The 72,089-nt window shown below is 40.4% G+C and overlaps 2 protein-coding genes across 2 annotated transcripts; both read left to right on the plus strand.

The window, feature by feature from the left end:
* The first annotated feature begins 7,367 nt into the window (after positions 1-7,367).
* Positions 7,368-17,506, plus strand: LOC134601810 (olfactory receptor 5G9-like). Its single transcript, XM_063446310.1, has 2 exons — positions 7,368-7,407; positions 16,532-17,506. The coding sequence occupies exon 2, from the start codon at positions 16,550-16,552 to the stop codon at positions 17,504-17,506; it is 957 nt and encodes a 318-aa protein (XP_063302380.1). The 5' UTR covers positions 7,368-7,407; positions 16,532-16,549.
* A 34,745-nt stretch (positions 17,507-52,251) lies between these two features.
* Positions 52,252-53,193, plus strand: LOC134601811 (olfactory receptor 5AP2-like). Its single transcript, XM_063446312.1, has one exon. It carries the CDS (start codon positions 52,252-52,254, stop codon positions 53,191-53,193), a length of 942 nt encoding a protein of 313 aa, XP_063302382.1.
* The last annotated feature ends 18,896 nt before the right edge of the window (positions 53,194-72,089 follow it).

The raw sequence follows: 72,089 nt of genomic DNA on the forward strand, positions 1-72,089 counted from the left end.
AGCAACAGCTTCCCAACGGCAACTTTCCACATAGGTGCCAAAATAGAACAAATGGATATCCCTGATATTTATATCCACATATTCAATATGTGGTCTTACCAGTGATTTATAGAGAGGCAAAATGATATTCTCGTCCCGAGAATGAATGCCCTTTTTCATGCATGACAATACCTTAAAGGCCTTGGCCACTGCTGATTGACATTGCACATTGTTGCATAGTTTGTTGTCTATAACAATTCCCAAGTCCTTGTCGTGTGTTGTTATCCCTAATTCACTTCCATTAAGGGTATACGTTGCTTGTGTATTCTTTACGCCGAAGTGCATAACTTTGCATTTTTCAGCATTACATTTCATCTGCCATTTGAGTGCCCAGTCCTCCAGTCTATCTAAATCCTTCTGCAGCAAAGTAATATCTTGCTCACATTGTATTATTTTACAAAGTTTTGTGTCATCTGCAAACACTGAAACATGACTTTCAATGCTGTCTTCAAGATCATTTATAAAAATGTTAAATAGAAGGGGTCCCAGAACAGACCCCTGAGGGACACCACTTGCCACCTCTGTCCAGCTTGAAAATTTACCATTAACGACAACTCTTTGTATTATGTTTTTAAGCCAATGTTCTACCCAAGAACAAGCATTTTCATCGAGACCGATTTCCTTGAGTTTGAACACTAATCTTTTGTGTGGAACTGTATCAAATGCCTTGGCAAAATCCAAATAGATCACATCCACTGCAACACCCTGATCTATACTTCTACTTACTTCTTCGTAGAACGCAATCAAGTTAGTTTGACATGACCTGTGCTTCATAAAACCGTGCTGATTTTTGCTGATAACCATATTCTTCTCAAGGAATTCTTGAATATTATCCCTTAATAACCTTTCAAATATTTTACCAGCCACAGAAGTTAAGCTCACAGGTCTATAATTTCCAGGCAAGGATTTTGAACCCTTTTTGAATATAGGAACCACATCTGCCTTCCTCCAATCCTCCGGAACACTTCCTGAAAGAAAAGAATCTTGAAAGATTAAAAACAGAGGTTCACTTATTTCTACACTTAGTTCCTTAAGTACACGTGGATGGATACCATCAGGCCCTGGAGCTTTGTTTATATTAACTTTCTTTAGTTGCTGCAGCACATTGTCTTGAGTTAACCAATTACAATTATTCTGCAAGTTTTTAGTAGCAATCATTTGCACATCTATTGCCATGGGTTCTTCTTTAATATATACGGAGGAGAAATAGTTATTTAGAATTCCTGCCTTTTCTTGGTCTTCATTAACTAACACCCCCGTTTCAGTTTTAAGTGTACCTATACTTTCATTTTTGGGTTTTTTGGAATTTATGTACTTAAAAAATGCTTTGGGGTTTGTTTTGCTCTCTTTAGCTATCATTTTTTCATTTTGAAGTTTAGCAAGTTTAATTGCCTTTTTGCACGCATTATTTGCTTTCTTATATCTTTTATAAGATGCATCTGATTTGTCTGATTTAAATGCTTTAAATGCCCTTTTCTTATTTTTAATCTCTTGTTTTACTTCTCTACTAAGCCACATTGGTTTTAATTTGTTTCTTTTATACTTATTTCCCAATGGTACATACTGAGAAATGTACCTTTCTAATATTTGTTAGAAGATGATCCATTTATCCTCAGTGTTCTTTTCACTAAAGAGTTTATGCCAGTCAATATATTGTAAAGCTTCCCTTATCTTATTGAAATTGGCCTTTTTAAAATTATATGTTTTAGTATACCCCATGCGCTTTTGTTTTTTTGAGTTTATTTCAAAGGACACTATATTGTGATCACTATTTCCCAAGTGCTCACCTACTTGAATGTTGGTCAAAAGATCAACGTTGTTTGTTAAAACCAGGTCCAGACAAGCGTCCATTCTAGTTGGTGCTTGTACAAGTTGTGACATGAAGTTGTCATTTAACAAGTTTAAAAACCTAATTCCCTTTGCTGAGCTACTAGTCCCTATGTCCCAATTTATGTCTGGGTAATTAAAATCTCCAATAATTAAAGTGTTACCAAGATTTGCAGCTTTCTCAATTTGCTCAAACAGCTATTGTTCCTCGTCAATATTAACATTAGGTGGTTTATAACATATCCCAACCAATAGTTGGTTTCCCTTCTTTTCCCCCAAGCAGATATTTACCCATAAAGCTTCCACATTTTCCTCATCGCATTCAATTTGCTTAAGATTTGGCTTTAAATCATGGTTGACATACAAACATACCCCACCACCCTTCTTGTTTTTCCTATCCTTCCTAAATAATGTGTACCCATTTAAGTTAACTGCCCAGTCATGTGTCTAATCCCACCATGTTTCAGTTATGCCTATTATATCATATTGTTTAGTGTATGCTAATGCCTCTAGTTCCCCCATTTTGTTATTTAGGCTCCTTGCATTAGTAAGCATACATTTAATATCATGCGTCTCTTGTTTATTTTGTGAATTACCAACATTACATAGCGTCTCTGTTCTGAGCTTGCCCCTCCCCCCGTCTCCTCCCTCCTTATACTGTTCTAAAGCCCATCTCCTTTCTGTCCTATCTCCATTTTGTAGATTGCTATGACCCTCCCCCCCTACTACTAGTTCAAAATCTCCTCCAACCTTCTAGCCATCCTATCCCCCAGCACTGCAGACCCCCTTCCGTTTAGGTGCAATCCATCACTACTATATAGGTTGTACCCAATCGCAAAGTCGGCCCAGTGCTCTAAAAACCCAAAACCCTCCTTCCTGCACCAAGACTTCAGCCACGCATTAACCTCTCTAATCTCCCGCTGCCTTTCCACTGTAGCACGTGGCACAGGTAATATCTCAGAGAATACCACCTTGGAGGTCCTTTTCTTGAGTTTGCTACCTAATTCACTGAAATCATTCTTTAGGACCTTCCATCTTCCTCTTACTTTGTCATTGGTACCAACATGGACCATGACCGCTGGGTCATTCCCAGCCCCTCCCAATAATCCATCCACTCTGTCAGCAACATGCCGGACCCGAGGACCCGCCCTATCTGCTCTCCTAATGATAGAGTCCCCTACCACCACAACCTGTCTTGCCTTCCTTACATTTTGATCCCCACCCGTACTAGAGGGGCTGTCACCTCGGCTGTTAGAAGTAACAGCTTCCTCTAATACAGCTACTCCTGAACTGATGCTCCCAACATCTTCCCTCAAACGGGCAAATCTGCTAGGTTGCACCAAATCAGACTAGCTAGCCCTTTCCTCTTCCCTCCCCCCCTGCTTCCTCGCCCCACTGTCACCCAGCTACATGCCTGTTCCCCATCTGTCATATCTCCTCCCTCTCCACTACCTGTCCCCACTAAACTCTGCTCAGTCAGCAGCAGACTCCTCTCAAGATTGTCGATCTCCCTCAAAGTTGCGATTTGCTTCTCAAGATCTCCAATCTGAGCTTCCAGAGAAGCCACTCGCACACAACCATCACAGAGGTATGGACCATGGACGGGTACATCCAGGCATCCATACATGCAACAAGATGTGCATTGAGTTAAACTAACAATCTTGCTAACACTCATTTCCCCAGATACAGATAAAAAAATAAATAAATAAAAAAAATATATATATAAATAAAATAAAAAATGTAAAATTACCTTGATAGTTTAAACCCCTTGTTAGTTTCAACTCCTGGTTTTCTAACTCCTACTTGAAAGAGTCTACTTAATAGAGTCTGCTTCCAAATAATGTGAGCAAGCTCAGTGAGTTAGGGGTGTGCCTTGATAGGGATACAAATCCCACACAGGTGCAATTAATGAACACTCCCCCCAATCAATCAAGCAGCAGCAGCACAAAAGAGGGGGAAAAACCAGAACACCAGGGGAAAAAAAAAAAAAAAACTTTTTTTTTCTTTTTTTTTTAAACTTTACAGACTGAACCAATTAAACAAAAATAAAATACAAACCACTCTCCACAGTATACAAACAGGTTGAACCTCTTGTGAATTCTCTCCCTGGCTTATAGGACTTCTCGAAAGGATCTTCTGTCCTGACAGTTTTGGGAAAACCTTCTACCTCTGCGAAATTGGGAAAGAAAGACCTTCTTGCCTTCGGCAGCTCTTTTGATGGCCTCCTCCAACTGCTTGCCAAACAATAATTGCCCAAGATATGGAATGGCACAAAAATAATTTTTCTCAAATAGGTTCGCATTCCATGATTTTAACCATAGGGCTCTACGAGCAGAAACTGATAATGCCATATTTCTGGCTAGGTTCTTAATTATATCCAGAGATGCGTATGAGATAAACTCAGTTGCCCATTTAATTTCTGATAGAGATTGTAATAGAGATGGCCTACTTACACCCTTCTCAATATCCTCTTCTAGAAGTCAAAGCCATTTCATAAGTGCATTAGAGACGGAAGTCATAGCTACTGCAGGTCTACAGGCCACTCCTGCAGAAACATAATTCTTACAAAGATTGATGTCAATATTTCTATCCATAGCATCCTTGAAGGAGACTACTTCATCCAGTGGTAGGGCTGTGTTTCTCCCCAGTCTAATAATGGCCGCATCTACCTTGGGTGCATTATCCCAATCAGCAGTGTCTTCTTCCGAAAAGGGAAATATAGAGGATATCTTCCATTGAGCTGAGACCCTTTTCTGGGGTTTTCTCCATTCCTTGAGCATTAGCTCCTTAATGGCTTCATGACTCGGAAAAGAAGGTTTCTTCTTCATCAATTCTGGAAATATAGATGAGGAAGACTTAGAGTTACTAGGTTCTTCAAGCTTCAGTGTATATCTGACAGCCTTAATTCATTTCTCGATGGTCTTAACATCCATGTGTTCTTACACTAAGTCCGGATCTTCTGAGGAATACATCTCTTCACCTTCCTCCAGCTGAGCTTCCACAAATGAGGCATCAGAGCCTGAATCTTCCATATCTCTATGAGAAGTTGTTCTTGGTCTCTTATTAGCTCTCTACTGTTCCATGGACTTATCTACTGCCATCTGGATCCACTTCATAATCTCTGGAGATGGATCCTTAGGAAAACCAGCCGCTTCGGACAAGCAAGTACTCCATAGCTTCTTTCCTTCCAAAGCCTTAGCATAACATGCAATACAATGGGCAGACTCGTGAGACTTCTTTCCTCCAACAGATCTTTCCGATGTGTCAAACTCATGGACACTAAAACCAAATGGAAAGAAGAGGATTGAAAATACCATTTCTTTGCGCTCTTTTAATCCAATAAATAAAAAGGAAAAAGTTTACCTTGAGGGCCTAGAAGGAAACCCTCTTGAAGACCTAGACGCTGACATTAGGGCAGCTATATGAAGGAATACACAAGAATTAAAGAATGATAAATGAAGAATACCTATTAAAAGAATAAACCTAAATGTTAAAGGTAAAAGAATGCTTCTTACCTGCACTAACCAGAATAAACGCCAAAGAAAGTATTCTTAAGAAATGTCATCTTAAACCCAAGGAGAGAGAGAAAAAGAACACCTTGTCTCTTTAAATAGCAACAACCAAATGAGCATTACCCTGAACTACCTTCAATGCGCATGCCCAATCAGCCGAAATAATAAGGGAATAAAAAACATTCAATTCACAAAAAAAACAACATACCTTTCGTTTGCCGAACTGATACTAAGCATATGAAGACAGGAAAATTCAACCGAATGAAATTTTCACACGAACACAGAAACAAACGAATGCTACCAGAGTCTATAAGGAAAGCGCCAACCAAGGTGGTGAAATGGCGGGAAACTGACGAACGCAGCTTCCAAACGAATGAACACTAAGAACACAGGCAAAAAAGCCCATAAGAAGGTCTCTCATTATAAATCCATTACAAGCAAAAAATGATAAAGAATGCAGGTAACTTATATCCTAAAATGATATAAATATTTTGCAGAAATATTTATCCATTATACCGCTACCATTAGGATCACTGCGGATTACATATATATATATATATATATATTCAATGTGTGTTTACTACATGCACCGCTACCATAAGGATCACTGCGGCTATAAATCCCTGAAAGGAAAAGCATGAGTCACACATAATGACCGCTACCATTAGGATCACTGCGGACTTATCATAGGTATAAATTGTATACTCCATGCACCGCTACCATTAGGATCACTGCGGTTAAATCTCTTATGCGTGAGATCACTTAACAAAAAACGCTACCCGTAGGATCACTGCGGTACAATTTTCATCACATAATACCCATTATATTACCGCTATTAGACAATTATTGCGGAATTCTTCTAATATTAAGGATATCTGCCTTGTATATTTTCTTGCAAAACAAGAAATTGGATATTTTCTTGTTTCATTAAAAATTTCCATTTCTTCCAGGAGAGAGAGGCTGAACTCTCCTGGGAATTAAAGAGGTAAACTTAAAATAAAATAAAGGTAAGGTAAATTACCTGAATCATGTCCACAGCCAAGAGGACAGGAAAAAAGACTGATGATTCCAGGTAAGGAGGGCCTATTTGTAAGTATTTCCTGTCCTAAACAGCCAAGGGGGAGGAGCTAACCCTATCGTGATGCTGCCATGGATTAGTATCCAGGAATGATGTTTTTTTACCATTTAAAAGTATTCAGCACTAACAGAGTAAAAAAATAAATAAAGAAACCTCCTGTTAGACAGCCAATACATAAAAAAAGGCTTGGGTTGGATGGTTTGATAACACTGGGGGTGGGGGGGGGGAGGAAGGTTGGAGGAAATACCAATGTCCATGACCGCAACAGTGTTGACAAGTACTTCCCCTTCCCTTTCTTATATTAATATTGAGGACATAATAAAACGCAGAGGATTTTAGTTATTTAATTATTTTACTAACACCAACAGGGTTGTCTATTAAAGGCCAATAAATGTTCTTTGACGCCCATTTTTTAGTGACTTTATTATAGTCAGCTGAATGTTTGAGAGTTTGAATACCTGTGGCCATTAAATTCAGCCAAAATTCTGTGAAAATGTCAGTCAACAGAATTAAATTGAGACCATTTATAGTGAGGACAGAATTTACACCAGAAAATGATTATGCTGGAGATGTACGCTGGAGATGTACGCTGGAGCCAGACTAGTGAATCTCATTGATCTTTTATTAATCTCGTTTTATTGAGGTAAGTATGCAGGCAGAACACCCAGTGTGATAAACAATTGATCTTTTTTTTTTTAAAAAACAAGCATAAATCTTCTTTTTGTTTAGACTGTGACTGTGTGTTTTTGTTCACTAATAAATCAAGTTGGATATAGTGAAATTGTTTATTTATTTCTTTATTTTCTTTATTCCACTGAGAGAAATGTATGTAATTGCAAATAATTCCCTGAGCATATGTGAAACTATACATATATATATGTATTTAAGCTTCTTTAGAGGAAGAACAATTACATTATTTCACTTGTCAGATCGTACAGATGACTGTTAGTGGTAAGTTTACATTGTTTGCCTTATAAAATATTACCAAATATACTGTGTACATTTATATATATTGGATTTGTAACTGTCGTGCAACCACTAAGCATATACATTAATATCTAGTTTGAAACATACTAAAGATTTCCTTTAATCCAACTCCCTGCTTGAGCAGCTTCATTCTGGATTTTGTACTTGACACTCTGTGGACCCACCCTTGACCAAATATCCAATCACTTAATTGCTGCAAAACCCAGCAGTCACTATTCCCTTCTAATTCTGACTGACCTCTCTGCTGCTTTTCTCACTGTGGATCGTGAACTCCTTCTTATCCATCACTAACTCGGTCAATTAAATTTAGCTCTTTCCTGATTCTCTTCCTAATTCTCCCATTGTCCCATTGTGTTTCCTTTTCTGGTTCTTCATCTCCTTGAATCACTTTCTGTTGGTGTTCACCAAGGTTATGTCCTCTTTTCCTTACTGCCTCTGTTTGTAAACAAATTAATTAATTTGCCTACCAGTATCACATCTATGCTGACAACACGCAAATCTAGCTGTCTTTATCTGCTCTTTCTCTGTTTCTCTTGAATTGTGTCTCCAACTGCCTCTCTGCTGTTTCTTACTAGATGGCAGATCACTTCCTTAAACTCAGTCTTTCCCAAACAGTACCTCTCATCTTTCCTGTTTCAAATGCTGCTACTCCATGTTTGTCTCTATCCAAGTCAATGGCCCTATCATCAGCCCTACCTCACAGGATTGCTGCCTTGGTGCTTTCCTATTCATAACTTAATGTTCTTCATTTTGGGTCTCTCTTTATGTCCATAATCAAAAGATTATGGACCGTAAAATAAGAAATAAAAAATAGTAAACAATAAAAATTAACAAACCAAATTTCCTGTCAACATTACCTTTTATTATCCTTTTGAGTATTCATTGTAACGAATTATATCACACTCTGAAATAATAACACACACATTGATAAAATAAAATGTATAATAAATGCTTCTTGTACGAAAAGTGCTCCTGTTAGGACCATCTTCTTTATGGTTAATTACTTTTAGTGTCTGATTTGCGTTGAAGGTCACTTCAAATCCTGTATTACCCCCTGGTGTAGTTACGACAGTTAATTGCGTAACAGGATTATTTCTGTAATTGCCCCTAAAGATGGCTCAGCACACAACATAATGTTAGCTGTCCTATATATTAATCAATGGACAGTCATGCCTTAACATGGCTACACATCAGTACTAGAAGTGGTGACATCATCAGATACTTCAGTTAAAACCTACTCTTTGAGATGCATTAAAGTATATTAATACTAACTTATGTAAGTAAACAAGCTGCTAACATAAACCTTGATCAACAGAACTAAAAGACTAATGATACAGTGTGCAACGTTGGGAATTAAGAACATAGAGTGTTGCGCATAAATACAGTATGTATATGGCATATATATACTACTTAGGAATCGCTACCTTAGCGATCCACCTTCTGTCACGTTATATGAAATACAAACGATTGACTAGTCACATAATATTTTAGCAAAAAAAAACATTAAGACAACAGCAATATTGTATTTTAAAGTTTCCAATATTTAGGGGATGACACACTAATTATTGCCAAGCAGAGTAGATAGTGGGAACCGCACTCATTCCCAGCGGCCACGGGTGCTCCGGATCAGGACCAGCAATCCCAGAATACTTTTACTAATTATTGCCAAAACATTTTAAAAAAATATTTAACTTTAGACATTAGTTACTTTAATCTCTTTCCATAACCCATGATAATGTTAAATTAATCATTCCAATTTTTTGGGATAGCATCCTTTTTAATTACCCTATCAGGTGAGTAAAATTGGGATTCAAAGGTTAAATCTCAGCACAACCATACCACTTACCAATTGGTTATTCTTTTTCAAACCCCCAAACAGGATTGAATCGATTTCCTTTACATACCGGACATATCATAGACTCCGTTTCCCCTGTGATGAGCTGAAAGGCGTAACGCACATCAGGGGGTTAACAACATTTTAGTGAATTGGAGGCATTATCTGAATAGGTTTAGAGACTCCTTCAACTATTTCATACTAAAGTAAATACCACCTTTTGAAGAATATATTGAATTTTGAGATAGTATCTCTAAACAATCACTAATAATTGAACTGCACAAGCAATCAAGTAGTCTAGCTAGATGCCTTCTTGGGAGGCCATATACAGGTTCTCCCTAAAACTGTATGCACCTTTCACTATAATTGTTTGCTACTTGTTTCTATCTCTGAGGTAGAGATGTCTAATGAGTAGTGGGATCAAAAAAAAAGAGAAAATGACTAACTCACACAGAAAGTGGCCAAAATAAATTTAGTAAAATACAGTTAGTTAAAATTTCCACAACGTGTTTCTCCCCTTAGGGCTTTCTCAAAAATGTCCACAATGCGTTTCTCCCCTTAGAGCTTTTTAAACTTTTATAAACTTTGGTATTTTTATACCCTCCTGGTTTTTTCACAGTGAGCACTATTGTTGTTTTTTATGTTACATATGGTCCCCATCTGGTACAATAAAGTAGCCAAAAAACTTTTATTGATCTAAAATACACAATAAAATACAGAATTAATAACCATAAACGCGTTTCACCATAAGTTCCCATTCTGAAGAAGCCACTTATGGTGAAACGCGTTTATGGTTATTAATTCTGTATTTTATTGTGTATTTTAGATCAATAAAAGTTTTTTGGCTACTTGTCAGGATCGGGACAGGGATCCAACACGCAGAGTACAAACAGTAGCCAGATACGTATACCGGACCTTAGAATGGCCGGACTAACGTAAGTAGTACAGTATAGAATGGTCAAAGACAAGCCGAGGTCGAGGGTAACAGAAGACAGGTAAGCGAGAGACAAGCCAAATCAAGGGTAACAGAGATAAGCAGAGTAAGGTAAACAAGCCAGGTCAAAACCAAAAGGGATAATAGAATACACAAGCACTGAGTGACTAGAACAAGCTAGAACCACGACAGGGCAATGAGCTAATGAAAGAAGCTCTGTTAAATACCCTGTTCAGAGCAGTAACCACGCCTCCAAGGCGTCCTGATTGGTCCTGCAGCCATTGACTGACAGGTTGTTCCGGGGGAGTGTCCTGATGACTACTTCCTGCCTAGATGCTGTAAAAGGCAGTCACTCCTTCGCGGCCGGCCTAGCATGACCGGATAGACCGCGGGGAAGGGAGCCATCAGACCGTCTGGATGGAGGAACAGCTAAGTCTCTACCTCTTTCGGAGGTAGAGACCACAGGTACCCTGACAGTACCCCCCCTCTCAGATACGCCCACCGGGCGGAATGAACCGGGACGAGATGGGAAGCGAGAGTGATACGCCCTGCGGAGACGGGGAGCATGAACATCCTCCTGAGGTACCCAACTCCTCTCCTCAGGACCATATCCCTTCCAATCAACCAGATATTGTACTCTCCCCCGGGAGATTCGAGAATCAATAATAGAGTTAACCTCATACTCCTCCTGACCCTCCACCTGAACGGGGCGAGGAGGGGCTATTGTGGAGGAAAATCTGTTACATATGAGTGGTTTCAGCAATGAAACGTGAAACGAGTTCGGGATGCGTAAGGTATTAGGAAGAGCTAAACGATACGCAACTGGATTGATACGGGTCAGCACCCTGTAGGGTCCAATATAACGAGGAGCGAACTTCATGGAGGGCACTTTTAAACGGATGTTCCTCGTGCTCAGCCATACCCTATCACCTGGAACAAAGACCGGAGCCGCCCTTCTACGTTTATCAGCGTGTTTCTTGACCAACATAGAGTTGTGCACAAGGATTTGTCGAGTTTGATCCCACAACTTCCTCAAATTGGCAACATGAACATCAACCGACGGCACCCCCTGGGAAGGGGAATCCGAAGGAAGAATAGATGGATGAAAACCATAATTCATGAAGAAGGGGCTTGAATGAGTAGAATCGCAAACGAGATTGTTGTGTGCAAACTCCGCCCAAGGAATCAAACCGACCCAATCATCCTGGTGTTCAGAAACAAAGCATCGTAAATATTGTTCAATTTTCTGGTTGGTACGTTCAGCAGCTCCGTTAGACTGAGGATGATAGGCAGAAGAAAAGTTTAATTTAATACCAAGTTGAGAGCAGAAGGACCTCCAAAAGCGGGAAACAAATTGGGAGCCTCTGTCCGATACAATTTGAGAGGGTATCCCATGTAGGCGAAAAATCTCCTTAGCGAATATCTCTGCCAATTCGGGAGAAGACGGGAGTTTAGGCAGGGGAATGAAGTGTGCCATCTTAGTAAACCTGTCAACCACGGTGAGGATAACAGTCTGTCTTTTAGAGATGGGTAGATCGACAATAAAGTCCATGGCCAAACAGGACCATGGTTTTTCTGGAACCTCCAAGGGTTGCAGGAATCCACATGGAAGCGTATGGGGTTGTTTGGTTTTAGTACAAACTTCACATGCAGCGATGAACTCCTCAGTATCCCTCCGTAAAGCAGGCCACCAGAAGTCCTTAGAGATCAACGCGTAAGTTTTGCGAATACCAGGATGTCCCGCCATCTTGCTATTATGTAAACACTGTAAAAGTTCCAGTTGAAGAGCAGGAGGAACGAAATGACGGCCCGCAGGAGTCCGTTTAGGTGCTAGATGTTGCAACTTAATGATCTCGGCCAGTAATGGAGAATGAATCCTGAGATTCGTATTAGCAATGATATTGCATTTCGGAACTATAGAAGAAAGAACTGGTTCAGGTACAGTAGAAGGTTCATATTGGCGAGATAATGCATCGGCTTTAGAGTTTTTAGAACCAGGTCTGTAAGTCAGTACATAATTGAAGTGAGTCAGGAATAAGGACCAACGAGCTTGTCTAGAGGATAAGCGCTTAGCCTCCCCAATATAGGACAAGTTTTTGTGGTCCGTCAAAATCGTAATAGGGTGTAGGGTCCCCTCCAACAAATGTCTCCACTCCTTTAAGGCTTTAATGACTGCTAACAGTTCCCTTTCCCCGATGTCATATCTGCTCTCAGGCCCAGAAAATTTCTTAGAGAAGAAACCACAAGGGTGTAACGGTTTATCCACCCCTAACCTTTGAGACAGAACAGCCCCAACTGCTGTCTCAGAGGCATCGACCTCGAGCAAGAAAGGCAGAGTCGTATCAGGATGAACTAGAATGGGAGCCGAGGCAAAAAGTTCCTTGAGAGTCTTGAAAGCACCCAGAGCTTCCTTAGACCAGAACTTAGTATCAGCCCCTTGTTTGGTCATATTGGTAATAGGCGCAATGATAGAGGAGTATCCTTTAATGAAGCGCCTATAGTAGTTGGAAAAACCAATAAACCTTTGGATAGCCTTGAGTCCTTTGGGCAAGGGCCAGTCTAAAATAGATTGAAGTTTTACAGGATCCATTTTAAAACCCTCCCCAGAAATCACGTATCCAAGAAAGTCTACCTGAGACTGATCAAAACTGCACTTCTCCAATTTGCAATATAGACCATGTTGCAGCAGCTTGTGTAATACCTTTCTGACCTGTCTATGGTGAGTCTCAATCTCCTTAGAGTGTATTAGTATGTCGTCCAGGTAAACAATAACACAATCATGCTGAAACTCCCTAAGTACCTCATTAATCAAATCTTGAAATACTGCAGGAGCATTGCATAGTCCAAATGGCATAACAGTGTATTCGTAATGGCCATACCGGGTATTGAATGCCGTCATCCACTCGTGACCTTGCTGGATTCTCACCAAATTGTAAGCCCCTCTGAGATCTAACTTGGTGAAGATTTTGGAGCCCTTAAGACGATCAAATAACTCGGTAATCAGTGGGATAGGATAGGCATTTCTGACAGTTATTTTATTCAAGCCTCGGTAATCGATACAAGGTCTCAGCGTGCCATCCTTCTTCTTAATGAAAAAGAACCCAGCCCCGGCCGGAGAAGAAGACCTCCTGATGAATCCCTTTTCTAAATTCTCCCGAATATACTCCTCTAGAACCGAGTTTTCCTGAACAGACAAAGGATATACATGGCCCCTCGGAGGCATAGTGCCGGGTAGAAGCTTAATCTTACAGTCAAATGACCTGTGTGGAGGCAAAGAATCGGCATTCTTCTTGTCAAACACTGCCCTTAAGTCTAGGTAAAGGTCTGGTATTTGTCTTTCTGTGGACTGAGTAGGATTCTCCGGTATGTTAATATTAGCTAATGGAGAAACCTTGCACAAACACCGATCCTGGCAGCCCTGGCCCCACGAGAGTATCTCTCCTAACTCCCAATCGATAATAGGGTTATGTTTTTTCAACCATGGGTACCCCAGAACTATGGGAACGGAAGGAGACGAAATGAGCAGAAGAGATAAATTCTCCACGTGTAGGATACCCACATTTAGATTAATGGGTATGGTCTCACGAAAGATAACAGGGTCTAGTAGTGGTCTACCATCTATGGCCTCAACGGCCAAAGGTGTCTCCCTTAGCTGGGATGGGAAATTGTTCTTACTAGCAAAGGCTTGGTCGATAAAATTCTCAGCAGCACCGGAATCTATCAATGCCATAGCCCTTACTACTTCCTTCCCCCAAGTTAAGGAAACTGGTAGCAGAAGCCTGTGATCTTTATAATCAGGAGTAGAGGACAAAATAGAAACACCCAAGGCCTGTCCTCTAGAGAGACTTAGGTGCGAACGTTTCCCGGGCGGTTAGAACAGTTCGAGAGTAAATGACCCTTGGCTCCACAATACATACACAAACCCTCTCTTCTCCTGTGCTGTCTTTCCTCCTCAGAGAGGCGGGTATACCCTATCTGCATAGGTTCAGTAAGCAAAGATATCGTGGAGTCAGGACTTGGAACAGCGGGAGCAAACCTAAAAGAAGGTCTCTGGTTCCTCTCTCGAGTGTTCTGTCTCTCTCTTAGACGTTCATCTATACGAGAGATGAACGAAATTAAATCCTCTAAATTCTCAGGGAGTTCTCTGGTAGCAACCTCATCAAGGATTACATCAGATAGGCCATTCAAAAATACATCCATATACGCCTGCTCATTCCACTTGATTTCTGCCGCCAGAGACCTGAACTCTAGTGCATAATCCACCAGTGTTTGGTTCTCCTGTCTCAGGCGCAACAGTAATCTGGCTGCATTAACCTTTCTACCTGGAGGGTCAAATGTTCTTCTAAAAGCAGCTACAAATGCGTTATAGTTATAAACTAATGGATTATCGTTCTCCCATAGTGGGTTGGCCCATCTCAGTGCTTTCTCAATGAGTAGGGTGATAATAAATCCTACTTTTGCCCTATCTGTAGGATAAGAGCGAGGTTGCAATTCAAAGTGGATACTAATTTGGTTTAAAAAACCACGACACTTCTCAGGAGCCCCACCATAGCGTACTGGGGGGGTAATGTGAGAAGAAGCACCCACTGTGGCTACCTCTAGACCTGAACCGACAGGAGAAACAGGGGTATTCCGTATCTCCTCTGGTGGGTTATTGGCACAAGCTAATAGAGCCTGTAGCGCAAGCGCCATCTGATCCATTCTGTGATCCATGGCTTCAAACCTAGGATCAGGAGCAGCCAGCTGACTGTTTGTACTTGCAGGATCCATTGGCCCTGTCGTAATGTCAGGATCGGGACAGGGATCCAACACGCAGAGTACAAACAGTAGCCAGATACGTATACCGGACCTTAGAATGGCCGGACTAACGTAAGTAGTACAGTATAGAATGGTCAAAGACAAGCCGAGGTCGAGGGTAACAGAAGACAGGTAAGCGAGAGACAAGCCAAATCAAGGGTAACAGAGATAAGCAGAGTAAGGTAAACAAGCCAGGTCAAAACCAAAAGGGATAATAGAATACACAAGCACTGAGTGACTAGAACAAGCTAGAACCACGACAGGGCAATGAGCTAATGAAAGAAGCTCTGTTAAATACCCTGTTCAGAGCAGTAACCACGCCTCCAAGGCGTCCTGATTGGTCCTGCAGCCATTGACTGACAGGTTGTTCCGGGGGAGTGTCCTGATGACTACTTCCTGCCTAGATGCTGTAAAAGGCAGTCACTCCTTCGCGGCCGGCCTAGCATGACCGGATAGACCGCGGGGAAGGGAGCCATCAGACCGTCTGGATGGAGGAACAGCTAAGTCTCTACCTCTTTCGGAGGTAGAGACCACAGGTACCCTGACACTACTTTATTTACCAATCCTCTTTTTATTGCACTCTCTATGCACTTTAAACTTTTTTTACTGATTCCTGGCATTTTAACCTTTCCTGGTTACTTTTACTTCCACTGGCAATTTTAAAGTTCCAGTACTCCAAGAAATCCTAGGTGGGGATCATACCACCAGCGCCTATCCATAGAGCAGTACCTCTGCTCTATCTTTGTGAGTATTATTTTATTTCCTCTACTACTCTCTTAACCTATCACAATTGAGAGCACTATTGCTGCTTTTTATTTTTCTATATTGGAGCCTTGGATCACCAGACGGTGCTGACGGACGTATCGCCGCTACAAATCTTATAAGCGGGGATTATACCGCTGTACGCTATCCACACCAGAGCTGGCCATAGCTCCCTCAAATGTGAGTTTTTTTACCTCTTCTTATCTGCACACTGAACCACATCAAAATTGAGAACACTATTGTCGCTTTCTGTCTTTCCTTTCCGAGTTCTGGACTACCAGACGGTGTTGACGGAGACCCCCTCCCTACATATCCTATAAGTGGGGATTATACCGCTGTACGCAATCCACACCAGAGCTGTCCATAGCTCTCTTGAATGTGAGTTCTCTACATTTTGTTACCTATCACACCCTGAACTTTCATACTATACCATTAGTCGCCTCTACCTCTCTTGTATTTTCATATACGGAACGGTCTACACTAGACGCATCCACAGAGGAACTCTATCAAGTATCCTAGACCATCTATTGGCACCCTATCAATACTTTACTGGACTATCTACCCTTATTTGGCACAGCCCTTCCATATCTTTTTATATATAAGAAGCATGTCTATTAAAGGAGTGGAATGAGATGTGGAAAGGGAAAATAATTTAGTTATATCTATATAGGGAACTGAAAAGTCCTAAAGTGTCTGTGACCATAACCTTGTATGTGATTGTTTGTTTAAATATTAATCAATTGTTACCGTTTTCCTTACAGCAGTGTTTTATATACTAAATGGGAATGTACCATCGCATCAACGACTCTACAGTTACTGAATTTATTCTAATGGGTTTATCTGCAAGGCGTGATCTACAGATAGGTTTATTCCCAATATTTTTAATAATTTATCTATTTACTATTTTAGGAAATACAGGAATAATTTTCCTTGTGTGTAATAATAGCAGGTTACGCACGCCCATGTACTTCTTTATCTGTAGTCTATCGTTTTTGGATCTCTGCTATTCTTCAGATATCACTCCAAAAATGATTGTCGATCTCCTTTATGAGAAGAAGACAATCTCCTATATTGGCTGTGCAATTCAACTCTTCTTCTTCTGTGCTTTTGGCACAACTGAATGTTGGCTTTTTGCTGTAATGGCCTATGATCGCCATGTTGCAATATGCAACCCATTAAACTACAACATTGTCATGCGATCAACTACTTGTATATTACTAGTGTATGGAGCTTACACTATTGGCTTTGTGCATGCTTTGATTGAGATATGTTTTACATTTCATCTGTACTTTTGTGCTTCTAATATTGTCTATCATTTTGTTTGTGACTTTCCTCCTTTGCTAAGTATCTCTTGCACAGATACGTCTATTAATGAACTTATTCTATATATTTTTGCATCTTCTGTAACAATGATTTCTCTTTTCATTATCCTCATGTCATATTTTGCCATCTTTTTGGCTATTTTAGAGATAAAACATATCAAGGGAAGAAAAAAAGCTTTTTCAACGTGTTCTTCACACATCATCGCTGCCTCAGTTTTTTATTGCACTGTCCTTTTTGTTTATCTAACACCCAAATCTAAAGCTTCTGGGCCGAGTGAAGTGATAGCAACAGTGATTTACACTGCAGCAATACCCATGGTCAATCCAATCATTTACAGTTTTAGAAATAAAGATATTAAAGTATCAATAAAAATAACTTTACAAAACTCAAAAGTTGTATTTTCAAACCATTAAATATATATATATATCTCTTTATTCCTACTGTTTTTGTGTTTTGTAATGCATAGATAGAGTTGCCATGATGTGTACTCTGAAAATAATTTTGTAATTTTATTCTTTTGAACTGTCATTTTTGGAAAAATATTTATTGTCAACAATAAATAAAATTAAAAAAATAACTGAACAAGCTATTTTATGTCTAATGCATTTTGTACGTACATAGGGACATAATAATAATACAAAAACATTATTTGTGGGCAGAAGTGCATTATTTAGCGGTAGTGCTGCTAGACCTATAAAATGATCAAGGTTTATACATTGATTGTTTAATGATCACTTAATTGCTTGATTGTATGCTTGTTGCCCTTTCACTATTTTTTGTCCATAATTGTTTGTACTGTTGAGTGTGGAGCAGCTTAGTAAAGCCCCGATTTTGGGTTGAAATATTTCAGTGTTCCTTTTGTTCTAATAAATGTGCCTGCATCTTGTTTCTATTATCAACATTCAGTGAGAGACTAGACAGCTGCAAGGAATTACCTCTTTAGTCAACTAATTTATGGGCTTCCCAGACCCAAGTGATAGAGATCCTACTGGTTGTGTTTTCAGAGAAATAAGCAACTAAAGTCATTAGAATATCTTCTAACACTCTAGTATTGCCAAGCACAACTATGGGTATGGGGGAGATACCCTCTTGAAGGTTAGTGAGATAAACACTGTAATGAACAAGTAATCTTCACCTGAGGGGTGAAGGGTGTGCAAACAATCTGCTTATGTAAATGCAGTACTTTGTGAAACAACTGGTGTTGGTGTACCATGAAATCTTTACACTTGGAAGTGCTGTCCAATGCCAAGTACATGACAATATTCCAATCCCCTCCTACCACCAGGACTCCACACCAAAGGCTGCCAGTTTTCCCAGAACCTGTTTCATGTATGGTACCTGATTCCTATTTTGCACACATATTTTATTTAAAAGGAATAACTAGCTTATTTCTAAATGACAAAGATTCCTGGGTATTAATCATAGGGCAATTTCAGAGAACATATGGAACATTCTCTGAAGTCACACAGAAATAAGGTAAGGACATGTCAAAATATATTTTCTGTTGCTGTGGGGATCTCTGAAGGTATCTGTGACCGGCTTAAGTGCCCTCTGGGGAGACCAGAGATCCTCAGGTTGTTTCTTTGTGTACGATTATTGATGTCTTCTAATCTCCTCTGCGAGCATGAGAGGATAAGAGAGTGACTATGTAGGTGTTCCTGCACAGCCTTCTAGTAGGAGGTGGAGGCCACTTTATCAACCTCCAGAGTTTGAACCATGGAGCCCAAGTCATGCAGATCATTACTGGGGGTAAGCATTTTGTCCCCGAAACTCGATGCCAGCTTGTCCAGCATGTTGGTGAGATCTATTTTAGTGGGCAAATGCAATAGGAGAGAGTAGAGGACAGATCCATCAACTGAGGTCTCTAAGGTTGCATCATGCGGCCATGACGAGGATGCCATCTTAGATGGGTGTGAGATACACATTAAATCTCCCAAAGAATACTTCTGAGCAAGTTCACTTCGGAGAGAGTGGAGGAGGTATTTTTTGCAAGTTTTAGCTTTTTTTGCATATTATTATTACATATCTCTTCAAGATGCGGTCCTACTGCCCTCTATGTCATGGAGAGCAGTGCTCATGCAACCATATTCTGAACCAGCCAAGCCACACACCCTAAAGTTTTGTGAATTTATTATAAAAAATATTTGCTGCAATAAATATGTCTAGAATCTTTTACATCTACTCAGACATAACATTATTTAAATAGAAGCATTGTTGTTGGCTGAAAGGCAGGAGATAAATTTAGAGAATCGTGAAATAGTTTGATGTAATTTACAGAACTGCAAAACTTACAGCTGTACTCATCAACAGTTGGGTAAAGCTCCTGAGTTGTCCTATTTTAATGGGTTAACATGTTAGGCTTCGCTCGTTTGAACCATACGTTCGGCTTATACAATTAAGCTTGTGGCACTCACGCCGTTCGGCTAATTTTCCGTATGCATATTTCCAATGTGTGCATGTTTCACAAAACCAATTCATACGAACGCGACCGTTTGTTCACATGTTACAGTATAAGCATTTGGTACTTTCATAGACCTGATACGAACAGCACTTAGGGGACCCATTTCATGGGAATGACTTAGACTTTACTTATATCCCTCTTTGTCTTTCGGTAGTTATAGCCAGACACACGGCTTAAACGCACGGATATCGCCTAATTAGCCAATATAAACATGTTGCCCCTACTGGTAACGAATGATATTACAGTCATTTAAAATTCCATTTATTGGTTAAAGTACAGGTGATGGAAGTCTGGATTTTATAAGCTGATATTCCTGACCTTTTTTCCACAAGATATAGTATATGATTATTTTTCACATGTCGTGGTAATAAATGTAGTCACAACTGCTGTGATGACAGAGGGTCCCTGAGCTCTCCATTATATTAACAGTCCGCAGAGACTTGTAGTATATTACACAGATTTGCTTTCTTTTGGTCTGCTGATTCAGGCAGCATACGGCAATTTCTGTCCGGTTACTAAGCACTATTTATAAACTTCACTTTCATTTCCCCTTAGCTCGGATAATTTCCAGCATTCGTTAGAATGTGATTATATTAAAACTAGTATTACTGTATGAAGTGAGGCTCGGCTATATTGCGGCCATTACGTTACACGGTTTCAGGTGGTTAAGTCATATCGCCACCTGGTGGCCTAATTATGTAATATCATGTCCCTGTTTTTAAGTCATCTGCCCTCTTGGTTAGAAGGTTATTACGGTTTCCAGATAATGGAATTTGTGTGGCTATTCTAAATATATGATATTCAGCTGTTAAATTAATTTATCTGTTAACTGACATTTGTCATGATGTTCCCACAAGTTCCCTGCAGTATGTTAAGCTTAAATTGGTGTCATCATTGGTTTTGTGTCTTCATAACTCAATACTTGGTTCATAATGTGGTTTTAGGTTGTACTCCATTGAAGTTGTAATGGGCACTAACGTCTGGCTTTCTTTAGGAGCCTAGGTCATACAGGACGGTTGCTTTTCAAACACTGCAATTCCGTCATCTGCCTCTGTCATATGTTCATTGCTCATCTATAGGTTCTGGTAAGTTCCATTTCTTGTTCAGGTTACGTTCTGGAGCATTCATATAATCTATACGCACAGATACTCCCCTTATCGATTTTTCAGGGTTGCAGCACGTATCTACTGCCACCCTCTCGCTCCTATTTTTCTGTATACGAGCTCGTCCTGACTCAAGCTTTATCAGGCACCCCCATGGGGTATCACGGGGAACACTTCACTTAAACCCAGACCAATCATAGACTTATCTACTGTTCCCAGCTTCATTCCCTCATGCCTCCGACGAACGTTCCTCATATTATGACGCTATATTATGCCGCTACCTATGCCATTTGGACCATCCTGGGGACTGGTACAGGCACATGGCTCTAGAAACTGACATGATCAATGTATTAATTACTTCTCATTCACCCTTCACCATGGCATCTGCTCTGAATTTTAAGTGGCATGAGCTTCATTTGTTCTCACGGCTCACTTTTAGCGCCAGGAGCAGCCCAGAATCTGTGCTTCTTGGCTGATACTTTGTGTTGATCATGGCTTAATACGTACAGATGTCCACCCGTTATGACTACCTGGACATTTTCCCCATGATTGAGAAAAGGTTCTCCCCCTAGCAGCCTTGCACACATGTTGGCTTTTGAGTCCCGGCTACCCCAATCTTCCCTCACTTTACTAGACTTAGGTCCTGATAACACCACAATTTGGGGATACTTCTAGGCTCAATCCTCATACAAGCTAGTCTTCCCCACGACATAGATTGAGCCCACCCTATCAAGCATGGAACACTACTTGCAACTAGGTTTTGCAACCGCATGGAAAATCAATTACGGCTAGGGTCGCTCAATATTGCCATATGAATCACACCTCATGGTAGATCCTATCTTTCCCGGTTACTACTCTTTATTCCCACGACTCACCACAGACATAGAAACATAGAAACATAGAATGTGACGGCAGATAAGAACCATTCGGCCCATCTAGTCTGCCCAGTTTTCTAAAATACTTTCATTAGTCCCTGGCATTATCTTATAGTTAGGATAGCCTTATGCCTATCCCACGCATGCTTAAACTCCTTTACTGTGTTAACCTCTACCACTTCAGCTGGAAGGCTATTCCATGCATCCACTACCCTCTCAGTAAAGTAATACTTCCTGATATTATTTTTAAACCTTTGTCCTTCTAATTTTAGACTATGTCCTCTGGTTGTGGTAGTTTTTCTTCTTTTAAATATAGTCTCCTCTTTTACTGTGTTGATTCCCTTTATGTATTTAAATGTTTCTATCATATCCCCCCTGTCTCGTCTTTCCACCAAGCTATACATGTTAAGATCCTTTAACCTTTCCTGGTAAGTTTTATCCTGCAATCCATGAACCAGTTTAGTAGCCCTTCTTTGAACTCTCTCTAAGGTATCAATATCCTTCTGAAGATATGGTCTCCAGTACTGTGTACAGTACTCCAAGTGAGGTCTCACCAGTGTTCTGTACAATGGCATGAGCACTTCCCTCTTTCTACTGCTAATACCTCTCCCTATACAACCAAGCATTCTGCTAGCTTTTCCTGCTGCTCTATTACATTGTCTGCCTACCTTTAAGTCCTCAGAAATAATCACCCCTAAATCCCTTTCCTCAGATGTTGAGGTTAGGACTCTATCAAATATTCTGTACTCTGCCCTTGGGTTTTTACGTCCAAGATGCATTATCTTGCACTTATCCACATTAAATGTCAGTTGCCACAACTCTGACCATTTTTCTAGTTTACCTAAATCATTTGCCATTTGGCTTATCCCTCCTGGAACATCAACCCTGTTACATATCTTAGTATTATCCACAAAAAGACACACCTTACCATCAAGACCTTCTGCAATATCACTAATAAAAATATTAAAGAGAATGGGTCCAAGTACAGATCCCTGAGGTACCCCACTGGTGACAAGCCCAAGCTTCGAATATACTCCATTGACTACAACCCTCTGTTGCCTGTCACTCAGCCACTGCCTTACCCATTCAACAATATTGGAATCCAAACTCAAAGATTGCAGTTTATTGATAAGCCTTCTATGTGCAACAGTGTCAAAAGCCTTACTGAAATCTAGGTAAGCAATGTCTACTGCACCACCCTGATCTATAATTTTAGTTACCCAATCAAAAAAATCAATAAGATTAGTTTGGCATGATCTCCCTGAAGTAAACCCATGTTGTCTCTGATCTTGAAATCCATGTGTTTTTAGATGTTCAACAATCCTATCCTTTAACATGGTTTCCATCACTTTCCCCACTACTGAAGTAAGGCTTACTGGCCTATAGTTGCACCTTTCTTGTGAATGGGCACAACATTCGCTAACTTCCAATCTCCTGGGACTACTCCTGTTAACAATGATTGGTTAATGGTTTTGCTAGTACACCACTAAGCTCTTTTAATAGCTTTGGGTGTATTCCATCAGGTCCCATTGACTTATTTGTCTTTACTTTTGACAGTTGAAATAGAACCTCTTCCTCTGTAAACTCACGTGTAATAAATGACTCATTTATCCTTTTTTTAACAGAGGTCCCTTTCCTTCATTTTCAGCTGTAAATACCGAACAAAAATATTCATTGAGGCAGTCAGCTAGACCTTTATCCTCATCTACATACCTTCCTTCTTTTGTTTTTAATCTAACTAATCCTTGTTTTACTTTTCTTTTCTCATTTATGTATCTAAAAAAAGTTTTGTCCCCCTTTTTTACTGACTGTGCTATTTTCTCTTCTGTGTGTGATTTGGAAGCTCTTATAACTTGCTTAGCCTCTTTCTGCCTAATCTTATAGGTCATTCTGTCTTCCTCACTCTGGGTTTTTTTATAATTACTAAATGCTAACTTTTTGTTTTTTTACTATTTTGGCCACATCTGCGGAGTACCACAGTGGTTTCTTGAATTTTTTGCTTTTACTGACAAGCCTAATGCAATTTTCTGTTGCCTTCAGTAGTGCAGCTTTTAAATAATCCCATTTATTTTGGACTCCATTTAAGTTGCTCCAGTCTGATAATGACTCATTTACACATATTCTAATTTTAGAAAAGTCTGTTTTTCTAAAGTCTAAAACTTTTGTTTTTGTGTGGTGTGACTCAGTCACTGTTCTTATATTAAACCACACTGACTGATGATCACTGGATCCTAAACTGGTGCCCTGTAAAGTTCGGGTTACTTATTGCACCAATTTCAGATACAACCACTCCAATCATTATCAGAACTTCACGGCTCCATTCTTACAGCATCTTAAGTCATGCTTCAGGTTCATGTACTGGTACTAGGAGCGGACTAATACTAATCTTTCCTCAGGACACTACTTGCACATGGGGGCAGCATCCTCAGCTTCCTCCAACCACATTCCAGCTCATGTCATCGGGGCTATGGGACGATGGAGATTCTCCGCCTGTACTCTTTACATTCCTGACCAGTTAAAGAGTTAATACAAGCTTTTTTACTTATCCGAATAAACGATTGTTGTTATATGATTCATTTTTATGTTATTCTTTTTGCCCACTTTTATTACAGGCCTGCTGCTCTGTCGGTTCCGGCACACCACAACCGACTGGTGTCATTTGAATATGTCTATTGTTTATAATATGTCATGTTACAATATCATCACGGCTAGATTGCCCCGACTACAAATATATATATATATATATATATATGTATTTTATTTTTTTTTATTTATTTTTTGCAAAAAAGATGGAAAGATATTACATAATGATAGTACATTTCAAACTAGATAATAATGTATGTGTTTAGCGGTAGAATGACAGTTACAATTCCAATATGTATAAATAGTGATGTACCGAACTGTTCGCTGGCGAATAGTTCCTGGTGAACATAGCGGGTTCGCGTTCGCCACCGCGGGCGGTTCGATCCGCCCACTATTCGTCATCATTGAGCAAACTTTAAACCCTGTGCCTCATGGTCAGCAGACACATTCCAGCAAATCAGCAGCAGACCCTCCCTTCCACACCCTCCCACCTCCCTCCCGGCATCCATTTTAGGCATGCCACAGTCAAGGTGTTAGACCCCTTGAAACAACTTTTCCATCACTTTTGTGGCCAGAAAGAGTCCCTGTGGGTTTTAAAATTCGCCTGCCCATTGAAGTCAATGGCGGTTCGCCCGGTTCGCCGGCTCGCGAACGTTTGCGGAAGTTCCCGTTCGCCGTTCGCGAACCGAAAATTTCGGGTTCGCGACATCACTATGTATAAATGTACACAGTATATTTGACAATATTCTATAAGGCAAACAATGTAAACGTACCACTAACATTCAGCTGTACGATATGACAAGTGAAATAATGTATTCCTCCTTACTCTAAACAAGCTTATATCCTTACTCTAAACAAGTATATATATATATATATATATATATATATATATATATATATTGGAAGGCCATTTGGCCTGAATTTGTGGGAGGAGTTATGATCCTATATAAACCCTACCCCCCCTACTTACCTTTGTTGTGCAAGTTATTTGTCACCTCCATAGTTACCTGCACTTCCGGTTCATCGTTCCCGCCAAGTCCTGTCTCAAGCTGTCTCCAGCAAGCAGTCCATCGCCAACAGCTCCTGCCTCCGTCTTCCGTGCCCGTCCACCGGCTTCTACCCGACTCTGTCACTTGCTACCTAGCTTCCGGTCATGAGACCGGCACGTCCGCGTAAGCATAAACGTGGGAAATGGCGTTCGGCTATTTCCCACGTTCGGGCCAAAAATTTGGGGATAAGGCTACCTTTATCACTTACCCATTCATGCTTTCACACCATTCATGTACTTCTGCCTTCGTGCGACTAACAGCCAACCACAGAGTACACACTCCTCTTGTTTATTTTTCTTATAAGCTAACTACCAACCGCACTAAACTAACTTACGTTTGACTATCTCATCCGTTCATATGTTTGTTCGTTCATCCGACCACAGGTACAATTGGCTTTCATTTGAAAATCTGTTTTGTATGCTCCCTTTAGCCGAACGCTGGAGTTCTTTCTTGTTACAGTTCTCCTGTTCATTCGTTTACGGAACACAAGAGGCTACAGTGTTTAAATTCACTAATCTACTGTAATAGTACATAGTTATGCTTTCACGTATCTAAGCACTCACATTATATATCCTATATGTATTTATGTGTTTTTATTATATGGCTCTTAAAGTTACCACTGGTTAAATAATATATGTTTCTAATTTTCCGCTATGGTCACATAATTATGGGACACCTATCTTTTACAGGGTAAATCTTCTTAAAGGCACAGTTTGTCCACTTTATCTTATAAGTTAAGTTATAAAGTACACCTCCAGGCATTATCATACCCTGCTGAGACTTAGCCTATTGTACTTTCCCTTATATATTAGTCTTCTACGCAACTAAGGTCTCCGCTCATAGGTTAAGCCTTACTGTCCTTTTTCACCAGGCTCATTACAGACCATTAGCCCGATTTTAAAAAACCTCTGTTCCTTAAAAGTCCTTATATACTGGTTCCTTACACTTAGTCTGCATATGTTTTTTAGTTTTTTTACTGTATCAGGTAAGAAGGTTTACCAGTTCTCTTTTCCTCGAGGCCTCATTCAGCATCCACGGCCTCATTCAGCCTCCCCACCTCCCAAAGTGGGTTCTAAACTTCAAACGGGCCAGATCGGTGTTTCCTCACTGCGATTATAACATCAATCACACAAACCTACAACACCTTGCTTCTACTTATACTTTTCTTCAAGCAAAGCTCCAAGAAGCGGTTCCTATTATCCCACATTTCAGTAACAGGTAAGAAGGTTTACCATTTTACGTTTCCCCTTGAGGCCTCATTCAGCCTCCACGGTCTCATACAGCCCCCCACCTCCCAAAGTGGGTTCTAAACTTCAAAACGTACCTGGTCTAAGATTCCTCACAAATGTCAACAACAATCTCATTATGATAATCCACCATATTACTACCATATTTAATGGTACATGTTTTTTGTCATTCAGTTCTACATATCATTACTTAGACCTGCCTCATTACCGCAGCTTGCCAAGTCCTACGCCATCGAAAACATACAGGCTACCTGGTTCCCTGCATTACAGTATCGGTAATCTTACTCAATACGTTTACGTTTACGTTTCTTCGTTTACGTTTACGTTTCTTCTTAAGGCCTCACTTCGCCTTTGTTTCAATCAAAAATATTCACATTGGTGGGAACCCAGGGGCTTGTCTCTAATTTACTGTCATGCCTTAACTATGGTATCCTCTTACTTCCTGGTTCCACGGAGCCTAGCCACACCCCTTTATGACACGGTCTGCCTATTTAATCTGACTGCACCAGCTGATCAGGGCTGGATTATTGAACTACGTTCCTTACTCACAACCCGGCTACAACTTCGTTGTGAAAGCCTCTGCTACCAGACCGGACTGAAAGACTCTGCAAAGTTCCCTTCACCTTTCCTCATCCACGGCTAAAGCTGAACTCTATCCATGCAGGATAATCCGCCTCTGAGGAAATCTCGGGAACCAGTGTTCTATGTGCCGGAAGCTAAGTAAAACTTCTCTGATAAGCATTGCATCTAAAGCTGTTATTTCCTGTCTCCAAAGTCCTTCGTTAAAGCCAACCGTTACAGCTAACTTCAACTCATACTTGTCTCAGTTAGCTGCATCTATCTTTCTTCATTTAAAGTCTATGGAACAGCTATTGTAACTTTTTATCATCTAATTAATTAATACTACTAAAGGACTCTTGCTGCTTCAGTTACCTTTTACTCCTTAAAGCTACAGTGCTTATAATTGTGGACTTCAGTTATCGTTTACTCCTTAAAGCTACAGTGCATATAATTGTGGACTTCAGTTATCGTTTATTACTTAATGCTACAGTACCTGTAAAGTGGAATTAAAGTCTTTACCTTTTACTTTCTTTAATAAATATTCAAACTATACGAAATCTGCAGTTGTGTTCCTTCATAACAAATGTTTAAACGTGACATTTACGGACCTACGTTCAGGTCCCTCAGCTTACCAAAGTTCTTACGTTACAGTATCTCTGATACACACCTACCCATACGTTCAAAATTTTTACACTCATTATACTAGTGGCACGCCTCAGGCCCACTAGCATCTTTTTCCCCCTAAGGTTTCCCGGACCGGGCCCATTACCTGCAGAAGCAAGACTATATTGTAATCTTCCTGCGCATTGCCCAAAGAAAGAGGACAAACACTCATGGTTAAGTATCTACATACGTTATATCACACCATTCTAAGAGACAAGCCCATCAGGCCAGAGAACTGGCATTGAGGGTTAGGCGCTGGCCTTAGCTATCCTAAGTAATAGTACGGTCCCTCGAGGTCTACACCCCCATCTCATACACTGAGGTTCAGACCCACGACCAAATCATAGTTAGCTACCTTGCTTGCCCTTCTTTAGGGCTACAGTTAGGGCTTCTCAAGTCACGGACACTCGTTTTGAATCTCTTACAGTCACCGAGAGGCCGACACCCTGCCACCACGTTCAAGTGGCCACAAAATTCCCTCGGCCCAAATCATAGGTAGAGCCTCTCTTTGCCACTTGGCTCTAGGAGGGCCTCACCTGTCACTTGGATCTAGAATGTTTTTTCGCTTTGGCACTAGCTAGCAGGCCAGTTCTCCGAAGGTCTCATCCACACCTCTAAGACACATTACTTAAACAAATCATTATTTATTTTTCAGAATGTCACGAGAATCCCTACCACTAATCGGTCTGCTGTTGGACGAAATACCCAGCACACCAGTCAGGCCTGGGTCTCCAAAGGAATCCCTCACCCCTTCTACCCTCAGTTACCTGGGATACTGGTACTTTCCACAAATGTCAGCAGAGCTCAGTCACAGGGGTATACCATCTCCAGCCACTACCAGTAAGGCAGGACTACACAGGCTCACGACGGCTCAGGCCAACATCCCCTAGTTAGCGACCGGGGTCTCCTGATTGGAATCGTACTCCTCAGATTCCAATCAGGAGACCCCGGTCGCTATCCCGGCCAGCCTCCAAATGATCAACAGGCTGACAAGTGTAATAGGCTATAGCCACACCAGGTGTCTCACTAAGCCCGGCAGGCCCTCACCTAGAGATCTCGGTCATACAGTCTGACTTACCCACCATTCACTATCACTACTCCATACGTCTCACCAGTCCACTCTGTTCCAATCACACGGGCCTTATCGCCATTCCCACAGGTACACTCATATGCCCCAACCTATTATCTACATCTATTGACCCTCTTACAGTGGACAACCTTCTGTCCACAGCAATCATATGCTGGTTTCACGATCGCCTCTTTTCCGGTCCTCACACTTCTCATCTTGCCATACCATTCCCATCGAGGTAGCCATTCACAATACCCTTTAATACGTCTGATCATAGTCCCCTTCCGCACCGATCTCTACTTCCATTCCCAGCATCAAAACTCCTCATTCCCGTTAAGGAGTTCTAACTGCACTACGCAAATCGACCATGCCATACAAGCTACCACTTCAGCAAGTAGTAAGGCTTGGTTGAGCAAGTCAGACTTATCCAACGCTTTTAACCCCTTAAGGACACATGTCATGTGTGACATGTCATGGTTCCCCTTTTATTCCAGAAGTTTGGTCCTTAAGGGGTTAATCTATTACCTATTCACCCTCCACAATGGCACCTTGTCTACGTTTGGCTCTAGGAGCAGCCCTAAGTATTCAACATCTTTGCACAAAAACTCTGCTGGACGCTCCTAAAAATATTCAGGTCATCCACTATCTGGATGAACTTTTAGTTGATTTAGCAGGTTCACAAACACCTAACAGTGTTCACACCACCACAGCCTCCTTTTCACAACACTCGAGGTCCCTCTGTCACCAGGCAACCTCGGGTTAGGGATGCCTGGCCCACTGTGATGGATGCCTTGCCGGCCTTTAGAGAGACTTCTACTTTGTCAGAGATCTACCCCAACGTGGCGGCCACCCTCACATGGGGTCATCTTTGGACCGGCAAGGCAGTTAAATGCTGCTCTGACAACTGCGCAGCCTGCGATTTCATTAGCAAGGGCGGTCATACTCGCCGCCACTGTGACTGATTCGCAGGCTGATTTGGCAGGTAGCAACCCCTCAGTTCTTTCTAGTCTACAATTTTATTCCTGGTGTCCACTACACAACTGCTGACACTTTGCACGCTCTCAATTTAAGGTTTTCTTTCAGGCACTCCCTACGATCCACTATATACCAGCCAAGATACCACCATTCCATGAGCTAATCTTGGACTTAGCACACAATTCACCACGTACTGGTGTGCATGCTTCACGTAGTTTCACGACTATTCTATCACTCACGCCAGGGCCTTGTATATTGTACATGTCACAATTAGAGTTTGCTTGAATCAAGATGTTTGCAGTTACAATATGTTTTTTTTTTTTTTGCCTCTTTCTCCAAATATACAAATCAAGCATCTTACTTAAACCTCCTATGCTCTCACACCGCTTTATGTCTCCAAGGTCAACGACACACTATCAGTCCTAATCCACTACTCCACGTCTAAACCTTTCATTAAGGTGGAGATACATCATGGCTTCCTTTGCTGGTCTTTCTGTCACAAAGTGCTACATCAGCAGCTTCAAGCTCTTACACTCCAGTCTACATCAGTAAGTGATGGGGCCACAGATGATCCTCAGCGCAGTTATATATATACCTCAATCAGAGTGAAAGCTCCTTACAAGCTTTCAGTACCCACGCTGTATTTAACTTGCATAAAGTGTGTTTTCTTTGAATCCTCTTTTTGCCCTCTTTTACGGGCCTACTCGTGCGTTGCTTCTCCTTCTACATTCTATTACATATTAGATAAATTCCGAGCAAGAGTTGGAAGGCCATTTGGTCTGAATTTGTGGGAGGAGTTATGATCCTATATAAACCCTACCCCCCTACTTACCTTTGTCATGCAAGCTGTTTGTCCCCACCCACCTACACCCATCTATATTAACAATTCACCTTTGTGGGCCCTCTTTTCCAGGCCTACTCGTGCGTTGGTTTCGGCACACCTCAGCCAACTTTGCTTCTCCTTCTACATTCCATTACGTATTAGATAAATTCCAAGCACAAATATATATATATATAAAAAAGCTTGTTTAGAGTAAGGAGATACACATTATTTAAAAATATGACATAATGATAGTACATTTCAAACTAGATGATAATGTATGTGCGTAGCGGAAGAATTCATTCTACCGCTAAGCACATACATTATTATCTAATTTGAAATGTACTATCATTATGTCATATTTTGCCATCTTTTGGGCTGTTTTAAAGATAAAACATATGAAGGGAAGAAAAAAGCTTTTTCAGCGTGTTCTTCTCACATCATCGCTGCCTCCATTTTTTTATTGCACTGTACTTTTTGATTATCTAACACACAATTCTAAAGCGTCCGTACAGAGTGAAGTGATAGCAACAGTGATATACACTGCAGCTATACCCATGGTCAATCCAATAATTTACAGTTTTAGAAATAAAGATATTAAAGTATCAATAAAAACAACTTTACAAAAACAAGTTTTTTTTAAACCGTTAAACATGAAAGTACATATATATGTCCAGAAGAGTGTAGTTCTAGGAACAGCTAAGATACTGCGCAGAACCCTCAAACTCCCAGGCCTCTGGTAGAGGACCCAAGAATGAGGAATAAACATACCACCCAGGAGGGGTAAGAAAATAAATTTATATATATATATATATATATATATATATATATATATATATATATATATATATAAAATACCTTGATGGAGAGCACTCACAGGACTCGATACTTATCAAAAAAGTTATTTTATTTCAGCAAAATACGATTACATCAATAATGTCGATATTGACGTTTCAGTCCAACCGGACTTTTCTCAAGACAAATAAACAGTGATGCATAAACCTTTTTAAATATTCAGTGCTCAAGTGTCCATTAGAGGGTGAAAAAGGTGAAAACGAGACTTGGTGAGGTCATAAGTGACGTATCCATTTTCAAAAACCATCATCAGTGCAATTAACCCTATGTTCCGCAAGAATTAGAGAAAAAGTATATGAAGAAAATATGAAAAAAATATATATATAAAACAGATTTTTTTTAAACCTATCTATTATTCGCGAGTGCCTGTCAAGCAATGTAACCTCAATAACCTAGGAGTATAACTCCCAACACCGAGAATCTATCCCACTGGGTGCCGAGAAGTAGTAAGGGACGGAATAGACAAAAGTCACTGAGCACCAAGTAACCACAATGCCAATGTGATTCATAAAAAGATACATTTAAATTAAATACCGGCTACATTTGTGTCAAAGCATACTAAAACAATCAATGATTATCCACTTTGTGTCATTCATTTCTCACATAGTCTGGAACTCTCCTATAAAAAGAGCTAGTAACAGCTCTTATTATTTCTTTATTAATTTTCAATGTTACTAGCTCTTTTTATAGGAGAGTTCAGGACCACGTGAGAAATGAATGACACAAAGTGGATAGTAATCATTGACTGTTTTAGTATGCTTTGACACAAATGTGCCAGAAGGAAGTGAGGATACAATATTACAAAAATACAATATGCAAACAATATATATATATATATATATATATATATATATAAATATATAAATTTAATACATAACAGGTAATAAATATATTCAACCATGGGAGGTGCACTCTGTTCTGAGGTATATTACCATAGATCTCTTAAAAGATTTTAGATTGAATGAAGATTTGATTGTGTCCATGAGGTTATTCCATAATTGTGGTGCTTTATTTCTGTATCGTGCTAGTACTGGATCGGAGGTTATAGGAGGTGGGAACAGCTGTGGAGAGCATTTTACTCAGGTAGGGTCGGAGCTTCCCAGAAATGCTCTTATGCACAAGGCTGGAAAGATGAAGGGTGTGTCAGGATTCCAGCGACAGCCAGTTTAGCTCTTTTAACATGTCACAATGGTGGGTAAAGTAATTACATTCTAGTACATAGCGGCAGAATGAATTATATAACGTAATTAAGTTTATTAAGGTGGGTTTGCGGTGCGGGTGCATACACTACATGTCCATAATCAATGACCGGCATTAGCATTTGTTGCACTATCTGTTTCCTTACTGTAGGGCTTAGGCATTTGTTTCTGTACAGGGCACCTAGTTTTGGGTAAAGTTTTGAAGATATTTTTCCAATGTGAAGGCCAAATAATAGATTGGGGTCTAGCAACATACTTAGATATTCGAAAAAACAGACTGCTGTCAGTGTGCTATTTAAATTTGTTCTAAATCACAGTTGCTGATATTGTAGTTTACGTAATTTAGGTCATTGTAACTGTTTTGTCAGTTTTTAGGAAGAGTTTGTTAACCGCTGTCCACTTTTCTACCTCTGTGAATTGGTATTAGAGCACAGCCTTGAGCTGCGGTAGATTGTGTTTACTAGCGTATATTACAGTGTCATCTGCATACCGGGACTTTACAATGTGTTATGTTGTGGATGGCCAAATTTCCTGTGCACTCTACAGTAAAGTAAGCAATGTATCTAATAGTATAAATTTTCTTCTTCATGTGTGTAGTATTCAAAGATTCTACTTCTTTATTGAATATTAGACTTTCAGATTATTGAGCATGTGGTTAGAGTTAGGAATGTAAGCTTGCCCATAAAGCTTCACTCACTCTCATTATACTCCAGTTACTGTATGATTACCACCCTATAGAGGAACACACATTGTCTACCAGAAGCCACTAGTCACTGAAATAATATCTGTACATTTTCTGAAAATGTTTTTAAACTGAACAGGAAGGTTCAATGGATCGTATTATTCTTACAGCCAGGAAGAGGAGTGAATAGATTATACCATTTTGATCTTAGCATTATATCAGCATTCCAGGGACAGATTGTTATAGCACTTTTAAATACCTTTTTTTTTTTAGAAATACATGATTTTACGGTATTTACTGTATGTGGGCATAATGCTAAACTGCAGACATTCTTTTTATGTTCTGTTGCTATATGCTGTACTGCTAGTGATGCCTCCAGGATCCGTGCAAATGGCTAAAATTAGGGTATTTGACCATTTTTATTTATCTATTCTTTTAACACCTACTGAAAAATTGCATCTTTACTTTTATATCAACATTTCAGACCCTGTGTGAAATATTGAAAGATAAAGGGCGCTGTATACTGTCTTAATCTGCTCATTTACCAAATATTTTGTATATAGGCTGAATGCATAAGTGAAAAATAAAAACTGTATATGTGCATAATTTTAATTTTTACATTTGTCTACAAAGCAATATATACACAGAATAATTGTGTTAAGATTTGTATATATTCTACCTGTGCATCTCTTCCTTCAAATACATGCTGTGCTAATATTTTTTCAATCAAAAAGTGCTTGGTAGTGAAGCTGTTAACCTCATCGGTTGATGACTAGGATTGCTCACAGTGATTTAAATCTGGAGATTGGAAATCCATTTCATAATGCAGTCAACAAACAGTTCTTGTGATCCCAGAAGCAAAAAATGTCGGAAAGTGTAAAAAAAAAATGCTTCAATAAAGTTTTATAGAAAAATATCACTTTCAATTAGTGTAGATGATCAAAAAAACAAAAATACACAAATGTGCCTTCCTTTATATCACACAAATATACTGCAGTATCCAATTCAATGGATGGATTGCTTATTATTTAAACTAAATGAAGTGCATGTAAAAGGGCATTAATCAGAAAAGTTAATATATTATATAAGGTGCCCTTAGATAAATTGCTAATTATCTTTAAGTATAAATATCAATAATTGTAATACCACATTTAACCAATCAGTGCATTACATTTTCAATTACACTTGTGATAAACAAGTACTTCATTCAAAAGTAAATATAGCTATAGATACTCACAGGGTTATTCGGTAAACTTCGAGTTGTCCCGTACTGAATCGGGTAAAACTGTCTGGTGCTGTATGGGGCCACTTGGAGGTTTAGTGAATAATCCTGAAAGGTTGCTGAAGGGCTTTATGGGTGAGGAGTATTCCTTTAAAAAGGTACTTTAGAAAAGTGATAATTTCTATGCAAAATTGTCACTTTTATTATTAAATAATGAAACACCCCTCTGGCTGTCAATCAAACACCCTGGCAGGTCTTTTTCCGTTAGCTTCCCTGAGCTAACGGAAGTTGCAGTTGCACTCTACTTGAGTGCACATGCCACCCCCTTGGATAACTCTTCTCAGAACAGTGTTTTTTTTTTTCTCAACACAGAGCAATGTGCATAGAAGGATGGCTTCACAGGCTTCTCCCCTATATCCTCCCCTATGTACTGATAGTCTCTTTTGGGAAAAAAGTGAGGAAAAAAAGTGTGGGGACTTGCCAAGGCTGCAGATCATTACCACTGCAGCATTTGCAAGCTATTATTTATAATGCGTAAAAAAAAAGTTTTCCATGATTTTAAGTGTGTTCTTTAACAATGTCCGGATTTTGCCTCAGAATAAGACTAATTATGGTCTAGTTTTTAGTTTGACAGAATGCTGCTTCAAATCCAGCCAGAATTTTTAAAAAATCTAACTGTTTACCCACTAGAAGCACTAACCGCCAGTGGTTACATAGTTACATAGTTACATAGCTGAAAAGAGACTTGCGTCCATCAAGTTCAGCCTTCCTCACATATGCTTTTGCTGTTGATCCAAAAGAAGGCAAAAAACCCAGTATGTAGTGCTTCCAATTTTGCAACAAACTAGGAAAACAATTCCTTCTTGACCCCAAAATAGCAGTCAGATGTCTCCTTGGATCAAGCAGCTGTAAGCCCACTAATTAGAAATTGTATCCCTGTATGTTATGTTTTTTCAAGTATTTATCCAATTGCAATTTAAACATCTGTATAGACTCTGACAAAACCACCTCTTCCGGCAATGAATTCCATATCCTTATTGATCTTACTGTAAAAAAACCTTTTCTTTCTTCAAGCCTAAATGTGTGACCTCGTGTCCTATGTATAGCCCTGTTTATGAATAGATTTCCAGATAATGGTTTGTACTGGCCCCGAATATATTTGTATAATGTTATCATATCCCCTCTAAGGCGCCGTTTTTCCAAACTGACGAGACTTAAATTTTTTAACCTTTCTTCATAACTAAAATGCTCCATTCCTTTTATCAATTTTGTAGCTCGTCTCTGCACTTTTTCTAGTGCCATGATATCCTTCTTTAGAACAGGTGCCCAAAATTGCACAGCATATTCAAGGTGTGGTCTTACCAGCGATTTATAAAGAGGCAAAATTATATTTTCATCCCGAGAATTTATGCCCCTATTTATACATGACAAAACCTTACTGGCCTTAGCAACGGCAGATTGACATTGCATATTGCTACCTAATTTGTTGTCTATAACAATTCCCAAATCCTTCTCGTGTGTGGTTATCCCTAGTTCACTACCATTTATGGTGTAAATTGCTTGTGCATTCTTAACCCCGAAGTGCATAACTTTGCATTTTTCTATGTTAAATTTCATCTACCATTTTAGTGCCCAGTCCCCCAATCTATCCAAATCCCTCTGCAGCAAGGCAATATCCTGCTCACATTTTATTACTTTACAAAGTTTTGTGTCATCTGCAAACACTGATACATGGCTTTCAATGCCCATTTCAAGATCATTTATAAATATGTTAAATAGAAGCGGTCCCAAAACAGAACCCTGAGGGACACCACTTACCACTTTTGTCCAGCTTGAAAATTTACCATTTATGACAACTCGCTGTATTCTATTCTTAAGCCAATGTTCTACCCAAGAACAAGAATATTCATCTAGACCAATTTCTTTTAGTTTGAAGACTAACCTATTGTGAGGAACCGTATCAAATGCCTTGGCAAAATCCAAGCAGATCACATCCACTGCAACACCCTGATCTATATTTCTACTTACTTCTTCGTAGAATGCAATTAGGTTAGTTTGACATGACCTATGTTTCATAAAACCATGCTGATTATTGCTAATAACACAGTTCTTCCCAATTAATTCCTGAATATTATCCCTTAATAGCCGTTCAAATAATTTCCCAGTCACAGAAGTTAAGCTCACAGGTCTATAATTTCCAGGCAAGGATTTTGAACCCTTTTTAAATATAGGAACTACATCTGCCTTCCTCCAATCCTCCGGTACAATACCTGAAACAAAAGAATCTTGAAAAATTAAATACAGAGGTTCACTTATTTCCCCACTTAGCTCCTGTAGCACCTTGTCTCGAGTTATCCAATCACAAGTTATCTGCAAGTTTGTTGCAGCAATCATATGCATATCTCTTGCCATAGGATCCTCATTAATATATACCGAAGAAAAATAGTTAATTAAAATTTCTGCCTTTTCCTGGTCTTCATTGACTAACAGACCCATCTCTGTTTTCAGTGTACCTACACTTTCATTTTTTGATTTTTTTTAGAATTAATGTACTTGAAAAAATGTTTGGGGTTGGTTTTGCATTCTTTGGCTATCAATTTCTCATTTTCTAGTTTAGCCACTTTAATTGCCTTTTTGCAAGTATTATTGGCTTCCTTATATCTTATATAGGATGCATCTGATTGGTCCGATTTAAATGCTTTCAAAGCCCTTTTCTTATTTTTAATATCTTGTTTTACTTCTCTACTAAGCCACATTGGTTTTAATTTGTTTCTTTTATATTTATTACCCAATGGCACATACTGTGAAATGTACCTTTCTAATATTTGTTTGAATAGTTTCCATTTTTCCTCAGTGTTTTTATCACTAAGGTGTTTATGCCAGTCGATATGTTGTAGAGCTGCCCTAATCTTATTAAAATTGGCTTTTTTAAAATTATACGTTTTAATATACCCCACATGCTTTTGCTTTTTTTGAGTTTATTTCAAAAGTTACCATATTGTGATCACTATTTCCCAAATGCTCCCCTACTTGAATGTTGGTTAAAAGATTAACATTGTTTGTTATAACGAGATCCAGACAAGCATCCTTTCTAGTTGGTCCTTGTACCAGTTGTGACATAAAGGTGTCATTTAACACATTCAAAAAACGGATTCCCCTAGCTGAACTACTAGTCCCTCTATCCCAATTTATGTCCGGGTAATTAAAATCTCCAATAATCAATGTGTTCCCCCGATTTGCAGCTTCACCAATTTGCTCTAACAGCAGTTCTTCCTCATTAATATTTACATTTGGTGGTTTATAACATATCCCAACCAATAACGTATTTCCGTATAGTTGAATAGTTATCACAGGAAGTGGGGGCATATCTAATAATCATTGCTGCTGAGTCGCTAGAAAGGCCCCAAACAATAAGGGGGAACCTAACTCCGCCCGTTTCCCCACCTGTGGTCATCAGGTGGGGGACTTTATAATAAATAATGAGAAGGTGGACAGATAATTAAACCAAAACACAAATAGGAGGGCTATCCGAATGTAATCTCCTGCCTCCACTTGTGGTCAGTAAGTAAAGGCTAATACATTTAAAAAAAAACAGGTTGGGGGATGATATCCTGAAGTCCTCCAGCACCCTCCCCTGGGCAGCAAGTCCCTAGCCATATTCTCTACCCTCCAAAAAAACACTAGCTACCCTCTACTCTCTGGTGAGTAGAATGGGATAGCCAACTCTTTACATATATTTTATCTGTCTCAAAAAAAGTGAAACATTTGATCTTAAAAGCTACCATCATGGCTAGGTTTTACATCTCTCAATCACCAATCAGGTTTTCGGATGGAGGATTTTCCCCCGTTCCCAAATTTTCCTACACCTATGCCTATAACATTGTGAAAGTAACTGAGATTGTCAGTATATTTAATTTTAATTGGAATATCTTACTTTTATAACTAAAATCTGTACATCTTCCTGTCACAAACTTATCTTTAACCGGCACCCGCACTGCTCGTCTCCTTGGGTCACGTGGGCAGAACGCACCGCATGGGTGTCAGGATGCTAGTTGATCCAGCATGCAGAACTGTACTACACCTAGGACTAAAGGTAACATCTTTCCGGTCTTAGAATGGCCGGACTTAATGTACCAGAGAAGAGTCAGAATACTTGCCGAGGTTGGGGATACAGAATGAGACACAACGATGAGGGAAAGCCAAAAGTCAAGGGTACCAGAATACAGGGAAGTCAAATGAAACCAGAGTCAATAACCAGAAATAAATGCTCAGGAACACACTCTTGGACAACCACTAAGGGAAACCACTACAGGTTAATGAGGAAAGGCAAGAAAGGAGTTCAAATAAGTCTCCTTTAAATCCGATTGGCTGTAGTCTGGTCTCTGACCCCAGAACGTGTGTGCGCGTCCTTTGTGTGACGTCACATGCACATTGACATCATCAATACCGTGGGGTTATAAATTGGTATGGGTATGCAGCGGCCGGCGTCTTTCAATATGCCACAGGAGTCAGACACACCGGCACAGGGCTGCCGACCAGCATCTCCACCAATGATCCCTAGAGACACCACAAGGTGAGGATGAACATGTGACAGTGGGCGCATTGCCTCAGTCCTTGAGCTGCGCGGCCCAAGTGATCCATGTTGCTGTGTGGCCTGAATAGAATACTTACCTTTGGTCTCATGAACGGCTCCCTCTGACTTGTAATTTCTGGTATTCTGACCTCGGCTTCATATTTGACTTGGGATTTCTGGTATCCTGATCTCAGCTTTGTATTTGACTTGTGATTTCTGTATCCTGACCCGACTTTGTCTTAACTGAGTATTTATGTAATTCTAACCTTGATTTATCTTGACCCTGTTTTTTTGTTGTTTTAATACATTGAGTCTGGCCATTCTAAGGCTCAGTAATACGTCTTTTGGATCCACCTTTTATGGGTTCCCTCTTTCCTGCGTGTTGGGGTACAACCCATGTGACATTACGATAGGGCCTTGGACCCTGCAGGAATGGAAGCCTCCAAGAACCATTACCAGGCTAAATTTGAGTAAATGGACCAATTATCTCAGGCCTTCCAGAACTTGTTAACCAGAACAGCCCACCTCTCTCCTGAGAAAATACCACCTATGCCTACCCAGCCTGTGCCTGTGGTAATTGAATTTTCTGGTCAGAACTGTATGACCACCAGCTTGACACCACCTCCTAGATATGTTGGCAATCCTAAGAGCTGTCGGGAGTTTATAATCCTAATAGAATTTCACTTTGAAACATCTCTTAGGTCTTTTCCCACTGAAAGGTCCAAGGTCAGTTTCTTTATGCATCAACTAACCAACAAAGCCTTGGAATGGACCAATCCTTTATGGGAGGCAAACAAGGACTTGTTTTATGACTAAGACCTTCTGTAAAGTGTTTGATCCACCTGGCAGAGTGCAGCTAAATCTCTTATGAGGATTAATCAGGGAAACAGATCCATAGCAGATTGCGCTATTAGTTTCTGCACTCTTGCCTATGAGGTGGATTTATACCAATAGTGGTTTGGTTTATGTGTTCATGAAAGGGGTTAATGATAACATCCTGGATGAGATGGCAGCCAGAGATCTTCCAGTTCTTCTAGAAGACCTTATCGATTATCTAATCAACACTGATAATCGGCTAAGGGAAGGAGCCCAACAGAGAACTCGTGTTACATGCCCTACTGTTACCCTTATAACTCTTAGGGACTTGGTTCCTGAAATTTCTTAATCTACAGATACTTAACCCATGCAACTAGGGGTGACCAAATTGTCTGAGGCAGAGAAACAGTATAAGAGAAAAGAGTGGCTCTGCCTATATTGTGGCCAGAAGGGGCATCTTAGATTGACTTGTCCGGTGTGTCCAGAAAACTGTTGCACCTAAGGTCGTTTAGGGGATTGGCTTTGGGTGTGACATCAGAATCCCCTATACTGCCTTATAAATGTTTACTCCTCCCTTAACTTGGAGAGAAACATCTATAGACGTTCTAGAGTTCATAGTTTCTGGAGCAGCTAATAACTTTATAGACCAGAGTTTTGCCAGGACACATTTACCTAAGAAAGGGGACACCCTTGGCCGTTGAGGCAATAGAGAGTAGACCTTTATATTTTCTGTTAATCACTCATGAGACAGAATGATTGACTATGTGTTCTGGTCTGTTACACACAGAGAATATATATTTTCAGGTGATAACCTCTTCTTCCTCAATAGTACGGGTTATCCATGGTTATGTCTGCATAACCCCAAGCACTTCCAATTTTGCAACAACCTAGGAAAAAAAAATCCTTCTTGACCCCAGAGTGTCAGTCAGATTCATCCTTGGATCAAACAGCTATTACCCTACATTGAAAAAATATATCCTATCGACTGGAGGCAGGGAAAGATCATACTATGGAGTGATATTTGTCAGGAGAGATGCATAAAAAAGGTTACATCTGTTCACAGTATTAATGTACCTACTGCTCCACCACTGTCTACAGACATGCCCTCCTCTTACATACATCTTAAGTCGGTGTTTGATAAGAGGGAAGCAGACAGATTGCCACCTCATAGGACTTATGATTGATTCCATAGATTCCATAGAACTTCTACCTGGTACTATACCACCCAAAGGTAGAGTTTATTCTTTGTCCATACAGGAGGGTACTATGATGGAGGAGTATATTAGTGAATCTTTGGCAATGGTCTTTATATGTAGATCTTCCTCTCTGCCTGGGGTTGGGTTCTTTTTTGTATCCAAAAAAGGGGGAGATCTACGCTCTTGTTAGGACTATAGAGGGTTAAACAAAATAACAATAAAAAATGTGTATCCTATTCCCCTGATCACTGAGCTTTTTGACAGGTTAAAGTGGGCTTATGTCTATACCATCTGGATCTGAGGGGTGCATATAACTTGGTATGCACAAAAGAGGCGCATGAGTGAAAAACCGCCTTTAACACCAGAAGCGAGCATTATGAATATGCAGTCATGCCTTTTGGCCTATGTAATGCTCTGGCGGTTTTTCAAGATTTCAAGATTTTCCTCCGGGACTTCATACATTAATTTATGATAGTGTACTTGGATGATATTTTAATATATTCCCCTGACCTGGGTACACATCATGTGCACGTTTCCAAGATTTTACAAACAATTCTCAACAATGGTCTGTATTGAGAAGTGTTTGTTTAATCAAGCTGAAGTCCATTTCTTGAGTTATGTTATCTTGGCTTCTGGATTCCGTATGAAACCCGGGAAATTGTCAGCCCCTAATTGTTATATTGTTATAGCCCTAACACGAAGCTCACTTAGAAGGCTGTCAACCACTATGCTTGGCCCTCTGAGGCAAGGGGAGCCTTTGATAGCCTAAAAAGAGCTTTTGTTTCCGCTCCTATCCTCCGACATCTTGACCCTTCACTTTTATATTGGAAGTAGATGCTTCCAATATAGTAGTAGTAGTAGTATAGTAGTAGTAGTAGCAGCTATTCTTTCCCAGCACTTGTCCCCTGACCAACCCTTACACCCATGTGGTTTCTTTTCTAAAAAACTCTTGCAGGCAGAAGAGAACTATGATAATGGCAATAGATAACTATTGGCCATTATCGTAGCCTTGAAGGAGTGGAAAAATCTCCTAGAAGGTTCAAAAGATCCCCATCATGGTGCTAATAGATCATAAGAACCTTCTGTGCCTCGGGGAGGCTAAATGGTTGAATTCTAGGCAGGCTAGATTGTCTCTATTTCTATCCAGATTTTTTTTTTATATAACTAATAGAACTGGACCACGCAATGCCAAAGCCGATGCTTTGTCCAGGCAGTTCGATGTGAGTGATGAGGAGAGAACAGAGGAATGTTACATCATATCACCGGAAATAATCTTAGCAACTACAGTTCTTTCTGATTCCTCTTCGCTGTTAAGTCGCATCATCCCCTGAAGGCAAGCCTAATGATAAATTGTTAATTATCCCCTTATGTCAGACAGGAAGTTATGTCTTTATGTCATGACAGCAAACCCGTCGAGCATCCTGGAATAATCAAGACCACTAACCTTGTAGCTCGAGACTTGTGGTGGCCTTCTCTAATAAAGGATATCAAATACTTTGTGCTTGCTTGTGACAAACGTGCAGCTAACAAGACTATTAGTACCATGTGGACTACTCCAACCTTTACCCATACCCACTAAACCCTGGTCCAATTTATCTATCAATGTTATCGATTTTGTTATCAATTTTCTATTTTCCCCCTTCTAATGGTCATACTGCCATACTTATGGTCGTAGATAGGTTTTCTAAGATGGCACATTTCATACCCCTGAGGAAACTCCCCTCCTCTGCTGAATTAGCTAGTATTTTCTCCAGGGAGGTATTCCGTCTACATGGCATAACAGAACAAATTGTATCTGACAGAGGTAGTCAATTTGTTTGTTGCTTCTGGAGAGCCTTTTGCGTGGAGATGGTTATTGAGTTGTCCATTTCCTCTGCCTACCATCCTCAGACTAATGGAGCTGCAGAACATGCCAACCAGTCTCTTGAGCAGTATCTACGTTGTTTCGTTTCTCTTCACCAAGATGATTGGGTTGACCTGCTTCCTTGGGCTGGTCATGAATCCTATGGGTCACGAATCCTCTGGGTTCAGCCATCTTTACATAGTCTATGGCCGGCATCCTGTTGTTCTCCCAACTGCATTCTCCTCACAGAGAATGCCAGCTTTGGATGAGCACATAGGACTTGGGAGCAGGTTCAACAATTGCTGGCTAAAGCTGCTCAGAGACAGAAAGCACAGGTGGATAGACATGGCCATGCAGCTCCTTCCAATGTGGATAGGGTTTGGCTTTCTACCTGAAAGATCCATCTCCATGTGCCCTCCATGAAGTTCGCTCCTCATTTCATCTGTCCTTTTCCATATCTCCCTGTTTAAACCTCTTACTTGTAATTGGCTTGCACTTCTCCACCTCCTGTATCAGTTGAGGAGGTTGAAGAGTATGAGGTTGCTGCCATCCTTGACTCTAGGTTCCTGAGGGGTAGTATACATTATTTGGTCCATTGGGAGGGGTATGGTCCTGTGGAACGTTCCTGGGTCCCTCAGGTTGATATGCGTACTCCGAGGTTGGTCCGTTCCTTTCATCACTGTCACCCGGGCAAGCGTGGTCCTTCATGCCCAGTGGGCATATCTTCCCGGGGGGCTCTGTAACAAACTTGCCTTTAACCGGCACCCGCGCAGCTCTTCTCCTTGGGCCACGCAGGCAGAATGCACCGTGTGGCCGCATTGCCTCAGTCCTCGACCACGTGGAGCATTCGGAGCCTGAATGGAATGCTTACCTTTGGCCACACGCACGGTTTACAGGACAAACTGCAGCGCCTAGAAATAAAATATAAAGTCATGACGTCATTACCTTAAAGGGACCACGATGGCGACCCAAAACTGTTATAACACTCATTCGGTGCTCTAAATCAATGAGCTGGCCGTGTGTGCCAGGGCTTATCTCACTGGAGCTAACATAAGTTCTTGCAGGTTCTATGGGGGAGATGCCCAGTGGGTTCCATATACATTGTCAAATCTTTAAAATAGTTTTACTACTTTCTTGGGAGTGCTAGGAGACTTCTAGCACATAACTACTGGCAATGGTGCTTGGAGTGTTCCTTTATTTTTAGTTTTTTAATTCTTTATTTTTGAGGGCATAAAAGTCATACAGCTTCAGTATAGTGCGCAAACAATATATCGACAAGATACAGGTTCCATAAGCAATAGTGCCCAATTTTTAAGTTATGATTAAAGAAAAGTAAACAAGTTGAATAACATATGCAGAAAATGTATTAAATTGAGGCTATTAAGTTGTTCTACAAAAATGCAGTAGAGGGCTTTTTCAAGTGTTGTATTCAGCTGTGATCAATGTGCTGGAAATAAATCGCTCTGTAAACTCGATATCGGGGGAAGAGGTGACACAGAGGCTGTAGTGCGAGGGAAGGGTGCGGTACAAATCCTTATTAATCTGCTGATCTAGTGATGACAGTGCTCAAGCCTAAAAAAATGGCTTGGTAAGGAAGATAATAAATGCATGAAATGAAAATCATAATCTGTAAACAGGTAACATAATGTAAGTAGGGATCTACGAGCTTCAGCGAGATGTGTAGCTAGGATACGATTAGTATTTGATCGGTAATCTAGACCATTTCCTGTATGTTGCTATACATGAAAGTGTGGGCAGTTTATAGAAAAAAAAAGAGAGAAGGGCCCAACATAATCCAACAAAATAATATTAACAATGCACAAAATAAACATTTATACAGCTAATATATTCTAGCCAGGTTCACATGCAAGTGTCCCAGTTCTACAGGTGTCCATTGGAAGACAACAAATGCTCTGTGATCTACAGGAGGTGGATGGGGCTGACAAGGGGCCAAGGCTTTAATTAGAGGGCATGGATGGCTTAAAGGCCACTATCTTAGACATGTCCCAGTTATGTGGACCATGGTCCAGTGCTTAATGGCAGTCCAAGAGTATAAAACACAGAGTCCACCCCAGAGGTGTCTGTAATCTGTAAAGTTTACCCATAATGTGGAATCAACAGGCTCTGAGGTTGGGTCCATCTATACGGCTTATCATGTTGACAGAGAGTAGTGGTCAAGGGCTAGAACAGGCTCCTCCAGATTAGAGTCGGTCTGGGTAAGTCTTGAAAGAAGGTCAAGGTAGTACATTCAAATGGGTAAGAAGGCAGTTCACATACTGCTGTCATGAAGGCAATCTGTATAGATCTTGTCTGGAACAGGAGAATAACATTCCTTGGTGAACCAGCTGGTGCTCTTATCACTTTAGGGATGTGGAATACTCCATCTATCACAGCCTGTTTGGTCCACTGAAAGGTGAGTATAGTGGCCAGCAGTCTCCTTTTGTAGTGCAGCAGTTTCATAGGGATGACACTTTCAGGGATGCCCCTGATTTTCACATTTCTTCACCTGTACCTGCCTTCCATGTCCTCTAGGCATTGCTCGAGCTGTTTTTGATCTATGTGAAGCTCTGTTGTTGTGGTACAGTATTACATGCAGTGAGGTATTATGTATCCTCTACCACCGCCTTTACACCGCCTCTATAGTGTGGATCTTTTCTTTTATTATTGCGAGGTCTGCCTCAAAAAGCTGGTAGAGCTTTGAAGTTCCCTTTAGTTGAGGGCAGCTCGTCATCCTCATTGGAGAATGGGTTGTGCAGTCCTCCTATGGTAGGGATCTCGCCCAGTGTTTCTAGTGCCTGTTCCACGGTGTAGGTCGATGACGAGTCACTATTTTCTTTTGTCAGGAGCCTTTGCCAATCGGAGCAAAAGGTCTCCTATGGACTTTTTCCCCATACTTGTGAGCAGTTTTTCTTGCTTTCTGGTTTGAAAATAAAGCTTTTAAAGGATCACTATAGGGTCAGGAACTCAAACATGTATTCCTGACCCTATAGTGTAAACACCACCATCTAGCACCCCTGGGCCCCTCATGCCTCCATAACTATAGCAAAATCTTACTGTATTCAAGCCAGAAGCTGCAACTCTGCATGCTGTGTGCCTAAAAAAAACAAAAAAAACAAGCAGTCTGCTGACATCATTAGAAGTGGTGGCCTGATCCAATCACAGTGCTTCTCCATAGGATTGGCTGAGACTGACAAAAAGGCAGATCAGGGGCAGAGCCAGCATGATTCAAACACAGCCCTGGCCAATCAGCATCTCCTCATAGATGAATTGAATCAATGAATCTCTATGAGGAAAGTTCAGTGTCTGCATGCAGAGGGAGGAGATACTGAATGTTTGGATGCATTTTAGGCAGCCATGACCCAGGAAGGATCTCTAACAGCCATCTGAGGAGTGGCCAGTGAAGTTTTCACTAGGCTGTAATGTAAACACTGCATTTTCTCTAAAAAGACAGTGTTTACAGCAAAAAGCCTGAAGGTAATGATTCTACTCACCAGAACAAATTCAATAAGCTGTAGTTGTTCTGGTGACTATATTGTCACTTTAAGTAGACAAAAAGCTTTTTTTGTCTCGGAGCTGCACTGCAACACGTCTGCTCTGTTTAGGTGGAAAATCTAGTTAGCTCCACCCTGTGGAGTGCTGCTTTATTAATCAAAAAATCTTTATAAAAGCCCATATTATTTGTCTGATTTTGGAGTTCTCTGAATTTGCAGAGGTTTCTGAAGAGAATATTTTCGCTACCAGTAGTTTTGATGTAAAATCGAATTTGTTAAAAAAAAAAAAATACATAATTAGTTGAACATTCATTTAAACTATATTTCATATAATTAATTTATCATTTAGGAGAATAACTGCTGGAAAAAATAATGCACTATTCCCTACGTCAAAACATGTATTAACACACCATTTCTGTCAGTATGTATGTCTATCGTTTTTAATAAGTTTTTTTTTTTCTTTGACTACTGGGTATTTTTAATTGCTCTGACTACAATTCCCTGAGTGAGTTTGTAGCGCTTAAATATATCCTGAATCTTTAGTAAAACATCAGAAAATTCCCTCCATAATCAGCCTGCTGATTTATTCGTGAGTACATCTTACATCTTTTTTTATTTTTTTACATTTTTAAATACTAAAACAAAAGAAAATACGTGATTTCTATTTGCTTATCATTGTGTTGGGGTAATTTTAAATTCACTTTGAATTCCCAACAATTCTCACTTTAGTATAAAACCCTGCTAGTAATTTTAAAGTGAATTTCAAATTTAAGGCAAAAATAACCAAACTTTAAAAAGTCAGCTTTTCTACCAGTTCAACTACTTAGATCTTTATTTTGAAATTCACGTTGAATTCCCAACAATTCCCACTTTAGTGAATAATTTAAAATGTTGGACAAAATACTCAACGTAAAAACAGAGCTGCCTTAAAGAACATTTCCAAAACCACTATTTTGATCTAAAAATGTTCACTTTAATTTCCTGGCAAATCCTGGCAAATAAGCTTTCCTGTATGCCACCAAGATATCATGTATTTTGGTTGAAGTAACCAATACTGATTTACTAGAGCAGGATCGTCTGCTTCGGAAAATATTTATTGCTGTCTTTTGTTTAAATCTACAAGTACCTATGATGAATAGTGAATAAACGTAACCCCTTAAGACCGCAGGGCGTACATTTACGTCCTTTTTAAAGCGGATCTAAACGCCGCAGTACGTAAATGTACGCCCTCCGTTTTTTTGTTACTTACCCGGTCGCCGGTGATCCCACGCCGGCGATCGTGGTTGGGGGGACTCCCAGGGAGCCCCCGCGGCACCTCCGTCATCTTCAGCCCCCCCGGGCCATGTGAGAGTGATTTTAAAAGTGTTTTATTTCGTTCTAACTGTATTGTGATATTAATATATATATTTATATCAAAATACACGTAGAACGAAATAATATATATATATCTATATACATAAATATATACGTATATATCTTTATATATATACCTATATATAAATAAAAATATTTTTTAAAAATTATATATATATATATATATATATATATATATATATACGTATATATACACATATGTGTATATATATATACATATATTAATTCTACACATATATTTATGTAATAATTTTACATAATTAGGTATCCTAATTAATTACAATTAGTGGGACCTGCCGAAAGTATAGGGAATTTAATTTGCTAGCACTATATTTAACCCTATACCTTTCCAAGACACCATAAAACCTGTACATGGGGGGTACTGTTTTACTCGGGAGACATTGCTGAACACAAATATTAGTGTTTCAAAACAGTAAAATGTATTACAACGATGATATCGCCAGTAAAAGTGACGTTTTTTGCATTTTTCACGCACAAACAGCACTTACACGGACGATATTATTGCTGCAATACTTTTTACTGTTTTGAAACACAAATATTTGTGTTCAGCGAAGTCTCCCGAGTACAACAGTACCCCTCATGTACAGGTTTTATGGTGTTTTCAAAAATTACAGCGTCAAATATAAGGCTTGTGTTTCATTTTTTTCACATTAAAATTCGCCAGATTGCTTACGTTGCCTTTATGACCCTATGGTAGCCCAAGAATGAAAATTACCCCTATGATGGCATACTATTTGCAATAGTAGACAACCCAAGGTATTGCAAATGGGGTATGTCCAGTCTTTTTTAGTAGCCACTTAGTCACAAACACTGGCCAAAATTGGCGTTTTTTGCATTTTTCACACACAAACAAATACTAACGCTAAATTTGGCCAGTGTTTGTGACCAAATAGCTACTAAAAAAGACTGGACATACCCCATTTGCAATACTTTGGGTCGTCTACTATTGCAAATGGTATGCCATTATGGGTGTAAATTTATTTCCTGGGCTACTATACAGTCTCAAAGGCAACGTAACCAATCTGGCGAATTTCAATTTCAAATGTAACACGCTATATTTGACCCTGTAACTTCCCAAAACACCATAAAACCTATACATAGGGGGTACTGTTTTACACGTGAGACTTTGATGAATACAAATATGTGTATTTTATTGCAGTAAAAGCAAACAGTATTATGACATTGACAGTTAAAATGTCACGTAGAACTAAAAAAATAAAAAAAATCTTATTTTCTCCCATTTTTTTCATATTAAATTATGTTTCATAGCTAAATATTTTATATTAAATGAAAGCCCTGTTTCCCCTGAATACAATTATATATAATAAGGGGGGGGTGCATTTAATATGAAAGAGGTGAATTACGGTTGGACAGACATATAGCGCAAATGCCAGGTTTTGTTTACATTTTGTTTCGTTCACAACTTGTACATTTGGCTGCGGTCTTAAGGGGTTAAAATTTTAACCCTAATAATATGATTTAGTTATCTCTCAGTAGACTACTCAAGGCACTATGACTGTTTCAACAAGATGAAATGTTTAGAGTGACTACATTGTCCCTTTAATTTTTAATCTTCGAGAAATCTAGACATTTGCTAACAATTCTGGTAGCAACATATTAATGGAATTTGAATCACAATCATTAAAGATTATCGTATATACTCGAGTATAAGCCGACCCGAATATAAGCTGAGGCCCCTAATTTTACCCCAAAAAACTGAGAAAACTTATTGACTCGAGTATAAGACTAGGGTGGGAAATGCAGCAGCTACTGGTAAATTTCTAAATAAAATTAGATCCTAAAAAAATATATTAATTGAATATTTATTTACAGTGTGTGTATAATGAATGCAGTGTGTGTGTATGAATGCAGTGTGAGTGTATGAATGCAGTGTGAGTGTATGAATGTCGCGTGTGTGTATGAGTGCCGTGTGTGTGTATGAGTGCAGTGTGTGTGTATGAATGCAGTGTGTGTATGAGTGCAGTGTGTGTGTATGAGTGCAGTGTGTGTGTATGAGTGCAGTGTGTGTGTGTATGAGTGCAGTGTGTGTGTGTATGAGTGCAGTGTGTGTGTATGAGTGCAGTGTGTGTGTGTGTATGAGTGCAGTGTGTGTGTGTGCAGTGTGTGTTGCAGAGCCTTGGTGGGGGGGTGGGCAATTTTTTTTTTTTATTATTATTTTTTTTTATTATTATTATTTATTATTATTTTTATTTAATTTCATTCTTATTATTTTTTTATTATTATTTAATGTAATTATTATTATTATTATTATTATTATTATTAATATATATTTTTTTCGTCCCCCCTCCCTGCTTGATACATGGCAGGGAGGGGGGCTCTCCTTCCCTGGTGGTCCAGTGGCATTGGCAGTTCAGTGGGGGCTGTGGGGGCTGTGAGAGAGCGTTACTTACCTCTCCTGCAGCTCCTGTCAGCTCTCTCCTCCTCCGCGCCGTCCAGTCAGCTCTTCTGTCAGCTCACACTGTAAGTCTCGCGAGAGCCGCGGCTCTCGCGAGACTTACACTGGGAGCTGACCGAGGTGCTGAACGGACGGCGCGGAGGAGGAGAGAGCTGACAGGAGCTGCAGGAGAGGTAAGTAACGCTCTCTCACAGCCCCCACAGCCCCTGTCTGTATTATGGCAATGCAAATTGCCATAATACAGACTATTGACTCGAGTATAAGCCGAGTTGGGGTTTTTCAGCACAAAAAATGTGCTGAAAAACTCGGCTTATACTCGAGTATATACGGTAAGTTGTATTTGTCATGACAGATATCCTTTCATTAAACTAAAACTATAACTGAGCCCCTTTGTTTTTCTTCTAAGTCATTACTAAAAATTCAAAACATAAAAAAGTATTCACAAAATAACAGTAGCCAAATGTACACAAAATGTATAAATGTTCATGATTTTTATTTTCTAACACATAATAAACCAAACCAAGCTGACGCAGAATTTAAAGTAGAGACTTATCTTTTGGACAAGAAGCAAGGGTTGGCATATTACACATATTTTGGCATATCGTATTATGTGTGCACACCTTTGAGCTGAGGATATTTTTTAATTGTCAGTTTTCTTCTCTAATGTTCCGCGCTATTGATTCTAACAAGTAATGCCAAATATGTATGTTCATCACTTCTCCATTATATTATCATTTGAAAGAAAGAAAAAGATTCAAGCACATCAAATTCAGACTTTAACACAATTTTGTTGAAGAAGTCAAACAAAAAATTATTTAAAGCTATTTCCAATTCTACCACAACATGAAAAAATAATGTTCTTGATTCAAAAATATGTTAACTATTATATATTTTTATATAATATAGCGGAGCTCAGTATTGGAATGTATTAAAATATTTTTTTTTTCAGCAAGCACATCAGGGAGGCTGGCGCTGCTCCCCCTAGCTGTTTCATCCCTTCCACCTGAATCTGGTAGGCTCTGTCCCAGTCTGCTTTTAGGAAGGTGTTAACCTCTGCCTTGTTATCTCTGCTGACCGGTTAGGGCTATTGTAGGCCAGTCGCATCTTCATCTCCATCTGGAATTCATGCTCTTCAGAGGATGAGTTGGAGGACTTACTGTTGGCTTGGTCCTCCATCAGTTCAGCGATTAGAGCAGCCTTTGACTTGTTGCTCACCACCTTTCCTCTCACCTCCAGCAGTTTCTTTAAGGTGCATAAGCTGCAAATAAGTCAGCTCCTTACACTGCTTAAGTGCCTTGGTCTGCTATACTCAGTGGTCCTCACTCAGCAACTCTCCTAGGGACTGGGACATCCCACTGTTAACACCAGTTGTAGCAGGTGAAGCACAAAACTGAGGCTGAGTACCTCTGTTATAATTTTCCTATTCCAGGGGTAAGTTGCGCTTCAGTGATTATAGCTTCCCACAGACACTCAAAGACATATGCTATGGACAAAAATGGCCTTTATTGTCACGAACAGTGGTTTATACAGGGACAATAACAACAGGGGGTCACAAATAAAAAATAATGGGTTACCACACTGGTGCCTCTGGCTCTGGGAGATAATTTAATGAAGTATCACTCATTTTATTCCATTCCCATACATCAGGATGCCAGAATAATAAAACTGGGTAAAAACATAACTGAAACATATTTTTCATATACAGTTTATATTTTCTTGGACAAGCCTCATTCTCCCAAGTATAGTGTCCAAAAAGTTCCTAGCCCAAGAAATCATTGAATGGAGGTCTACCTGAGGCTACATACCGATCCGATATGTCATTCCAGGCTGTGGCAATTAAGAATCTGTCACTGAAATTAACTGTTTCTAGCGTGGAAAAGGGGGGTTCCCCTTGGCTCCTATATAGGGATTTGTAGCCTCCCTCTCCTCTACCAACCATCTAAAAAGCGTGTATGTGTGTGTGTGTGTGTGTGTATGTATGTATGTATGTTATTGTATGTGTTATTGCTTGGTTAAACTTTTATCACTGTTATCTTTTTCCTGGCAGCATTTTCTATCCAATGAATGGGAATGTACCATCAAATCAACGGCTCTACAGTCACAGAATTTATTCTAATGGGTTTATCTTCAAGGCATGATATACAGATAGGCTTATTCCCAATATTTTTATTAATTTATATATTTACCATTTTAGGAAATACAGGAATAATTTTCCTTGTCTATAAGAATGCCAGATTACGCACGCCCATGTACTTCTTTATCTGTAGTCTATCATTTTTGGATCTCTGTTATTCTTCAGATATCACTCCAAAAATGATTGTCGATCTCCTTTATGAGAAGAAGACTATCTCCTATGTTGGCTGCGCAGTTCAACTCTTCTTCTTCTGCGCATTTGGTACAACTGAATGTTGCCTTTTTGCTGTAATGGCCTATGATCGCTATGTTGCAATATGCAACCCATTAAACTACAACATTGTCATGCGATCAACTACTTGTACAGTACTAATGTCTGGAGCTTACAGTATTGGCTTTGTGCATGCTTTAATTGAGATATGTTTTACATTTCGTCTCTCCTTTTGTGCATCTAATATTCTCCATCATTTTGTTTGCGACTTTCCTCCATTACTAAATATCTCTTGCACAGATACATCTATTAATGAACTTATTATATTTATTTTTGCATCTTCAATAACAATGGTTTCTATTATGGTCATCGTCATGTCATATATTGCTATCTTTTTGGACATTTTAAAGATAAAAAATCTGAAGGGAAGAAAAAAAGCTTTTTCAACTTGTTCTTCTCATATCATCGCTGCCTCAATTTTATATAGCATTATACTTTTTGTCTATCTAACACCCAAATCTAAAACATTTGTACAGAGTGAACTCATAGCAGCAGTCATGTACACTGTGGCATTACCCATGATCAATCCAATAATTTATAGTTTTAGAAATAAAGATATTAAAGTATCACTAAAAACAACATTCCAAAATTCCAAAAAATAAAATGTTTTAATCTGCGGTTTGTGTGTTTTCTAATGCATAGATACTGGTGCAATTACTTACTTTGGAATGCTTATGTGGTATTTATAGTAAACCTTACTGGAAAATACCCAGGAATGATGTGGAACTGTGTATTGGATTGCATGATTATCGCTGTCTAGGTAAACAGGGTTGTGAAATTTATTTTTTCCATGAAGATACCTGTTGGGGACTGTGGCATAAAAAGCCTGTTGTCAGTCAATAACTATGTTTTACCCTGCTTCAAGTCTTGGCTGTTGATTAGGGAGAGGGCAATAATCACTCTGGGTCTTTCAAACTGGGAAGTGGAAACATCTGGCGATGCTGGTCTGCTGTGTGCCAATAGGGGCCGGTGGGGAGATTAAAGATCTCTCTCATTGGCTCACTGGCACTTCAATCTATCACACAGAAGGACCCAGGAGCTCTAACCTTCAGCTTCGCCAGGTCCTAAAGGTTCCTCTCGTAAGGTTGGGACATTGCTGCAGTTACCACTGCAATGCTCGGACAGTGCCAAATCTCGCGAGTGTGAACTCTATCCATAGGAGCTGCAGGCTAAAGTTAGCCAAACTTAGCGTTCATATTTGCTTGTGTATATAAAATGCAAAAAACAAATATGAACGCTAACTTTGGCCAGTGTTTATGGCTACTAAAAAGGCTGGGCATACCATACCCATTTGCAATACCTTGGGTTGTCTACTTTTGTACATGGTATGCATGGTATGCCGTCATGGGGGTAATTCTCATTACTGGGCTACCATATGGTCTCAAAGGCAACATAACCACTCTGACAAATTTCAATGTGGAAAAGAGAAATGGGTAAGACTTATATTATACCATGTAACTTTCCAAGACCACGATCGACAGTAAAAGTGCCATTTGTGTGTAAAAAATGAAGGAAATGGCACATTCACAGACAATATCATCATTGTGATATGTTTTACTGTTTTGAAACACTATTATTTGTGTTCAGCGAAGTCTCCCGAGTATAACAGTACCCCCCATGTACAGGTTTTGTAGTGTCTTGGAAAGTTACAGGGTTAAATATACTGCTTGGAAATTAAATTCTCTGGACTTTCTGTCTAGGTTGACAGGCAGGTCTCTGAAATTGTAATCAATAAAATTACTTAATTATGGAAAATTCGTACATAAATATATACGTAGAAATTAAATATATATACAGTTGTGATCAAAAGTTGGCATACCCATGGAGAATTGTTAATATACCATATTTACTTGAATCTAATGTGCACCTTTTTTGGAAAATAAAGTTTCCAAAATTGAAGTGCGCATTAGATTCAATGGCACATTACATTTAAAATTTGCAATAAATGTGCATTACATTCGCCAGAAAAAACATTTTTCAGCTTCCAGGTTTCAAAAATTGAGGTGCGCTTTAGATTTGATGGCACATTCGATTCAAGTAAATACGGCACTTGGCATTTTTTTTTTAAATTAACAGTTTTTTATTTTCATAAAGTCAATGGGGTACAGATGAAAGAAGGGGAGGGTATTGGGGTGTTAAGTTATACAACCCTGTACACCAATCATAACAAGCCTCGAGAGGAAAGAAGGGAAACACTTATAATCAGTCCCATCTGCATAACAATTTACCTTTGGTATAAAAAGGAGGGGAGGGGAAGAGGGTGAGATCTCCCCTGGAATGTACCTAATTGCTAGCGTATAGCGTACTGGTGCCACCCCGACTTACACCTCATGTGCAACACGGTGTGTCCCGAGACTGCTGAGCCTCCTCTGGCTCAGACTGGCTCATGCACCGCATCTCAGTTCTGTTAGGGTACATTGCGGCTTGTGCCTGGGCATTTCAACCTGGAGTTAACATTGGAGGGGGAGGGGGGGATACGGAAAGAAGAAAAGGGAAGGAGAAGGGAAGGGGAGGTGAGGTGGTGTTCGTTACTTCAGTATGGCCCTAGGTCCTAGTAAATAAATAATAATGTCAGAGCGTGCTGTGGTAGCGGGATACACGCCATGGTATGCTCAAACTCTAGGTGGGGTAATCATTCTTTACGCTGAAGTTTCTGGGGGAGGGTTGCTACCATTTTGGGCATGGGGCTCTGTGTATGTGGGATTGAATGTTGGTATCCTGCCAGTGACTTCGACGTTCTTTTGTTGTAGTCACTTTGTTGGTGCTATGTTACATTAAGTAACATTCCCCATATCCCAAAAATCAGCCCATGGTGCCCAGTACATCTGAAAGGACTCTCTCTGTGGGACCGTTTTGGCCGTCAAGCCTTCATATATGTGGTAGTGATGGATTTTAGCTAGCAATTGGGTTTTAGAGGGACATTGCGGCTTTTTCCAGTGTGTTGCTATGAGATTTCTCACTGCCAATGCAGTGATTGCTAATATGCATTTGACCGACTTTGGGGTCGAGTTCGGATAGGAAAGAAATATCCCTGTGTGTACATCCAGAGGTGGTGCCTTGATGCCGATGGTCTGTAGGGTGGACTGTGCTTCCTCCCACAGGGGGTGTATCCGTTGGCATGCCCACCAAATGTGTAACATTGTGCCTTGTTGTTCCCCACATCTCCAGCAAAGTGGTGATACAGAGTTGTACATGGTATGGAGTCTGTGGGGTGTTAAGTACCACCTGTATACCAACTTCTTGTGGGATCTCTATGTGTGAGTAGCATTGTGTAAGACCCTTAAGGGCATTGGGGGACGCCAACACTTCTGTATCAGTTATCTGCTCATCACATTCAGTGAGCCACTGGGCCACGAAGGGTGGAGGATAGTGTGGTGCTGTTTGCAGAACCACTTGGTAGCACAAGGCAAGGGTTTTTGGTTTGGTTGGGGTTTGCCTGCATCTGTTATACAATGTGTCTACTACCTTTGTGTTACGGCTGTCATTCGTAGTAGTTTGCGCCACATGAGTGGGTATGACACTTTTGCGTTGCATGTAGGGGGATATTGAGGAGTTAGTCAGTTTAAAGTCACGTTCGAGGTCAAGGTTTAATGAGGTTATGCTGCATGACTTGGTTTAAGTGGGTAATACCTAACTTGACCCAGGAGTTCAGTGAGAGCCACGGCGAGATTGCTCGCAGGGCCGTCACTGGTGCACGGGGGTGGAACATGTGGGTAGCATTTTGTCTGTGTCTTAGTGCATCCCAGTGATGTAGGGTGAGCAAAGTGGTTGGAAACAGAGGTCTGTCTTTGGGGCGAAGCAGTTTTGGAATCCATAGGATATCCACTAGGGGTGTCGCGGCAGACTTCGCCGTCTCCATGTCTACCCACTGGTATATACCCTTAGGGGTATGTAATTTTACTGCAGCTTCTAAGTTGGCTGCTTTATAATAGGTATATACATCCAGGAGGCCTACACCGCCTTCTATTGTGCGTCGCTGCAATAAGCGATGGGATAGCCTGGGTTTACGTGAGTCCCATATGTATGATAACAGAATTTGTTGGAGTTGTTTAAAGAAAGTGGGTGGGGCATGTATGTGGAGGAGGCGGAATATGTATAGTAGCTTTGGCAGGAGGACCATTTTAATGGTATTGATTCTGCCTAACCACGTCAATTTAACCGGTTTCCATCTAAGGCACTCCGCTTTACACAGATGGATTAGTGGTTTATAGTTATATTGGTACATACGTTCTACTGTGGGCGCTATTTTGACCCCTAAGTAAGTAATGTGGTCTTCCCTCCAGTCAAATTCATAGTTTCGTGTGAGGTCTCGGACCAAAGTATGCGGGAGTCCAATGGGCATAGCCTGCATCTTGGTTTGATTTAATTTGTAATATGCCACACTGCCATAAGTTTTTAGGAGGTGCATTAGAATTGGTAGCGACGTGGTAACATTGCTCAATGTGATAAGGATGTCATCAGCGAACATGGATAGTTTGTATTTGTTTGGGCCTATTTCTATGCCTTTGATGTCTGGGTAGTGTCTAATGATGTGCGCTAATGGCTCCAAGGATAGGACAAACAATAATGGTGATAGGGGGCACCCTTGTCTGGTATGGACAAGAAGCCCGCATTTGCAACTTGTGCGGTCGGCCTATTGTATAGAGCCATGATTCCAGACATTATTGGCGGTGTGAAGCCGAAAGCTTGGAGTACATGTTGCATATAGTCCCAATTGAGCCTGTCGAAGGCCTTCTCTGCGTCCAGTCCCAAGAGAAGGCCTTCTTTGCGGCTAGTGTGAGCATGTGCGAGAATGTTTAAAATCTTTCGGGTATTATCTGAGCCTTGTCTCGATTTAACGAATCCGGATTGGTCATTATAGGTCAGTTTTGGGAGAATGTCGGATATTCTGTTTGCTAAGAGCTTAGCGTAGAGCTTCACGTCTCCATTGAGCAAGGAGATCGGTCGAAAATTCTGGTATTGCGTAGGTGATTTGCCTGGTTTTGGAAGGGTAGAGATATGTGCTCTCAGCATGTCAGAGGGTAGTGATCCCCTTTCAAAACATTGGTTGAATAATGCGGTTAAGTGTAGGGATAGAATGTGTGCGAACGTTTGATAGTATAATTTTTTTTAACCAACCGGGCCTGGTGCCTTGTGTTTGGGCATTTGAGCTACGGTTTTCTCAATTTCCTGTGTGGTGAATGGTGCGGTGAGAGAAGCGATGTCTTCAGGTGACAGAGTGGGAAGGCTCGCCTGCGCTAGGAAGCCTTGGATGAGAGATGGAGGAGGCGGAGTCACCTCAGGGTCCTCCTTAAGGTTATAGAGTGTGCTGTAATAGGAGGCAAATGCCTCAACTATATCTTGTGGGTTTGTTAGTTTTTGGTTCAGGGAGGTGTTAATGTAGGCAATTCTCGAGTTAGTAGAGCGCGCCTTGAGCTGTGCTGCCAGTAGTGCTCCAGCTTTGTTACCTTGTGTGAAGAAGTTGTGCTTATAGCATCTAAGCATAAAGGTTGTTTTCTTAAGTTCTAGGTCCCTGAGTTTAGTCTGCAGTGATAGGAGATGATGTTTTATCTCTTGTGAAGGGTTGGATTTGTTCTTATGCGTGAGGTCCGTTATCTCGGAGATCAGTGTGGTGTATTCTTTGAGACGTTGTTTTTTGGTGTAGCTACCTGCTCTAATAAAAAGACCACGCATAACAGCCTTGTGTGCTTGCCATGTAGTCGATATGTCTATGTCAGGGGTCGTGTTTGTGTGGAAGTAAGAGAGCAAGTCAGCTTTGATTTGGTCCACTACTCGCGGATCTAATAGTAGGGAGTCATTAAGTCTCCATGATCCTTTGCCTGCCGTAGGGAACTGTTCCACCAGAGCTAAAGTTATTGGTGCATGGTCAGACCAGGTAATCAGGCCAATGTGGGCTGACCGAACTTTGTGCATTGTTGCGGCCGGCAGAAGAAATCTGTCGATTCTGGTGTAAGTGTTGTGGACTGGGGAGTGGAAGGTATAGTCTCGCTCTAAGGGTTGGAGGATCCTCCAGGGGTCTAGTAAGTTGTTATGTAGAATCCGGTTACATAGTTGGGAGGTGGACTTTTGTTGTTTGTGTGCAGATGCTTTGGCGAGTTTGTGGGCTGATGTGGAGTCAAGAGAACAGTCTAAAAGGAAATTAGTGTCTCCCCCTATGACGAGTTCTCCGAATGTGTACAGGTTGGCCAGGGCAAATATGTTGTCCAGAAAGTCTGTTTGATTCGTGTGAGGGCCATAAATATTAAGCAGTGTATATGGTTCATTATTGATATAGCATTGGAGCAGTAGGTATCTACCATGTTTATCGCCAATTTTCTTAACCAGTGAGAACGCAACTGCTTTCCCTATTGGGATGGATACCCCCCTCTTTTTTTCTTATAGCATGAGTGATAATCATGTGGGAATAGTGTGGAGCAGAACTTGGGACGCGCTCCCCATTTGAAGTGGGTCTCTTGGTAGAACGCTATATGGGCTTTATGTTTCCTCGCTTCTTCCAACGCTAACCTACGTTTATGGGGAGAGTTCAGACCTTTGACATTTAGAGAAAAAAAATTAAGCATCCTTAGGTATGTGATGTCCGGTGGCTAAATGGTCATTGGGGCGGACTGTAATGTTCCTGGTAGTGTCTGGAGTGGTGACATTACTCATGTGCCGTTGTGGGATAGCTTGGTACACTATCATTAGTATTGTATAAAATGGAGCATGAGAATAGAGCATAGCGGTTTGGACCTCTAGTTCAGATATCCGCTTGTCGGATGTCCCTGTGGCGGAACCTTCACGGGGCAATCTGGTCAATTGGTCAATGTAGTTGCGGTGTACTGTCGACCTATGTGGCTTTACACATTTTGTTATATACCTTGAGCATTGTAGTAACTGCTTAGGAAGTTTGGGGGAAGGGAGGGAGTACTTATATGTATCATATACTGATACAATAGGGTAGGGATAACTATATACATGATTCCGTCATGGAAGGTGCCTATTGGCATAGACGGTAGTAACAAGGCTCACGCGAGCCTGGGGGGTGTTAGCTAGCCGCCGGGCGATTGACCCTCAGTGGTTTGTGGGGTCCCAACGGGGGGCTATCGGCTGCGGGTCGACCTCCGTTTATCTGGAGGCGTTATAGACTTGCATGACCCCGCGTGCTCAGTTTTTCCACTGTGAAATACGTGGCGTGGGCATCCCGCATGTAATGACCCAAGGGCAGGAACTAGCAGGGGCTGTGTGTGACCCCGCTCCCCGCATCACTGCAATGGCCAGGCCCAAGTATGAGGGGCCCCACCATTGCCGCAAGGCTTATCCTGATATCCCTCAGGCAAACAAAGCGGAACTTCACACACAAATAATACATAATCAACAATTAACAATCATAACTGTGAATCTTGTGGGGAGAGAGAGCAGTCAGTGACCCCAGTGGGCAGGGGCAACAAGAGGACCTGACCCGGCCCGCAGGTGTGGAGCCATGCGAATGCAGAAGGGCCTCCCAGCTGAGACCGCTCTTCGCATCGCTGCAACAGCCGGGCCCGGCTCAAACAGCAGGGGCCCCACCATTGCCGCAAGGCTTATCCAGACATCCTCTGGGTACTCAAGCTGGAACTTCGTGCATAGATAAGAAACAATCCATAATTATTAAACATAGCCCTGAATTGTGCATAGAGAGAAAACCATTAGTGACTTCCGCGGGCCGGGATGTCAGATAAACCCGCTGTGGATTGCAGGCCTGAATCCATGGGAGTGTGGGAGGGTCACTTAGCTGGGGCTGTTCTGTGCGTCGCTGCAACGGCTGGTCCCAAACAGGGGCCCCACCATTGCCGCAAGGCTTGTCTAGTTACCCTCGAGGTGCCTTTGTTGGAATCTCTTGTACAAGTAATAAAACAGTTCATAATAAACATCCATAACTGTGAATTTTGTAGGAAAATAGTCAGTAACTCTTGCGGGCAGGAGTGCAAAGCAGGCCTGCCCTGGAGTGTAGACCTAAAGCAACGTGAACGTGTCGGGGTCACTTGGCTGAGGATGCAACACTCCAGTCGTTTTGGACCTTTCTCGGTGATCGCCGGCGGTCTTCCAGAGTGGCCTGGGTAGGCTGTTGTGGTAAAGGTATGTTCCAGTCTTTTAGGAGCTTCTTGCCTTCTTCAAAGCTGGTTTCATGCCGGTCTGTGCCATTCCGCCGAATAATTAGGCGAGCCGGGAATCCCCACCTATAGAGAACGTTGGTATCCCTCAGGGCTCTTGTGATGGAGGTAAGCTCCCTCTGTTTCGATAGTGTGGATGCGGAGAGATCCGTATACAGGTGGACACCAGTGAATCTCTCCGGTAGGTCATGGGTGCTTCTGGAAGCTCGCATGATTTTCTCTTTAGTGGTATAATAATGCAATTTTGCGATTGCGTCTCGTGGGGTTGACGCCGAGAGGAATCTCGGTGTCGGTAATCGATGAATGCGATCAATGAGGAAATCGGGCTTTGTTAGGCCCGGGACCAAATGCTGAAAGAGGCTTGTGGCATATGCCTGGAGGTCCTGGGGTAGGACCTCTTCTGGGATGCCGCGGAGGCGGATGTTGCTGCATCTGTCTCTGTCCTCGTGGTCCGTCACCTTTTCGGTAAGTTGTTCCAACTTCTCCCTCAATTCAGTATAGTATTCAGAAGCTTGTCTTACGCTTAATGACACAAGCAATTTTTGCATTTTCTTGCTGTATGCGTTCAACTGCAATTTGCATCTCTCTCGCTTATTGCACCGACACATATTATATACTGTTTTTTAAAGGACAGAAAGGGCTTTAATTTGATGTAACACACACACACATATATATATATATATATATATATATATATATATATATATATATAAATATATATATAGATATATATATATATATATTCTTATTTATTTTCAAAAAATACAGAAAAATGCAAAAAAAAAATTTTTTTTTTTTACAGTTTTTGCAATAATAATGTGTGCATAATTAGTGCAGGTTAAAGAAAGCAATTGAAAATAAATTTATTTAGTTGTTCTGATTTACAGAATATATAATGTGTCTGGGATTTTAAATTTTTTTTGGTAGTTACAGGTCACAAAGCACAAGGAATAAAATAAACTTTTAATGTGGAGCAATTTTAGAATTTGATATGTTTGTCTTGTAAGCTTAATGGCCATAAAAAAAAATGCCACACAAAAGTATATATTTATATAAAGTAGACATCACAGGCTATTTACCTAAGGTTGTTTTGACACTTTCTAGGTAGTCATTTCACCGCCAACCTCTGCTAAATATTGGAGAAAAATTGTGGGGTTTTTTGGTTTTTGGCACACAAACTTATAACAAAGAACTTCTCATGTGTATTTTGTAAAGTTGGTGTGTGCTATTCCTTTACAAAGTTGTATTTTGTGTTCAGTTACACCTGCTGAGTAAAATTACACCCCCTTTGTATGTCTTTGGCACTATTTCGTGAAGCTACAGTGCCATATATGAGACCTGTCCTTTTCATTATTCACAGTAGAATTTTGAGAGACGGATTTAATAGCCAATGCTTCCATCTGGGGTATTATAACAGTTTGACTGTTCAAAAAAACCCCACAAAGGCCTACCATTTGTAAAAGTAGACACTCCAGGGTATCTCATATGGTGCATATTGTGCCTTAACATGCCCCCATTTTTTCACCAATATTAGCCAAAGTATGTGGTAAAAAATTATTTTGGACATTTTTTACATACGGATTACATTTTTGCTGGGCCTTTTGTATATTTCGTATGTGCCACTAAGTTCAAACCCCCCAAATTATGCTCAGCTAAGTCTTCTGAGTAAAATGACAACCCCATTGTATGTCTTTGGCAATATTTTGTGAAGTTACAGTGCTGTAAAAGAGACGTGACAAGTTTAAGTTTTTAAGTGTGAATTTTCATGGAGGGTTTTGATGTGTCCGTGTTCCACTTTGGAGCACTTGAGCAGGCTACATATTACAACTACACCATAAAGGCATACCATTTCTTAAAGGACGCATTCCACGGTATTTCAAAAGGCATATTTTGAACCTCAGCGTAGGATAATTTTTCCGCTAGCTTGTACTAAGTGTAGTGGTAATAAGCATTTTTCTGCCTTTTTGACACACAAAATGAGTTTGCACAGTATATTTTGCAAACCTTATGTGTGCTACGACTGTATAATACTTCATATGTTGCTCAGCTATGTCGGCTGAGTACAGCAATACCCCCGTATGTACCTTTGCCAGGTATATGTGTACATTGGAGGGGCACATTTGGGACATAGCCATTCCAGGTTTTTTTTTCAACCTTTGAATTTTTGCGATGTGCCCATGTCCCATTTTAGAGTATTTTACAAGGCTATATAAACCAAATACCCCATAAAGCTATACCATTTCTTAGAGATGACATCCCAGGGTATTTCAAAAGGCATATTTTGAACCTCAGCATGGGATCATGACACACAAAGTGAGTTTGCGCAGTATATTTTGCAAACCTTGTGTGCTATGACTGTATAATACTTCATATGTTGCTCAGCTATGTCGTCTGAGTACAGCAATACCCCCGTATGTACCTTTGCCAGGTACATGTGAATGTTGAAGGGGCACCTTTGAGACGAAGCCATTCAGTTTTTTACGCTGTATCCATGTTCCATTTTGGAGTAGTTTAGATGGCTGGTTATTGAAACTTCCCCCCAAACACATACTATTTATTAAAGAATTCACCCTGGGGTAATTCAAAAGGCATATTTTGAACCTTAGCGTGGGATCATTTTTTCTCTAGTTTGTTCCAGGTGTAGTGGTAATGAGTATTTTTTTATGTATTTTTTTACTTTTTTAAACTTTTTTAACTTTTCAAAACTAGCTTTTAAACTTTTGTTTTGCTTATTATTTTTTTAAAACTTTCTAAACTTTCTTAAAACTTTTTTTTCGATTTGACATTTTTCTAAGCTTCTTTTTTACCGTTAACCCCTACCTCGCAGTAAGCAGCACTAACCGTAAATTCCCCATTTGCCCATAACTCCCACCCACCCCAGCTAGCAAAATATATAATTATAAAATATTAAAATTAATTAAATAAATTGAACCCCTGAGAGTTAATAAATAAATAAAAGTTAATCCTCAGGGGTTAAAACAAATTAGATCACAGTATAATACTGTGATCTGTATTTTGATCACTGTAGGCAGTGATCGACTGGCAGGGAAGGGGTTAATTTTTATTTGGACTGGGTAAAGGGGGGTGTTTTTTATTTTTTACTTAAACGTTATTAAAAAGTAATTTTTTACTTTTTAAAGCTTATTTTAAAACCTTTTTTAACGTTAACCCCTAGTTAGCCTAACTCCAAATTCCCAAATTCCCCACTAACTTCCACCCACCCCAGTTAGCTAAATATATAATTTTAAAATATTTAAATTAATTAATAAAATAAATGTAACCCCTGAGGATTAAACAAAATAATAATTAACCCTCAGGGGTTAAAAAATAAAATCAGATGACAGTAAAATGTAATCCCTGCCAATTGATCTCTGTAGTCAGTGATCAATTGGCAGGGAAGTGGTTAATTTTTTATTAAAATGGGTAAAGGGGGGTGGGATTTTATTAAAACTTTATTTTTTTTTCAACAGGGGGCAGGATCAGCACTGATCCGTCTCCCTGCACTTCACAGTGAACCCGTAAGTGCAGGGAGGCGGAAGGTGAGTATACACAGCACATGTGCTCGCTCTGACATGCTGTCAGAGCGGGCACATGTGCTGGGACAGCCCGATCCGGTGCTCCCGGTCTGCCTCTAATACAGAGGCAGACCGGAGCACCATTAACCCCGCGATCGTGGCGATCTGGGGTTAATTTTACCGCGTGACGGACTAGGTCCGTCACCCGTCGTTAAGGGTATCACCAGGATGACGGACCGCGTCCGTCACCCATCCTGAAGGGGTTAATTACCTATTTAGAAGTTACTAAACCTGTTCATGATTTCATTAGATGTAGTAATGTTTTCTTGTCTTCTTCCAGTCTTGGGCCTCAAATTAATATTTTTGGATGAGCTTTTCAAATTTTCACAATCTGTCCTGCAATAATTTATTAAATTCAGCTGTACTCTCCCTGTTTTTAAAATGTATATGTTTGGTCTAATATGTACCAATCTGATGAAAAAAGTCACATTTATTTTGTATAATGATGATAGCACTGTAGACCATACCTCCCCAGTGTCCCTATATATGAGGGACGGTCCCTAATCTGTCTATCCTATCCTAATGCCCCTCTTTCATAGGAGCTCCATATTTTTGGTGTAAATAACAGAGCTCCACAGCAATAACACTCACAGTAATGTGTAATTAAACTACTAGCAATGTGTTTAGAAATTGGCCTGTATAAATAAGGTGCATGTCTCATCTTCATAATTAAATTTCAGATGCATAAATAGTTATTAATTAGGCGCCTACAATTTCTCTGGAAACCCTGCCTTTTGCCACCCATCATCCCAACCCCACACACACACACGCAAACAATTTAAGTGTCCCTCTTTGTCCATTTTGAAACGCTGGAAGGGATGCTCAAAACAGTACTAAACAAATTCGTTTTTGAATGTTTGAAAAAAGAAGTGTAGAATATGTTTGCAAACTTTAGTCACAATACAGGGCTTCCTGATATTACAACCTTAAATTACCCTTTGATCACCTTTGTAACATGACCAAGTACCGTCATTTCTTTACCTCTTTTTTTGTGTTCTTGACCCATGATTTGACTTTATTATAGTTATTGTTCACCCAGGAAGAATATCACTTCATAACACCAGTTTCTACAGGAGTGGAAGACTGGTAAGATTAACAAGGCCTGCGTTGTTTACTATTGGTTACCATTATACTCCAGAAGACACAACGTGTTATTTACTAGATTGTGAATATTGGGGAGTTTAAAGTGAATACAAACAGGGTTATTCACTAAAATTAGTGTTTTTGTGAATTCAGACAGGATTATTTACTAAATTGAAATCTCAAAAGTGAATTTTAAATTTAAGGCTCAACTGGAACTGTACCTGACTTGTAGAATTTTTCCAGCTTGGTGAGTTTGACCTTAAATTGAAATTCATTTTTAATTCCCAACAATTCTCACTTTAGTACGAGACCCTGCCAGTGATCTTAAAGTAAATTTCAAATTTAAGGCAAAAATAACCAAACATGAAAAAGTCTCCACATCAGCTTTTCCACCAGTCCAACTACTTTAAACTTTATTTTGAATTACCAGCAATTTTCACTTTAGTGAATAATTTAAAATTTTGACAAAATACTCAAAATGAAACATTACCTTGGAGAACATTTCCAAAACCACTATATTGGCCTAAAAGTAATTTTGAATTCACTTTAATTTTCCTGGCAAGTCACATTTTAGTAACTAACCCTTTTTGTATGGCTCCAAGATATCAAGTATATTGATTAAGATAATCAATATTCATTTACTAGAGCAGGATCATCTGCTCCAGAAAATATTATGTTAAAGCAAACTCACTATTTTTTTATTCCATTTGTTTAACTCTAGATGTAGTTATGATGCATTTTGAATAAACTTCAAATTTTAAGCCTAATCATATGATTTAGTTATCTCTTAATAGACGACTCCAGACACTACGACCAGTTTAATGAGATGAAATGTTGTGGTGACTACATTGTCCCTTTAATTATTGAGTTTAGAGAAATCTAGACATTCGCTAACAATTCCGTTAGCAACATTTAAATGAAATTTGAATCACTATCATGTTATATTAAGTTGTATGTAAATGACAGATACCTTTTAGTTAAACTAAAACATAACTGAGCTTATTTTTTCTTCTAAATCACTGAAAAAGCATTACTTAAAATGAAAACATAAAAATGCTTTTAAAAAATAACAATATTTGCACTAGCCAAATATACATAGAATTGATAAATGTTCAAAGTTTATTTTCTAACAGATAATGAAGCAAACCAAGCTGACTTAAAATTTAAAATAGAGACTTAACTTTTGGACAGGGAGCAGAAGGATATTTTTTTGATTTGCAGTGGCCAAAATATAGATACCCCTGTGTTGTACAATTCCAATGATGCTATACCAGCTAGGGTCTACCATTTGTTCATTCTTGAAGGGTTGTACTTGTGAGGAGGGTTTGTGCGTTTGAATGTAAGCATGTTTTTCTATAGAGTATATGTGTGCATGTAGGGGGTGTATTTGTATGTACTGTGTTGCTGTTGGAATGCAGTGGTGTACTTGTGTGTAGTGTTTGCTTTTGAATGCATACATGCACACACTGATATACACACAGATATACACTTACCCTGACACACAGAGGCAAACACTGATATACTACACTCTGATGCACCGATATACACACTGATATATACACACCCTGACACATACATACGCAATCTGTCATACAAAGATAGCACAATTTAAGGAAAAACTACTAAAGGAGGGTGTTCCACATTATTAAGCAGAGCACCATTTTCATGCAATATGGGGAAGAAAAAGGATCTCTCTGCTGCCGAAAAGAGTGAAATAGTTCAATGCCTTGGACGAGGTATGAAAACATTAGATATTTCACGAAAACTTAAGCGTGATCATCGCACTATTAAGAGATTTGTGACTGATTCAGAGCACAGACGGGTTCATGCTGATAAAGGCACATTGAGGAGCGCACTATTTGACGCTTCTATTTGACTCTCAGATATGAAGAGCAGGACCAAAATGTACTATTTAGCAGATTAGCAGCAAAACAATTAGAATGTTTACAACTGCGCTGTAAGCGCACTATTTGACTCTTCTATTTGACTCTCAGATATGAAGAGCAGGCCCCAAAATTTACTATTTAGCAGATTAGCACCCAGAAAATAAGAATTTTTACAACTGCGCTGTAAGCGCACTACTTGACGCTTCTATTTGACTCTCAGATATGAAGAGCAGGCCCCAAAATTTACTATTTAGCAGATTAGCAGCAAAACAATTAGAATTTTTACAACTGCGCTGTAAGCGCACTATTTGACGCTTCGATTTGACTCTCAGATATGAAGAGCAGCAGGGCCGGTGCCAGGATTTTTGGGTACATAGGCGAAGATGCATTTCCCCCCCCCCCCCCTCTAAAATTAACATCTTCACCTATGTACCTCCTAACCAGCCCCTCCCTCTTCCTTTCCCTGTCCCTTGGTTAATTCTCTCCCCTCCTCTCTCTGTCCCTTGGTGCAGCCCCCACCCTCTTAGCGGTCACACTCCCCTTCCTGGTATGCCTCCTACCTGTCTTGTAGCGTTGCGGAGCAGACCCTCTACAGGAGCTTCAGTTTTCTGTAGCTGGCTGGACTGACAGGAAGTGCTCTCTCAGTGACCAGGTACAGGAAACAGAAGCTCCTGTACTGCGCTCCGCTCCGCCACGCTACACTCACTAACAGCCACACACACTCAATGACAAACACACAGACGTCACTGACAGACACAGACTCACTGATCTGACACACACTCATTCATTGACAGACACATACTCAATCACAAACATAATCTCACTGATTTGACAGACACTCACAAACACACACTCATACACTGACAGACACACACATTCATACAATCATTCACAGACACAGACACACATACACACATACACAGACACACACACTCACAGACAAACACATACACAGACACACACACAGAAACACTCACAGACAAACACATACACATACACAGACACACACACTCACAAACACATACAGACACACATATACAGACACATATACAGACACATATACATATACAGACACATATACAGACACACATATACAGACATACATATACAGACACACATATACAGACACACACTCACAGACAAACACATACACACACAAAGACAAACACATACACACACAAAGACAAACACATACACACACACACACTGACAAACATACACACACTCACAGACACATACACACACACTCACAGACAAACACATACACAGACACACACACTCACAGACACACACTCACAGACAAACACATACACAGCCACACACACACACACACACACACACTCACACATACACTTTCAGACACACACTCACAGACACACACACACAAACACATACACACACACTCAGACAAACACACTCACACATACACTTTCAGACACACACTCACAGACACACACACACAAACACATACACACACACTCAGACAAACACACACACTCACACATACACTTTCAGACACACACAAATTAATAATAAATATTCACCCAGCCTCCCTACCTGGAGAGAGCTGGTGTGGATGTGTCCCTGGGGTCCAGTGGGGCCTCAGTGCGGCGGGCGGCAGCAGTTCTAATGAGAGGCGGCGAGGGAGCTCTAACCTGTCTGCTCTGCTCCCTCGCGGGCTGTCTGCTGATGTCATATTCCGGCTCCCGCAGAATCAGCACACAGCGCGCGAGGGAGCAGATCAGACAGGTTAGAGCTCCCTCGCCGCCTCTCATTAGAACTGCTGCCGCCCGCCGGGGGTCCAGAAGGTGACCTGGCAGGAGGGAGCGCTTCCCTCCTGCCGGTCACCGAAATCTTGCGCCCCCAGAGCCGGTGCGCCCTAAGGCGGCCGCCTGTGCCGCCTTATGGACGCGCCGGCCCTGAAGAGCAGGCCCCAAAATGTACTATTTAGCAGATTAGCAGCAAAACAATTAAAATTTTTACAACAGCGCTGGAGGCGCACTATTTGACGCTTCTATTTGACTCTCAGATATGAAGAGCACGATATGAGCAGATATGAAGAGAACCCGGATTTACACTGATCTAATGGCAACATTTTCCTGCAAATCTCTAACCCACACAAATTCTCAAAGCAAATTTAAATAACAGCAACAACAGGCCAAAAAATTTAAATTTTTGCAGCAAAAAATGCAAAAAACAGCAACGGCACCAGAAATCCAAGATGGCGCCAGCAGGCCTGCGGACGGACGCAAGCCCACCACATTTACTGGACTCGTCCAAAATATTTCAGGCATCTCTGGATACTCTATCAGCTAAGGCAATCAGTTCTCCGTAAAACACATCCAAGACTTGGGCACCAGAACCTCACACATAGTGGAGAAGATGGGAGAGTATGCTGAAGCCCACAACTCCATAGCAGACAACATGAAGCAATTGGAGACCAGAATGGAAGCTTATGAAGCACGTATGGCAGATTTGGAGGATAGGTCCCGCCAGAATAACCTCAGGTTGCGAGGCATCCCGGAATCTGTGAAACGGCAGGATCTCAGAGAAATCATCTCAGGCCTATTCTGAATCCTGGCTCCAGACCTCCCCAGCAACCTCCTGTTAATGGACTGGGTTCCCAGACTCCAACGCCCTCGCCACTTACCTGAAACCGTTTCCAGAGATGTCATTCTGAGAGTGTATTATTTTCATGCTAAGGAGATTATAATGAAAGCCAGCTGCACAAGAACGGACATACCTGCAGAATATTCACAAATCAAACTTTTCTCTGATCTGTCAGCTGCAACGCTCCTTGAACCATCTTGTACCGATGGGGCTTCCCCACCAAACTACTGGTGAACAGGAATGGGACTATGACCAACATTACCTCCCCTGATGAAGGTCTGCGCATCCTACGCCAATGGAACCTATAGACTGGTTCTGTTTTACCATCTGGGTCCTCTCCTGGAAAGCTGAGACCGGAGTGGCAGAGGTCACTGGAAAACACAAAGCTGCCACAAAACCGTGAGCACCATGCAGGATCTGCATCAGAGCTACTGCAAGTTTTTTCCGTCCAACACCTAGCTTGTGTTTTAAAGCACACAGTTTATTAACCGCTGCTCTCATAAATAAATATCCTCTCTGTAGTGCTGTATGCCCTGTTAGCTACCAGCATGGTCTGATGGCTTGAACCCCATGGACTGCCCCTTATTGGTTCTTGTGATGCAGACTGTTTAGCATTTTATTTAAACCCTTAAGGACAAATGATGGAAATGTTCCGTCCTGATTCCCTTTTATTCCAGAAGTTGTGTCCTTAACCCCTTAAGGACACATGACATGTGTGACATGTCATGATTCCCTTTTATTCCAGAAGTTTGGTCATTAAGGGGTTAACTACCCATTACCGAGGGCCACGATTTTCAAATAGACCCACCCCCCAAAAAAAATAAAAATAATAATTGTTGTTATTGCAATAGGCAATTTATTGTTGATACTGTGACCTACTACTGTTGTTCGTTCTACGGGCTCACCTGTACTACAACTCTATCTCCAGCTATGTGTACTTATCCTCCGGATGTATATGTTGTATGATTACTGTTCTGTTTGCAGATTCCATTTCACTCTTCTGATTCATGTTTCATATGAGGTAGCTTGTACACTGAACAACACTGAAATGCCGTAGATAACTTAATTTAGATATAGCTTGCACCTCCCGGCCAGCCCTACCTACACTGGGACATCCCTGGCTGTAATCCATGACCCCATTGAAAAATGTCCACAGCATGCCCACTACTACTTTTTTATGTTTTTATGTTTTTTTTTCTGTTTTTTATGTTTATATTATCATGTGCATGGGGAACATTTTCGGCTCGGTTCGGCATTCCGAAATTCGGATCTTCGGCAATTCGGGACTTCGGCACTTTGGCATTTCGACACTTTGGAACATCGGCACTTTGACACTTTGGAACATCGGCACTTCGACACTTCGGAACTTCAAAATTTCGGAACTTCGGCATTTCGGCATTTTGGAAATTCAGGACTTCGGTACAAATAATGAGGGAGGAGACCATTAACTAAGTACCTGTAAAAAAAAAAATTACAATTTGATGTTTTCTTTCTTCTAAAATCTTCATTTTTCAGCCACAAAAAAGGCCAAAGAAAAATCCATAAAAACCAACGCACTTTGAAAAAAAAACGAGCGCAAAAAAAATAATCCATCTTCATGCATGGAGGGCTCAGCTCAGACTAAGCTCTGCAGGGCGGGGGAAGGCTTAATTTGACTCATAACAACACTCTGATTGGTGGATTGAAAGTAACCATTCAGAGAGTTATTAGTCAAATTACACAGCGCGGGAAAATTCCAAAGAACTTTCCCACGCTGTGTGAAATGACACAGAGCACTCTGATTGGTGGATTTCAGGCTAACCAATCAGAGTGCTGTGACAGGTAAATGTAGAGACTTACCTGTCAGACTCTTCATTAACCTATTAGAGCACTCTGATTGGTTGGCTTAAACCAACCAACTAGAGTGCTCTGAGCCTAATTGCAGGGCGGGGCAAGGCTTTATAAGCCTCCATGGGTGAAGATGGATTATTTTTTTTGCACCCCTTTTTTTTCAAAGTGCGTCGGTTATTATGGATTTTTATGTAGCCTTTTTGGGGGCTGAAAAAATAAGATTTTAGAAGAAAGAAAACATCAAACGGTAAGTTATTTTTGTTTTTGTTTTTACAGCTACTTAGTTAATGGTCCCCCCCCCTCATTATATTTAGGGTGAGGGGGTAGATAGGGGTTAATTTTTTTGGGAGGGCGTGACTAGGGGCTTGGGGACCCCGAGTCACCT

The sequence above is a fragment of the Pelobates fuscus genome, chromosome 3 (assembly GCF_036172605.1).
Source record: "Pelobates fuscus isolate aPelFus1 chromosome 3, aPelFus1.pri, whole genome shotgun sequence".
In the NCBI taxonomy this organism is placed as follows: Eukaryota; Metazoa; Chordata; class Amphibia; order Anura; family Pelobatidae; genus Pelobates; species Pelobates fuscus.

Bases quoted from the DNA above. Each gene is read 5' to 3' on its own strand.
- LOC134601810 (XM_063446310.1), top strand. From the start codon at position 16,550: ATGGGAATGTACCATCGCATCAACGACTCTACAGTTACTGAATTTATT.
- LOC134601811 (XM_063446312.1), top strand. From the start codon at position 52,252: ATGGGAATGTACCATCAAATCAACGGCTCTACAGTCACAGAATTTATT.